Source organism: Theropithecus gelada, chromosome 12 (assembly GCF_003255815.1).
Source record: "Theropithecus gelada isolate Dixy chromosome 12, Tgel_1.0, whole genome shotgun sequence".
NCBI classification, from domain to species: Eukaryota; Metazoa; Chordata; class Mammalia; order Primates; family Cercopithecidae; genus Theropithecus; species Theropithecus gelada.
The window spans coordinates 96230374-96299180 of NC_037680.1; the positions used below are offsets into that span (position 1 = coordinate 96230374).

General features: G+C 51.8%; 2 protein-coding genes across 5 annotated transcripts; both read left to right on the forward strand.

Annotated features, from left to right (window-relative positions):
- The first annotated feature begins 17718 nt into the window (after positions 1–17718).
- On the forward strand, positions 17719–40271 carry STK11IP (serine/threonine kinase 11 interacting protein). 2 transcript variants are annotated; one of them, XM_025405431.1, is made up of 25 exons: positions 17719–17768; positions 17962–18048; positions 21100–21305; positions 21513–21587; positions 21861–21956; positions 22341–22448; positions 22563–22634; positions 28309–28435; positions 28656–28759; positions 28895–28990; positions 29181–29222; positions 29416–29562; positions 29757–29841; positions 30747–31133; positions 31284–31489; positions 31795–31911; positions 32061–32238; positions 34303–34533; positions 34654–34757; positions 35843–35940; positions 37004–37182; positions 37399–37480; positions 37714–37784; positions 38332–38579; positions 39864–40271. In XM_025405431.1, exons 2-25 carry the CDS (start codon positions 17988–17990, stop codon positions 40011–40013), a joined length of 3270 nt encoding a protein of 1089 aa, XP_025261216.1. In that variant the 5' UTR covers positions 17719–17768; positions 17962–17987; the 3' UTR covers positions 40014–40271. The 2 variants fall into 2 exon arrangements, with proteins under 2 accessions (XP_025261216.1, XP_025261215.1); XM_025405430.1 differs by having other exon boundaries at positions 17722–17794.
- An 11623-nt stretch (positions 40272–51894) lies between these two features.
- On the forward strand, positions 51895–66238 carry SLC4A3 (solute carrier family 4 member 3). Of its 3 annotated transcripts, none has more exons than XM_025405361.1 (23): positions 51895–52075; positions 52290–52373; positions 52743–52908; positions 53482–53759; positions 53906–54021; positions 54392–54672; positions 56296–56444; positions 56590–56770; positions 57201–57336; positions 57602–57785; positions 58208–58307; positions 58744–58928; positions 59597–59822; positions 60002–60220; positions 60632–60780; positions 60982–61176; positions 62100–62330; positions 62692–62781; positions 63240–63406; positions 64018–64271; positions 64713–64882; positions 65068–65241; positions 65918–66238. In XM_025405361.1, exons 2-23 carry the CDS (start codon positions 52323–52325, stop codon positions 65993–65995), a joined length of 3780 nt encoding a protein of 1259 aa, XP_025261146.1. In that variant the 5' UTR covers positions 51895–52075; positions 52290–52322; the 3' UTR covers positions 65996–66238. The 3 variants fall into 3 exon arrangements, with proteins under 3 accessions (XP_025261146.1, XP_025261145.1, XP_025261147.1); XM_025405360.1 differs by having other exon boundaries at positions 51902–52075; positions 52230–52373; XM_025405362.1 differs by having other exon boundaries at positions 51902–52075; positions 52230–52373; positions 54473–54672.
- Positions 66239–68807: the final 2569 nt, after the last annotated feature.

A 68807-nucleotide genomic window follows, 5' to 3' on the forward strand; every position in this document is an offset into this window, starting at 1 on the left:
CTACTAAAAATACAAAAATTAGCTGGGCATGGTGGCACGTGCCTGTAATCCCAGCTACTCAGGAGGCTGAGGCAGGAGAATCGCTTGAACCAGGGAATCAGAGGTTGCAGTGAGCCGAGAACACGCAATTGCACTCCAGCCTGGGCAACAGGGCGAGACTCCATCTCAAAACAAACAAACAAACAAAAAACAAACAAACAAAAACCCAAACCTATCCAGAGTCACATCCCTAGTAAGTGATGGAGCCAGGATTTGGACTCCAGAAGTCTGGTATAAGAATCCATGTATCCACCACTATAATCATATTACCTCTCCTCCACTCCTCAAGCATACTTCCTGAGGAGACAAAATTATTCCTGTTGGCCAGGTGCAGTGGCTCACACCTATAATCCCAGCATTTGGGGGAGGCTAAGGAGAGAGGTTTGCTTGAGCCCAGGAGCTCAAGACCAGTCTGGGCAACGTGGCAAGATCCTGTTTCTACAAAAAAAATTTAAAAAATTAGCCAGGCATGGTGGTGCATGCCTGTAGTCCCAGCTACTTGGGAGGCTGAGGTGGGATGATTGCTTAAGCCAAGGAGGTCAAGACTACAGTGAGCCTGATGGCACCACTGCACTCCGGCTTGATTACATTGTTGAGGTGGCAGCCATCCCCGTATCATGGGTTCTAGTCTGGTGGTTACTATTATTGCACCTTTCAAAACATAGAGGTGTGGCTGGGCGCAGTGGCTCACGCCTATAATCCCAACACTTTGGGAGGCCAAGGCAGATGGATCATGAGGTCGGGAGATCAAGACCATCCTGGCTAACACGGTGAAAGTGTTATTCTACTAAAAATACAAAAAATTAGCCAGGCATGGTGGCACGCACCTGTAGTCTCAGCTACTTGGGAGGCTGAGGCAGGAGAATGGCTTGGACCCAGGAGGTGGCGACTGCAGTGAGCTGAGATCGTGCCATTGCACTCCAGCCTGGCCGACAGAGTGAGACTCTGTCTCAAAAACAAACAAACAAACAAACAAAAAACACAGAGGCACTTTGCCCAATACCTGCACTTGAACAGCTGTCATTTAGCCAAGTTCATCATGTATAGCGTAACCTAAAGTTGGGATGGAGTTTAGCTGTTTCCTAATTAGGTTTAAAAGATGCCTTCTTGTCTCTCCACAGGAGGGGAATGCGCTATGGCCTGTGTAGCTATGATACATGGGAAAAGAGGGACTATGTTTATAATATTCAGTTTCTCAATCATAATAAAATCTCCATAAATTTTGGTTGGCCGGCTGAATATGCCAGGGCAATCTGGAAGCGGAGGGAAGTGGCAATTCTCCATGTACCCAACAGTTGGTCTGATTATGTAGAGGCTAAAGCCTGTGCCCACTCAATAAATAAGTTACTCTGCGTGATTCCAACTTGTACTCAAAAGCAGAATGCCAATCCATATCCTTACATTACCCAGCCCTTTCTTTTCTTCTGAATGGGAGCCAGAGGTCACTGGTTGGCTCACAGGAATAAGTGGGATCAGTCTCTTGTGTTCTGTCAGCCTGTGGGACTTTATAAGAGACAGGTTTAATTCGAGATAAATGGTCCCAGCTGTTTATTCCCAGAAATTTCACTGCAGTTGGGGTACTGAGGAGAACTTGATAGGTCCCTTCCATTTTGGGAAAAGTTGATCTGCTGGGGATCCTTCCTTCCAAGTGTTTGTAGAACCCAGTCTCCCTGCTGGGTTGTAACCAGATTCTCTTCCTTAGTGGGGGAAGGGAGTCTTTGATTTCCATATTCAAGGAGTGCGTTTTGCACTTGTCCTAAGTTGATTACATGATTTTGTAGCTTGAAAGTATCTATGTCTATTAGGAGGTCTCTAGTTAAGAAAGGCCTTCTATACATTATTTCAACATGGCTGAGCTGCACCTTTCCCTTGGGGGCCGCTGGAACCCGTAACAAAGCTACGGGCAATAAAGATAGCCAGGTTTATGATGTTTTTTGGCATAGTTTAGGCAGAGTCCTTTTTAGAGTTTGATTGGCTCTTTCTGCTTTCTCTGGAGATTGTGGCCTCCTTGCCAAGTGAAGGCAGTACTGAACTCCTAGGGCTGAAGATATGTTTTGGGTAATCGTTGCTGTGAAACACAGGTCATTATCCCTCTGCAAGCTCTTAGGCAGCCCAAATCTAGGAATTATTTCCTTTAATAGGAATTTAGAAACCTCAATTGCCTTTTCGGACCCCATAGGAAAAGCCTCGATCCAACCAGTAAAGGTGTCAATGAAAACTAATAAATATTTAAACCTTTTACATGGGGGCATCTGAGTATAATCTATTTGCCAGTCTTCACCAAGGTACATTCTCTTATGCCGAACAGGCCTTAGTGAAGAAGGAGGTAAAGATTGGTTATTTGGGTTATTCCAGGCACATAGTTCACAGGCCTGAGTTATCTGCTTTACTGTTTTAAGTAAGCCTTTTCCAGGGTTATGGGACACCAGGCCTAAGTTGGATGTAAACTGGGGGAACATTTAATGTTTTGCCTGGAATCTTAGTGTCTCATAGTATAGGATTTACTTGGGAGGTTACTTCAATAGGTAAAGTAGATAAGTCCCCTATTGCTTTTCCTCCTTTATCACAGGAAAGGAGAAAGAGCAATCCCTCGTCTGCCTGGTGGCTTCCAAAAGATACCACTGTGGCTGGGCATGGTGGCTCATGCCTGTAATCCCAGCACTTTGGGAAGCCGAGGCGGGTGGATCACCTGAGGTCAGGAGTTCAAGACCAGCTTGGCCAACGTGGTGAAACCCTGTCTCTACTAAAAGTATAAAAATTAGCCAGGCATGGTGGTGCGAGCAGCCTGTAGTCCCCGCTACTTGGGAGGCTGAGGCAGGAGAATAGCTTGAACTTGGGAGGTGGAGGTTGCAGTAAGCTGAGATCACACCACTGTACTCCAGCCTGGGCGACAGAGTGAGACTCTGTCTCAAACAAACAAACAAACCAACAAACAAAAACCAAAAGATACCACCGTTTGCAGCTGAGTCAACAAATCCCTTCCCAACAAGGGGGTAGGGCATGAAAAGAAAAGTATATGAGAAAACCAAAGTCCCTGAAGAGCAGCTTAAAGGATAGGTAAAATGGTGTCTATGAGCTTGTCCATCTATCCCCATGACCATACAGTTTTGGGGTGACAGAGGCCCATTATAACGGGTCAAAACAGAGTAAGCAGTCCCCATATCCAAAAGGAAGTTAATATTCTTACCTGCCACGTCAAGCGTTACCCAAGGCTCCTCTGGAGAGAGATGTAGTTGTCCGACAGGGGCTCTGGCAGAAAGTCTCCGGCCCCGTCACTCTTGAGCTGGTCTGGCTGTTTCAGCCATCATTGTTTCAGGTGCCGATGGCTCCCGTCGAAGCGCTGGGCAGTCCTTCCAATGGCCAGTTTTCTTACAGTGTGCACACTGATGTACACCCAAGGCATGGTGACTCGGACACCAGCTTTGGGATTCCCACCTTTTAGCTTCCCTTGTTCAGGCCAAGAGCCAGGAGGGCAACCCCATGTGGAAGGTGAGCTTAAGGCTACAGCCAAAAGCTGCACCTTGTGGGAGGTACTTCCTACTCTTTCTGCTTCCTCTGCTTTGTCCCTGTTATTAAAAACCAAAAAATGCCACATCCAAAAACTGTTCCATAGGAGTCTGGGGACCCATAGCTGCTTTTTGTAGTTTCCTACACATATCAGGGGCAGACTGGTTTATAAAATGTACTCCCAAAAGGGTTTATCCTTCCTTTGAGGCAGGATCGGTGTTAGTATATTTTCTAATTCTCTCAACTAAACACCCTTGAAACAAAGCTGGATTCTCATCTTTACCCTGAGAAGCTTCCTTAACCTTTTCTTATTTATTTTATTTTATTCATTATTTATTTATTTTTAATTTTACTTTCAGTTCTGGGATACATGTGCAGAATGTGCAGGTTTGTTACATATGTATACATGTGCCATGATGGTTTGCTGCACCCATCAACCCGTCATCCAGGTTTTAAGCCCCACATGCATTAGGTATTTGTCCTCTCCCTCCCCACACCACCCCCAACAGGCCCTGGTGTCCTTTTCATAGTTAACAAGCCTTTTTATACATTTCTTCATCCCTTCCAACAAACAAGTGACCATATGATCTCTCCTCCCTTGCTCCTTTGATAGTTCCATTCTGGATCTGGTTTTTTTTTTTTTTTTTTTTTTTTTTGAGACAGAATCTCACTGTCACCCAGGCTGGAGTGCAATGGCATGATCTCAGCCCACTGCAACCTCCACCTCCTGGGTTCAAGCAATTCTCCTGCCTCAGCCTCCTAAGTAGCTGGGATTACAGGTGCCCACCACCACACCTGGCTAATTTTTTTGTATTTTTAGTAGAGGCAGGGTTTTGCCATGTTGGCCATGCTGGTCTTGAACTCCTGACCTCAGGTGATCCGCCCGCCTCAGCCTCCCCAAGTGCTGGGATTACAGGCGTGAGCCACTGTGCCCAGCTCCATTCTGGATCTTGATCTGGAACTGTTACACTTCCTGCCTGATATACATTATGGTTCGGGTTTGGAGCCAATACTTCATCTGCATGGGTCCTGGCTGTCCTGCAAATAGATTCTCTTCCACTGTGCAACACAGAGACAATGAAACATGCAGCTCCTGCTACGTTAAACCATAGGTCAGACAGAGTTAGTTTCTCAAACTCATCTAGGAATTTTCCTGGATCTTCAGAGAAATGACCAAACTTCTCTTTACATACAGCCAACTCAGTCATAGAAAAGGAGACATGTCCTCTCACACAGTGCCTTCTTCCCCATTTGCCACCTCTCTAAGGGGACAAAGATTTCCCTTCAGAGGTTGATAAGAGGCTCCACTATGAGTAGTACTCGAGGGGCCAAATTCCTTAGGGAGTGGTGGGTATAGAGTGGGACTAGGCAGGTCAGGAGGAGGGGACCAAGGGTTCTCAACAGAACTTTCAGGTGGACTAGAGGGAGAAAGGACGGACAAAATCTGAACCTTCAAAGCTGATAGAAGGAGGTTCTGCTCCACCCAAAAATGCCTGCTGAACTGGGGGTGGAGCTTGTGTCACAGGATCATCTAAGATGTCTAGTTCTTTTTCTTCCTTTCCTCTCATCAAACACGCATGCACCTCCTGCACGGTTTCATCCGGACTGAGCAGCAAAAATGCTTGAACATATGGTATTTCATCTCATTTTCCCTCCTGCTTGTAAAACAAATCGAGTTGAAGTACAGTTTTAAAGGCCATAGTTCAGTAGGAGGCCATTTCTCTTGTTTTTCCAAATAATACCGAGGCCAAACAGTATTATATAGAAACAACAGTTTTCTCTTCTTAAGCCCATTTAGTTTAAACTGGTCCCAATGTTCAAGAATATATCCTAGTGGGGAGTCCTTTGGGATGGATGTCGTGGTTCCCATGAAAGAGGCAGGTGATGTTGAAAGAAAAGTTCCAAACCTGCAAGATTGTATTGCCACTGACTGAGTTCTACTGAAAAGGTTAAGAGAGGTTTTTAAGGCCAGCTGCATTAATGAGGGGATCCCTGCCAAAAATTGAATTCTCTTATTTACACCGTCTAAATAATATAAGTGAGCTGAGCCATGACTCTTAGATAAACCACAACGTGGACTCTGACAAAAGAAATGTTGAATAAGGCAAAGGAAAAAGAGAGGATTTCGATGGGAATAACCAGAGCCAGCAGGCTGTGGGCAATAGTGGCAGTGTGGATTGGCCAAGCAAAGCTGGTTTGGCCAAATCCAAGAAAGGAAGGAAGTGTTTGTTTAGTGTGCAAAATGAAACAAACAGCAAGGAGAAAAGTCCCCTGATTTCCATCCTAGTGCTTCTAGATCACACCTAGTAGGCATAGTGGCATTAAAACATAACCGTATCTAATCTTACTGCTCACAGCTGTTAAATACCCAATCTCAATCAGCAATTTTAGAGATGGGGCTTTCAATGCTTTCTTGTTCCCAATGTTTCACAATTAAACGAATGGATATTGGGAGGCACGGAGGGGAAGAGTATGTTAAAATCCCTAAGACCAGTTAAATAAAGTCTCCTGAAAATGACAGTGAAACAGAAACAGCACCAATAAATTGATTCATGCAGTGAAGAACACAAGGCAGATTAATACAAAGAGCATGGCAGTTAACACCCTGTGGTGCCAAACCCATTCTTCACCAAGAGGGACATTACTGAGAGGGACCTCTCACCCCTTACATTTTAGAAGGGACTTTAACCTTCCTAAGTTGGGCCTCTAACCCAAAGTTGGTCAAGTGTTCTTCCCTTTTATTAAGAGGGCCTTCTAACCCATTCTGTCTTAGGAAAGATTCTAAGTCCCCTAAGTTGGGCCTCTAACTCAATCCCATCCTTTACCCAGGTATATGAACTCCACTTACCTAAAGTCAGTCAATTGGTGTGCACAGATGATTTTCCTTTGGACCAGGTGTCTCTTCAGTATTGTCACTTCCATGGTTTGCCAGAAAGATGTTACAGGAAACGGGTCCTGATCCATACCTTTAAGAGAGCATTCTTGGATCTCATGCAAGAAAGAATTCAGGGTGAGTCCATAGTGCAAACCAAAACAAGTTTATTAAGAAAATAAAGTGGTGGCTGGGCACAGTGGCTCACGCCTGTAATCCTAACACTTTGGGATGTTGAAGGGGGTGGATCACTTGAGGCTGGGAGTTCGAGACCAGACTGGCCAACATGGTGAAACCCCATCTCTAATAAAAATACAAAAATTAGCTGGGTGTGTGCCTGCAATTTTAGCTACTTGGGAGGCTGAGGCAGGAGAATCACTTGAACCCAGGAGGTGGAGGTTGCAGTGAGTCGAGATAGTGCCACTGCACTCCAGCCTGGGCGACACTGTCTCAAAAAAAAGAGCAAGACAGTACAGATCCTCCATAGACAGAGTAGGGCATTCCCAAAAGTAAGAGAAGGAACGTGTCCACCCTAGGTACACCACTTGTTTATATACAGGATAAAAAAGATCATGGGGAGATGTGCTCTGCTACAAGGGTTTGTGATAAAGGATTAATTTTCTTAATATATTTTGCAAGAATCGATATTATTGTTTTTAAAGCAAAATTAGAAGTGCTTCTGTTCTCAAAACATCAGGATAAGGCCAGATGCAGTGGCTCACGCCTGTAATCCCAGCGCTTTGGGAGGCCAAGGCGGGCAGATCACGAGGTCAGGAGATCAGGACCATCCTGGTTAACGTGCTGAAACCCCGTCTCTACTAAAAATACAAAAATTAGCCGGGCGTGGTGGTAGGTGCCTGTAGTCCCAGCTACTTGGGAGGCTTAGACAGGAGAATGGCGTGAACCTGGGAGGCAGAGCTTGCAGTGAACCAAGATCGTGCCACTGCACTCCAGCCTGGGCGACAGAGCAAGACTCTGTCTCAAAAAAAAAAAAAAAAAAAAAAAAAAAAAAAAAAAATCAGGATATTGGGACACTCCCACACCTGGGTCTGTTTAGTAAAGATCTAGAGGCTAGGAGTACCTAACTTTCTGGGAATGCAGCCCAGCAAGTCCCAGCCTCATTTTCTTCGCCCTCACCAAAGATGGGAGTCCCTCAGGTTCGAACACCATGACAGTTTCAGTTACTCGTGGTCAACTGTGGTCTGAAAATAGGTGAGCATAGCACAATTAGATATTTTGAGAGAGAGACCACATCCATATAACTTTTATTACAGCATATGGTTATAATTGTTCTATTTTACTATTAGTTATTGTTGTTAATCTTTTACTGTGTCTATTTTTATTTATTTATTTATTTACTTTTGAGACAATGTCTCACTCTGTCACCAGGCTGGAGTGTAGTGGCACGATCTTGGCTCACTGCAACCTCTGCTGCCTGGGTTCAAGCGCTTCTCTTGCCTCAGCCTCCTGAGTAGCTGGGATTACCGGCACATGCCACCACAGCCGGCTAATTTTGTATTTTTAGTAGAGACAGTTTTCTCCACGTTGGTCAGGCTGGTCTTCAATTCCCGACCTCAGGTGATCCGCCCGCCTAGGACTCCCAAAGTGCTGGGATTACAGGTATGAGCCACTGCACCAGGCCTACTGTGCCTAGTTTATAAAGTAAACTTTATCATAGTCTCTATGTGTGGGGCAAGCTTGTCCAATCCACGGCCTGTGGGCCACACGTGGCCCAGGGTGACTTTGAATGCAACCTCACACAAATTCATAAGATTTCTTAATACATTAGGAGGGCCAGGCGTGGTGGCTCACACCTGTAATTCCAGCACTTTGGGAGGCTGAGGCAGGTGGATCATTTGAGGTCAGGAGTTCAAGACCAGCCTGGCTAACATGGTGAAACCCAGTCTCTACTGAAAATCCAAAATTAGTATGGTGGTGCACGCCTGTAATCCCAGCTACTCAGGAGGCTGAGGCAGGAGAATTGGTTGAATCCAGGAGGCGGAGGTTGCAGTGAGCAGTGATCATGCCTTTGCACTCCAGCCTGGGCAACAGAGCGAGACTCTGTCTCAAAAAAAAAAAAAAAAAAAAAAAGATTTTTTTTTTAAGTTCTTCAGTTATTGTTAGTGTTAGTGCATTTTAGGTGTGGCCCAAGACAATTTTTCTTCTTCCAATGTGGCCCAGGGAAGCCAAAAGATTGGACACCCTGGTGTAGGGAAAACATGGTATATAGAAAGTTTGGTATTCTATCTGGTATATAACGCAGTATACCATACGCAGTTTCAGGCACCAACTGGCGGTGGAAGGGGTCTTAGAAAGTAACCCCCTGAGGGTAAGGTGGGACTACTATTTCTAGGCATTTGGGATGGGAGGGAGAGGCTCTGACATGTATTCAGCTTGCAGTCTTGGACTGGAACCATCTCCTACAGTGCTATCACTACCATAACTTGCCCTATGTTTGTAATAGGCAGGAAAATGGCTCCCCTCCCGAAGATGCCTATATCTGAATCTCCAGAGCCTGTGAATATGTTATGTTATGTGGCAATGGAGAATTACAGATGGAATTAGGGCTGCTAATCAGCTGACCTTAAAATCATTTTCTTTTTTCTTTTTTTTTTCGGACAAGGTCTTACTCTGTCACCCAGGTTGGATGTAGTGGTGCAGTCATGGCCCAGTTTAGCCTTGACCTCCCAGGCTCAAGCGATCCTTCCACCTCAGCCTCCCAAGTAGCTAGGACTGTAGGTGCATACCACCATGCCTGGCTAATTTTTGTAGTTTTTGTAGAGATGGGGTTTCCCCATGTTGCCCAGGCTGGTCTCGAACTCCTGGGCTCAAGTGATCCACCTGCCTTGGCCTCCGAAAGCGCTGAGACTACAGGTCTGAGCCACTGCACCTGGCCTGACCATAAAGTAGGGACATTATCCTGGATTATACAGGTGGGCCCAGTGTAATCACAAGGGTCTTTAGGGCAAGAGAGTTAGTGTCAGAGTGATGTGATGTGAGAAAGAGTCAGGCAGCCATTGCTGGCTTTGAAGATGGAGGGGGGTCACAGGCAAGGGAAGATGGCAGCCTCTTGAAGCTGGAAAAGACAAGAATGCAGGTTATCTGGCCAGGCATGGTGGCTCACACCTCTAATCTCAGCACTTTGAAAGCCTGAGGCGGGAAGATCACTTGAGGCCAGGAGTTCAACACCAGCATAGGCAGCACAGCAAGAAGCTATCTCTACAAAAGATCAAAAGATAAAAAATTAGCTGAGTGTGGTGGTGCAAACCTGTAGTTCTAGCTACTTGGGAGCTTGTTTGGAAGTTCTAGCAGGGGAGCACAGTACTTGTATACCCTTGACCAAAGACCAGTCCTCCTCTATCGGGGATGGCCATCCTCTTCAACTGAGCACACAGCTTCAGAAGGGACGCACATGGAGAGGTGAGGGAGGAAGGAGACACCCGCCTAGCCAGCCAGATTAGCCCAATCAACCCTGGTAATCAATGGGGTGACAGAACTCACAGTCATATCACCCTTACATCCAGTCCTAGCTGCCTGGGAGGCTGAGGCAGGAAGATCTCTTGAGACTGGGAGATTGGGGCTGCAGTAGGCTGTGATCACACTACTGCACTCCAGCCTAGCCAACAAAGCGAGACCCTGTCTTTAAAAAAAAAATAAAAAATACAGGTTCTCCCCTGGTGAGAAAGGAACACAGCCCTGCTGACACCTTAATTTTAACCCAGTGTGACCCATTTTGGACTTTTGACCTTCAGAACTGTAAAGATAATAAATTTTGTTGTCACTCTTGTTACCCAGGCTGCAGTGTAATGGCGTGATCTCGGCTCACTGCAACTTCTACCTCCGGGGTTCAAGTGATTCATTCTCCTGCTCAGCCTCCTGAGTAGCTGGGATTATAGGCGTGCACTAGCATGCCCGGTTAATTTTGTATTTTTAGTAGAGACGGGCTTTCATCATGTTGGCCAAGCTGGTCTTGAACTCCTGACCTCAGGTGATCTGCCCTCCTCGGCCTCCCAAAGTGCTGGGATTATAGACATAAGCCACCACACCTGGCGTATTCACCCAGAATCTAACATAGGATCTGGCACACAGTCAGGGCTCAGTAAATATCTGTTGAATGAACAAAAGAACGAAAGACAGCTCCAGCTTTGTGGTTCTCCAGAGGTTTTAAGAGTAAAAAGCAGCCTCTATGCTCACCTCAGTCCTGGAGACCCTAAGCCATGTGATCTCAGTTTTCTTGTTTCCTTTTCCCCATCAGCCCATGCTTAACACTGCAAGGCTGACTGCTATTCTTTTGTTTGTTTGTTTATTGTTTGTTTGTTTTCAGATGGAGTCTCGCTCTGTCGCCAGGCTGGAGTGCACCATCTCAGCTCACTGCAACCTCTGCCTCCCAGGTTCAAGCGATTCTCCTGCCTCAGCCTTCCAAGTAGCTAGGACTACAGGGGTGCACCATATACTTTTAGTAGAGACAGGGTTTCACCATGTTGGCCAGGCTGGTCTCAATCTCTTGACCTCGTGATCCACCTGCCTCGGCCTCCCAAAGTGCTGGGATTACAGGTGTGAGCCACCGCGCCTGGCTGACTGCTATTCTATGTGCAGTTTCCTCCTTGCTGTGGATCATTTCCTTCCTCTCTCTGGTCATGTGTGTAGGGAGCACTAAGATGGAAGACACTTGTCACATACTATGTGATTTTACCAACCAGCCTTCTGTGGGTTATGCCTGAAACAGCAGGTTGCGTTTTCCTTCCTGTCTTGGATTCTGTCTGCTTTCCTCTCTTCTCCATAACCACCTCTATCCATATTTTGTATCAAGTTTCTGTCCTTTGAAGACCATTTTTTCTTTTTTTTACTTATTTACAATATTCTTGGGGTCTTCATCTCTCCTTTTCTTTTGTCCTGAATGAAGCACATAGTTCTGGTCTTTCTTATAGCCCTTCTTAACCCTCTTCTCAAATGGTTCCATGGCTTTCCAGGATAGACAGTGAAAAGAATCAAAGGTACTCTCAGATAAAACATCGGGTTTACTGCAGAGCTCCTCATGGAAGCCCTCAGTTTATTTTGTGCAGAATGGTCAAGTCCTCTCAGGAGGGGAGAGCAGAGCAGATGCTGGGTCACTGGAATATTGTTATTCTGTTGCTTTCTTTTCAGTCAGTCATTCTCAGGCCCCAGCTTCTCTGATTTCTCAGTGAGCTTAGTTTCTGCCTCTCAAGCTTTCCCTCTGTGTGCCTCAAATTAAATCTCTTCCAGAACCAGGCTCTGATGAGCTTGCCTGGTCACGGTCTAACTCAGAGTTCTCATGGTAGACCTCCTCCAGTGTGGCTGATGTGTCCTATATGTTTTTGACTTTGGTAACTGAGTTAATTCCTGGGCCAGTCTTTTGTGGCCAAGTCTAGTAGCAGAGCCAACGTTACTTATAGAAAGAACTACCTCCGGCCACTCAATCCTGGGGCTGTGGCTACTACGCATACGGATTCCTCTCTGGTACAAACTCTTTTTACCAAAACTATATTTGGAGGTAATATTCATACCTTTTCATTCTCTTCCATCCTTCCCCCTTTCCTACTCCACAAAGATAGCAAGTTTTTTCACCCTGTTGCCCAGGCTGGGGTGCAGTGGTGTGATCACAACTCACTGCAACCTTGAACTCCTGGGCTCAAGCAATCCTCTCACCTCAGCCTCCTGAGTAGCTGGGACTACAGACACATACCACCATGCCCAGCTAAAGATACCAAGATGATGAAACAAATGAAACAAATAGATCATTCAGTTTCACCCCCATTACCCCCAATCCAAGTGTAACATTTTCATTTTGGTGGAATCTGTAGGTCTCAGTTATCTGATCTGTTGGAGGTTGCAGCATCAGAGCGGGGAAGTCTAGACCCAGGAAAATGGCTCATATCCTAAAGGTGAACTATGACATCTGTTCCCCTGTAGGCAAGGCTCCTGGGTCTTGCACGGTTCAAGATATCAGAAATAAGCAGGATCTGAGATGTGTATTATGTGGTTGGCTGTCATTCTTCATTCTTGTATGAAGATACTCTCTTCTCCCTTCTTTTTTTTTCTTTTTCTTTTATTTTTCTGAGATGGAGTCTCACTCTGTCTCCCAGGCTGGAGTGCAATGGTGCAATCTCAGCTCACTACAACCTCTGCCTCCTGGGTTCAAGCAATTCTCCTGCCTCAGCCTCCCAAACAGCTGGGACTACAGGTGCACGCTACCACACCTGGCTAATTTTTGTGAGGCAGGGTTTTGCTATGTTGGCCAGGCTGGTCTTGAGCTCCTGACCTCAAGTGATCCACCCATCTTGGCCTCCCAAAGTGCTGGGACTAAAGTCATGATGAGAGATGAAGCCAGCTTCTGGGTCAGCTTGGGACTTGGAGAACTTTTCTGTCTAGCTAAAGGATTGTAAACACACCAATCAGCACTCTGTGTCTAGCTAAAGGTTTGTAAATGCACCAATTGGCACTCTGTAAAAACGGACCAATCAGCACTCTGTAAAATGGACCAATCAGCAGGACGTGGGCGGACCGAACAAGGGAATAAAAGCTGGCCACCCCAGTGGCAACCTGCTCATGTCCCCTTCCACTTTGTGGAAGTTTTGTTCTTTTTGCTCTTCACAATAAATATTGCTGCTGCTCACTCTTTGGGTCTGCACTACTTTTATGAGCTGTAACACTCACTGTGAAGGTCTGTGGCTTTACTCCTGAAGTCGGCGAGACCACGAACCCACTGCGAGGAACAAACAACTCCAGACGCAGAGCTGTAACACTCACTGCGAAGGTCTGTGGCTTTGCTTCTGAAGTCAGCAAGACCATGAACCCATCGGGAGGAACAAACAACTCTGGACGTGCCACCTTTAACACTATAACACTCACTGAGAAGGTCTGCGGCTTACACTCCTGAAGTCAGCAAGACCACGAACCCACCGGAAGGAAGAAACTCCGGACACATCTGAACATCTGAAGGAATAAACTCTGGACACACCATCTTTAAGAACTGTAACACCCACTGTGAGGGTCTGCAACTCCATGCTTGAAGTCAGCGAGACCAAGAACCCACCAGAAGGAACCAATTCCGGACACAAGGAGCCATCACACCCGGACTTCTACCTTCTTTTCATCCCTGAAACCTAAGCTAGTAACAAGCACACCTTTCCTTACCCTCTTTAATCGTCAGCACTTTGTAGAGCCTACTCCAGGAAACTCAGGGGTGGCAGGGAAGCTACCAGCAGCAGCTCTCTCTCCACAAAATAACATGGGGGTGGAGGCCCAGGCAGATAAGTAGTGCCTCTCTAGTACCAGAGTGCTAGGAGTTCTTCGTCATGTGCAGCTGGTGTTGGTGCTTGGAAGAACCAACTGGACGTTTCTGATTTTAGGTGGAGTACTAGTCCTGGGGACTAAAACTTAGAAGAGTGTTTGCAAGTTAACAGAGTGATATCATAGCATGCCTTTGAGAAACGCAAACTCATTGATGATAGTGTGAAATTATACAATAGCAGCCCATATATGTTATGCTACTTTCCAGCAACATGAATTTTTAAAATGGCATTGCATACCCTTTTTTTTTTTTTGAGATGGAGTCTTGCTTTGTCACCGAGGCTGGAGTGCGTGATGTGATCTCGACTCACTGCAAGCTCTGCCTCCTGGGATCACACCATTCTCCTGCCTCAGCGTCCCGAGTAGCTGGGACTACAGGCGCACGCCACCATGGCCGGCTAATTTTTTGTATTTTTAGTAGGGAGGGTGTTTCATTGTGTTAGCCAGGATGGTCTCGATCTCCTGACCTCGTGATCCACCCCCCTCAGCCTCCCAAAGTGCTGGGATTACAGGCGGGAGCCACCATGCTCGGCTGCATACCTTTTTAATAAAGATAATTTTTTTTTTTTTTGAGAAGGAGTTTTGCTTTTGTTGCCCAGGCTGGAGTGCAATGGCGCCATCTCAGCTCACTGCAACCTCTGCCTCCCGGGTTCAAGTGATTCTCCTGCTTCAGCCTCCAGAGTAGCTGGGATTACAGGAGCCTGCCACCATGCCCAGCTAATTTTTGTACTTTTAGTAGAGACAGGGTTTTACCATGTTGGCCAGGCTGATCTCCAACTCCTAACCTCAAGTCACTCACTTCCTTGTCCTCCCAAAGTGCTGGGATTTCGGGCGTGAGCCACTGTGCCTGGCTGGGTCATTTTTAATGTCCTAAAGTTCTCTTGTTCTCTTCACATAGATCTGGCTTATTTCTCAAAATATTATAAGCAGGTATGTGTATTTATATCTAGAATTTATTTTTTGACTGCTATGATGAATGGGAATTTTTTTCCCTTTTAGACTTTGTTTTGTAAACGTTTTGTCTTAGTTGAGGTTCTTATGGTAGCAATTTACAGAAATACATTCAGATTCTTAGGCCTAAAAAAAAAACAAAACAGAAAAAGCGGGGGAGAATTCTCTGGAAGGCAGCCAAGGCCTCCCCTACTGGCCAAGGGTAGAAAGGAGAGTGGGCCTCACAAGGGGGAGGGAAACAAGAACTATTAAGTCTCCTGTTGCTTTCCCTTAGCAGATCTATTTTTCTCTTCCTCTGTAGTTCAGCTTTCTCTGCTTCTGCCTTTGTCCCACTTCCACGTTTCTTTTTTTTTTTTTTTTTTTTTTTTTTTTGAGACGGAGTCTCGCTGTGCTCCCAGGCTGGAGTGCAGTGGCGTGATCTCGGCTCACTGCAAGCTCCGCCTCCCGGGTTCACGCCATTCTCCCACCTCAGCCTCCCAAGTAGCTGAGACTACAGGCGCCCGCCACCACGCCCGGCTAGTTTTTTGTATTTTTAGTAGAGACGGGGTTTCACCATGTTAGCCAGGATAGTCTCGATCTCCTGACCTCGTGATCCACTCGCCTCGGCCTCCCAAAGTGCTGGGATTACAGGCTTGAGCCACCGCGCCCGGCCACCACTTCCACGTTTCTGAGAAGCAAAGGGATACAGAGCAAATCTGGCTACAGGGGCTACCCATATAGGTGGAGCAATTCTCAGAAAATAACTATGGGTTGAAAAGGCACCGCTGAAACGGATTTCAAGACACTGCAATGTCAGGGACTTCAAAAGTATTTGTTTCTTGCCCAAGAGGGGCAGAGTTGGCAGTTACCGTTTGGGAGAATCTGCCCTTCTAAGTTCCAGATGATTAATAAACAGGGACTGACAATCGTCAGGTTATGGGATTAACACTTCAACAAAATATACTGAGCTCTTACTCTGACTTTGTATTTGCATACTAGTTAGCTGTTGCAGGGGCTGAAAAGGTGTGATACCTTTCTTCCTCACCATAAGGGTCAGAGCAGACACTCGTATAACAAAAGATAGGTTAAGAGAAAAACTTAAAATAAACTAAGAAGTTTATTTAATCAAAGTTTTACATGACATAGCCTTCAGAAATGGCTACCCAAACAGCCAGGGAAAACTGTTTCTAATGCTTAGATTCTATGAAGAATGGACAGTCTGGAGTAATGTGGTTGGGCAAAAAGTGTGCCACTTAATAGTAACAGACAGCAGGGGGAAACCCAACAAGGCCTTTCTGTGTAGTATTCCTTCCTCCCAGGTATAAGGCAGGATCTCTTCCAAAATGAGGGTCTTAGGGGCCTACTATCAGATAAGGTAGGCCAGATAAGTTCTTTATGGCCAGCTTTTTTTTTTTTTTTTTTTTTTTTAAATGGAGTTTCCCTCTTATTGTCCGGGCTGGAGTGCGATGGCGTGATCTTGGCTCACGGCAACCTCTGTCTGCTGGGTTCAAGTGATTCTCCTGCCTCAGACTCCTGAGTTGCTGGGATTACAGGCATGCACCACCACGCCAGGCTAATTTTGTACTTTTAGAAGAGACAGGGTTTTTCCCTGTTGGTCGGGCTGGTCTCCAACACCCGACCTCAGGTGATCCACCAGCCTCGGCCTCCCAAAGTGCTGGGACTACAGCCACCACGCCTGGCCACAGCCAGCTCTTACATAGAAAGGTGGGGGAAGTTTAGGTTTTATGGCTGGCTTTGCAGGACAGGGCTTCTAGTTTCTATGACTCATCTTGGGGAAGAGGAATTCTGGTTTCTATGGCTTGCCTTGGGGGAGAAAGAAGGCTGGGAGACAGGAGGGCAGGAGAAGGTCAGGGAGACTGTGTCTGAGGCTTCTAGTATCTTTTCATTCAAAATAGTTAGCATGCCAAAGCGCCATATTTTGGTGTATTGTTTTTCTGAGCTCCAACACTGCTTCGGATGTATCTCCACTTACTTTATTTAACCTAAAAGGCTTTCCGCTCAGAGCACAAGTAGTATGCCATGAATGCAATTATTTTATTTAACCTAAAAGGCTTTCAGCTCAGAGCACAAGTAGTATGCCATGAATGCAAAATTGTGTGGTTCAAATATTCAAAATATTTGCCATTTCAAGTATTTTGTCTTTAGAAAATAAAATCTTTCAAATCTGGCAACTTGGGATCAAGATGACTATGACCCTATTCCTCCTTTCAACTGGCTTATGATTCATTTTGATTTTCCTCTGTAGAAACGGGGCACTTCATGAAAGAAACTTTCCCTGAAAACCAGGAATTCTGTTAAAAGACCTTTTTGCTAATCTAGTTCAGTAGTTGACAACAGCATTTGACGGGGAGCCTAGTGAAAGCTACCATGAGAATTCGGAAGCAGGAAACTTTCGCAGTCCTGGCGCTACTGGTTACTAATTGAACGACCTTCGCAAGTAACCTAGCTTCTGTGAACCCGTTTTCTCATTTTCAAACGCGGTTGAATACTTTTCAACTAGGATGTTATGAAAGGTAATAGGGTAAAGACAAAGGACTAGGTTCGCGTGGAGCCCAGTACTGCTGAAGGAAAGATACACGAGTTTCGAGGGAGACTAAGGAAAAGAAGCAAAGGACCCCAGAGGTGATATCCTTGGTAGCCTCAGCTTTTACACGATCTAAGTCCATCCTACGGCGGACACGCTCTCCTTTCCCTGGAAAATGGCTGTTTGCTTCGAAATAATTTTTCTCTAACAGAAAGCTCCATTTCTCTAAACTTGGCTTCCCCGCGCAGTTTGCAAACGAGTCAGGGTTTCCTCACTGGCGCGGTAGGCTCGCCGAAATCCAAGCGAGAGTCCCACGCTGCGCAGGACGGGGAAATAATGGGGCCCAGATACAGAACAGGCAGTCCAGGACGCCTCCGCACCCACAACCACGGAGAGACCGCCCCTCCCGAGCCAGCCTCCGCACCGCCCCTTTTCGATTCGTTTGCATGACCTAGGGCGCGGTTTCCGGCGGCAGAGGCGTGTTTTCCGGTCGTCCCTTGGCTCGATTTTCTTCCGGGGAGGGACTTCCTTTCCATCATTGATAGGCGCCGCGCAGCTGAGCTGGTAGGAGGACCAAACGGGGAGGGTCGGTATGTCTGACCAGGGCTTATGTTCCTCCAAAGGGCGGCCAGGAAGATGCTCTTCCTCGCTCTTCTTTCTCGCCTTTTTCTCTGCACGACGCCTCGGTTTGCGTGGACGCCCTGGGCTTTTGGCACTACCGCCCACCTGAGGCTCTTCCGCTTCCTCTTTCCCCCAGGCTCCGCCCCCTAGCGTCCCGTGGCCATGACGACCGCTCAGCGGGACTCCCTGGTGTGGAAGCTCGCGGGGCTGCTGCGGGAGTCCGGTGAGTGGACTTCCGGTTGAGCTGGGCCTCGGACGAGGTGGGGGTGGTGCCTTCTGGAGACATGTCCTGAGAGTCACGGAGTTACGACTGGTAGGGTCACCAGGTGTCAGAGTTCAATTTCTTTACTATTCCCAGATTTGTTCGCCCTTACAGGGGGCCTTTGCCTGTGATAGCCCAAACCCTAGCCGTCCTTTGAGGCCAAACTCCGGTATCCCTCCCTCCGTGCCTTCTCTGACACTGTCAGAAGGAAGTGATCGTTACCTGACTAAAAGCCCCTCAGGACCAGGGACTGATCTCGATCATAATCATTGTCGTGTAGCAAGGTACTAAGTACAGTAGATGGAAGCACGAGATTTGGAGTCGGACCCACCTGGGTTGGAATATCAACCCTCTTTCAAACTTGCCAAACTGTTTCCTGAGGCTCAGTTGTCCTCACACATTGCCATAATGATTGTACTTAACAGTTGTGGGGATTCGTTGTAATTCATGTGTTTAGTACAATGCCTGCAAGTATAGTAACTGCTTACAGTTGGGAGCTATTGTTATTGTAATGACTTCCCTGGTGCTTGGCACTGTGCCTGGGCACAGTGGAGCCACAGTAGTTGTTGAGTACTTGGTTGGCATTAATTGTGGTAGAAAAAGCCTTAGCTTTGAGATCAAATAGGAGAAGTAACTTCCTGCCAATTATATGATCTCAATCAAGATTTTTCACTTTTTTGAACCTCAATTTTCATATCTGTAAGATGGGGTTAACAGTGCTCTTTGGGAGATTCTGAGAAAGTTTGAATGAGATATCAAAGTCATCTGGCACATACTACAGTTAATGTTAGCTGTCCTCCATCACTCCATGCTCCCATTGATGATATCTGTGGAAACTCTCTTTCTAGCAGTTTTCTTTTCTTTCTTTTCTTCTTTTCGAGACAGAGTCTTGCTGTGTCACCTAGGCTGGAGTGCAGTGGCGCAATCTCAGCTCACTGCAACCTCCACCTCCCGGGATCAAGTGATTCTCCTGCCTCAGCCGCCTGAGTAGCTGGGACTACAGGTGTGCACCACCATGACCGGCTAATTTTTGTATTTTTAGTAGAGATGGGGTTTCACCATGTTGGCCAGGTTGGTCTTGAACTCCTGACCTCAAGTGATTAACCTGCCTTGGCCTCCCAAAGTGCTAGGATTAAAGTCGTGAGGCACGGCACCTGGCCAGTAGCAGTTTTATTTCCTGGCTTGTATTGATAACTTTGCAAATGTCTTATATCCTTCTCTGGGAGGAGACAACTAGGAGGCCCTTTGAGCGTGGGAAGAGTCCTTGAACCATGTCTGTATCCATCCTCAGTGTCTAGTACATACAGAATCCTTCATGTCAGGTTGTAGGACTTGTTAATTTATTCAGCGATGAATGGTGGGTGTGTGAATGTGTGACTACAAGGAGGTAGCAGGAGAAGAGCTTTGTGGCAGCAGAATAGTTTCGTATCTTGATTGCGTGGCTGCAGGAATTTATATAAACAGCATATAGCTATATATACATATTGTACCAACATCAGTGTCCTGATTTTTTTTTTTTTCTTTTGAGACCAAGTCTCGCTCTGTCACCCAGGCTGGAGTGCAGTGGTGTGATCTTGGCTCACTGCAACCCCCGCCTCTCAGGTTCAAGTGATTCTTCTGCCTCAGCCTCACGAGTAGCTGGGACTACAGGCGTGTGCCACCATGCCCTGCTAATGTTTGTATTTTTAGGAGAAACAGGGTTTCAGCATATTGGCCAGGCTGGTCTTGAACTCCGGACCTCATGATCCACCTGCTTTGGCCTCCCAAAGTGCTGGGATTACAGGCGTGAGCCACTGTGCCTGCCCTTTTTTTTTTTTTTTTTTTTTTTTTTTTTTGAGATGGAGTTTAGCTCTGTCACCCAGGCTGGAGTGCAATGGCTCAATCTCGGCTCAGTGCAACCTCTGCCTCCTGGCTTCCAGCTGTTCTCCTGCCTCAGCCCCTCGAGTAGCTGGGATTACAGGTGCGTGTCACCATGCCCAGCTTAGAATATTTGTATTTTTAGTAGAGACGAGGTTAGAGTCCTAGAATAATTTTTTGTATTTTTAGTGGAGATGGGGTTTCACCATGTTGGCCAGGTTGGTCCTGAACTCCTGACCTCAAGTGATTAACCTGCCTTGGCCTCCCAAAGTCCTGGGATTATAGGCCTGGGCCACGGCGCCCAGCTCAGTGTCCTGACTGTGATATTGTACTATAGCTATATAAAATGTAACTGTTAGGGAAAACTGGGTAAAGGATATAGGGGACCTTTCTGTACTGTTTCTGCAACATCCTTTGACTCTATCTATACTTATTATATTTTTTAAGCCAAAAAATATTCCTTCATGCCTAGCTTGTAGCTGCACTTTTTTAGGTGCAGTGATGAATACCAGGGTGATCAAAAGATGCCCTCAAGGATGAAAGTCTCATTAGAGAGAGCATTTTTAACAGACAGCAGTAACAATGCCTTAGTGCTGTAATGAATAGTTATTCTTTCTATGGCATACTTTTTAGTATTGCTTGAAAGTTTCTACAGAAGTGCTTTGCAATCAGAAAATGAAATAAAGATAAGACATCCAATTAACTTTTATGTAATAATAAGTGACTGCAATGTGAAAATTCAGCAGTATTACTTCTTGAGGCGGCTTCCTGGAGGAGGCTGGTCTCAAGCTGGGTGGTGGAAGGGGGGTGTTTCAGAACATGAGAGAACTGTGAACCAAGTTGGCTGTATTTCCAGCACTGTCAGTAGATGAGGCTCTTTTGAGCAGAAGGTGAAAGAAAATTTGGAAGAGTTGGTTGGAGTTGTGTAGCCAAGCAGTCTCATTAGGCTGAATGAAATGGTAGGACTTTTTTTTTTTGAAGATGAGGGGAGCCACTGAATGCTTTTGAGCTGTGAAGGAGATAGAAAATTTGATCCTGCAATAGAACATCTACAATATGGATTGGAGTGGGTATATTTTGGCATAGCAGAGTCTTAGAATAAAGGGAAAAATCTTTTCACTGTGTCTTCCCTCCTGTCTGCCCCTCTTTCTGCAGGGGATGTGGTCCTGTCTGGCTGTAGCACCCTGAGCCTGCTCACTCCCACACTGCAACAGCTGAACCATGTATTTGAGCTGCACCTGGGGCCGTGGGGCCCTGGCCAGACAGGCTTTGTGGCTCTGCCCTCCCATCCTGCTGACTCTCCTGTCATCCTTCAGCTTCAGTTTCTCTTCGATGTGCTGCAGAAAACGCTTTCACTCAAGGTTCTGGGTGTGGGGAAGGGGCAGGATGTGCAAGGAGCCCAAGAGAATGATGGAAGTTGGGGGTAGGGTAGGGGTGCAGAAGTCTGCACTGCCAGGATCCAGAGGGTGTCAGAGGTACCAGTGGTTGTGCTAAGAAAGGAATGTTGAGGACAGGGAGATCTGCTGTGCCTCAGTAAATGGAGTTATTTATTTATTTTTTTTCTTCAGCTGGTCCATGTTCCTGGTCCTGGCCCCCCAGGGCCCATCAAGATTTTCCCCTTCAAATCCCTTCGGCACCTGGAGGTATGGGGACACGGGGGGATGTGGGTGCACAGCACCCAACTTGAGGCCGCCCCTGGGGATAGGAAAGAGAAGGGCCTCTTTGGTGAGGAGGCCAGGCCTGAGTATACCCATTGCTCTGCAGTAATGTGATATCCACTGTCTTTCCATTTACTGCTTCCCTAAACCATAGCTGGGCTTTGTCGTCTTCTCCCTCCTCCCAACTAGGAGATATGGGGATGAGGTCTTTGTCTTCTGTGGGGTTCTGCCTTCCTCCCTCCCCTTTCCTTGTCCCAGCTCCGAGGTGTTCCCGTTCACTGTCTGCATGGCCTCCGAGGCATCTACTCCCAGCTGGAGACCCTGATTTGCAGCAGGAGCCTCCAGACATTAGAGGTAAGGAGGGTGAGGGGTGAGCTCAGACGCCTCATCCTGAGAGACGTAGAGGACCGAGCTCTGATATTCTTCCCTCTCTGCAGCTCTCCCTGCCTCCTGCTTCCCGCTAGACAGTGTCCTCACTCCCTCTCTGTGTTCCCGCAGCACTCAGTACCTGCCTGTATATTTATAGTCGTACCTACCGTATTACATTACATATTCTAGTGTCTACCTTCCCACTATCCCCACAGTGAGTTCTTGGGTCAGGGACCTGGGCTTTAAGCCTGTATCTTCAGATGGAGTTCAGTGTATAAAAAATGAATGAGTGACTGGGTGGTAGAGCTTGGCCTTGGCATGGGGAGGAGGGGGAGAGTGGGGTAATGAAGCACCTATCCGCCCACTCAGGAGCTCCTCTCAGCCTGCGGCGGTGACTTCTGCTCTGCTCTCCCTTGGCTGGCTCTGCTTTCTGCCAACTTCAGCTACAATGCACTGACTGCCGTAGACAGCTCCCTGGTGAGTGCCTCGAGAGGGTTTCGAGGAAGGGCAAGGCCAGGCCTTTGGGGAGGAGGTTGACCAGATAGTATTGTAGTGAACATCAGTTCTCTGCCTCTTACCCATCTCTCTCAGCGCCTCTTGTCAGCTCTGCGTTTCTTGAACCTAAGCCACAATCAAGTCCAGGACTGCCAGGGATTCCTGATGGTGAGTATGGGCAGTCTGGCAGCTGGTACACCATGGGTCTTTGATTGCTCTGTTCTTACTCTCTCTCCTTGACCGGCTTTTACTCCCACCTTGCTCTTGCCATGAGGGTGGAGCTGCATTCTGGGAGATAGCACTGCTTAGGCGGCACTGGCATCAGAAAAACCAGAGTTCAAATCTCAACTTCTAATACCTGTACAACTTGGAGCAAGTTAGTTACCTCTTGGTTTCTTTACCTGTAAAATAGAAATCACAAGAGTACCTGCTTTTTTTTTTTTTTTTTTTGAGACGGAGTCTTGCTCTGTCACCCAGGTTGGAGTGCAATGGTGCAATCTCAGCTCACTGCAACCTCTGCCCCTGGGTTCAAGCAATTCTCCTGCCTCAGCCTCCCAAGTAGCTGGGACTACAGGCACGTGCTGCCACACCTGGCTAATTTTTATATTTTTAGTAGAGACAGGGTTTCATCATGTTGGTCAGGCTGGTCTTGAACTGCTGACCTCAAGTGATTCACCCACCTTGGCCTCCCAAAGTGCTGGGATTACAGGCGTGAGCCACCACGCCTGGCCAAATACCTGCTTGTATAGTATTAAAATGATTGTGAAGAAGTACCCGATGTTACTTAGTCTAGTGACTAGCTCAGAAACTGGCAGCTTTTGTGATCATGACGAAGAACCTTTCTTCTGGGTCCTCCCATCCACCTGTCAGAGATAAAGCCGAACTAGTTAAAGTGGTAAGGACAGATTTTTATCAGTGATAAACTATTGCAGCGGGGAGGAGGGTGCAATGTAAACTGAACGCCACTTTAATTTGTGCAGAGGTGACTGGGCATTTTAAAAGGAGAGCGAGGGAATAGGAAGGGGAACTGTGAGGGTTTGAGCAGAGTAAGGGAAGTGGAAATGTACAAAAAGCAGAAGTGGAGGTTGGACCACATGAAGCCCTTCCGGGTTCGCTAAAAGTTAGGCTTCTACCTTCCCACAAAGACTGGGAGACGGGAGCCCTGTCATCAGGTGTTGGCTGGAACAAATGGGAAATTCTTTTGGCAGCCTTGACTTTTCCCAGGCAGGAACTTAAGGGGGCTAGAGTCGCCATTCTAGGGATGCATCCTTATGCTAGAACTTCGCTGTTTTTGTTCAAGTTTTTTACTGTGGGGGTTGGAGAAGTCAACAAAAATCATTTGTGTTGAATTTTGTTGAACTTGTGCTAAACAAGTCTGCAGTTCTTAACAGGCCAAAGTTGAGGCCTAGTCAAAAAGAAGGCCCAGAGGAGCCCAAGTAGGGTTTGATCAAGGTGAGAATCTTTGTCAGTCCCTCCTCTAATTCGAGGAAAGAAGAGACACTCCTCTTTCCCCCGAACAATATAAATCCTTTTCTTCCTTGATCACTTCCTTTTGTTCACTAAAAACCAACTGAGCCATTCGTTGGTACTTGGTAGGGGATGAGTTTTGCTGGATGGTGCGAGTGACCGGGCATTTAATGATGGACATTTCTATGGAAACAAAAAAGGAAAACAAAGATGAATGTTTGAAACAGACTGTAAATCCATTTTCTGAGTCCAGAGGGCAGCCAGTTGAGATTTCTAGGTGTTGAGCTCTATGTTTCTTTAGATGGTGGAATGAGGATAGCGGTGGCAACCGATGGCTTTCTTGGTTTGTAGTTTGAATGTTTGTGGTGACGGCATAGACAGTGTTGCAGTCATGCTTATTTCCCTGAACAGAGTCTGGAAGATACAGGAGTGTCAGTGGACTTTCTTTTTTTCTTTTCTTTTTTTTTTTTATGAGATGGAGTTTTGCTCTTGTTGCCCAGGCTAGAGTGCAATGGCGTGATCTCGGTTCACCGTCACCTCCGCCTCCTGGGTTCAAGCAATTCTCCTGCCTTAGCCTCCCGAGTAGCGCCCACCACCACACCCAGCTAATTTTGTATTTTTACAAATAAAAGTGAAAGATGGGGTTACAAGTAAAGATGGGGTTTCTCCATGTTGGTCAGGCTGGTCTTGAATTCCTGACCTCAGGTAATCTGCCTGCCTCGGCCTTCCAAAGTGTTGGGATTACAGGCGTGAGCCACCGCACCCGACCTCAGTGGACTTTCTAAGGGGCTCATATCACAGTAGCTCCAGGCATGTAGGTTATCCACACGTGATCTGTAGATGATGTATCTTTTGAAGTTCATATCACCTAGTCCAACTTTAGCTCATAGGGCTTTTGTTAAGATCTGGGGGAGGCCTGGCGCAGTGGCTCATGCCTGTAATCCCAGCTCTTTGGGAGGCCAACGTGGGTGGATCGTCTGAGGTCGGGAGTTCGAGACCAGCCTGACGCCAACATGGAGAAACCCCATCTCTACAAAAATGCAAAATTGGCCGGGTATGATGGTGCATGCCTGTAATCCCAGCTACTCGGGAAGGCTGAGGCAGGAGAATTGCTTGAGCCCGGGGAGCAGAGGTTGCAGTGAGCAGAGGTCACGCCATTGCACTCCATCCTGGGCAACGGGAGTGAAACTACGTCTCAAGAAAAAAAAAAAAAAAAGATCCTTGGGGGAAAGGGCAGCTATAAGTCACCTAAAATTCCACTAAGGATCTGGGCACTCAGGTTTTAGTTCTCAGTGATGCCAAGTTGGGAGGAAGAAAATTGGAAATGTTAGTTTAGAAAATCGCAGCCAAATAATGAAGAAAACGAGAAGAATTGAGACTTTGGTAAGGGCTGATGTGTAGGATAGCAGGACCCATTCCAGTTTACAGGTAGATAATACAACTTCAAAGAAAATGAACAGGACTAGAATCTGGTAACCCATAAGAATGTGTTAATAGTTTTTTCATTAAAACAGATTTCTCTAAGGTCACTCCCCTTTTGATTAAAAACAGTAAAAGTAGGATTATTCTTTTTTACAGAATAAATCTGATCCTGTTAGATTTGGTCTGCTTATTTACATAAGTGTAGTAAGAATGGTAATTGACCACAGAGGCCCTTTTTAAGTTTGCTTTCCTGGAACTTTTTATAAGGACTCTCAGACTGGACTTTTAAACCCTCTCGAGGTTAGGAAGCCAAGAACGTGCCATCAGACTTCACGTAGAGTACCTATAGATTTGTGAATTCTTCTCTTCTTAACGTCTCCAAAATATCCTAAGATTCCTGGGCCTGCCAGGATCTAGCATTTGCCACTAATTTGTAAGTCTGGAAACCCTGTAAGCCAAGTGGCAGGCTGGTTTTTCCAAGAGGGCTTTGTAAGCGTTGGCTCTGTAGAGTCAGCTTTCGTTCCTTAAAACTGTCTGGCCATATCTGATTTTATGCATTATTTTAAAACATGACATTCCAGTTATATTTTAAAAGTCCAGTCAAAACCTCGTTATATAACCAATTTTCCCCATTATGTCCTGTTACAAGGAGGGCTGACCCTACTGAACCTGTGAAAATAACCATATTGCCACGTAAATAAGAATGTCCAATGGGACTTCCTGAATTCTGGAGGGATCAGGCATGGAGAAAAGATAAATGCTTCATATATATATTTTTTATAAAAGTATAATTTACTGAACTGTTTCATGTGATAGATCACATAAAAGAAAAGGGAAAGAGGTTCCTTATATCCGGAAAATAGGACATTCAAGAACCAACAGTATTTTAAACAAAGCCATTAAAACTATATTCATTCTTCACCAGTTCATTCAGTTTTATGTAGTCAGTTCTTATTGTGCTTGATCTTGGGTTAGCAGTGTTATGAATCCATCAGCTTTTTCATTAGAGTTTTGGAAATTCTGACTTGGTCCAGTGGTATGATATCAAAGTTGTTTAAGCAATACCACCAGAAGCCTTTGCCCTGGAGGACCTAGCATAGTCCTTTTCTATGGGTCTCTGCAGCAGTCTCTTTTTGTTGAAGGTGAGTACTCTGGGCTGTAGCCGATTGTAAGAACTTTTAGGAAGCAGGGTAACAGTAACTCTGTGGATGACAAGAGTTAAATGGTCTGTTTCCATGAGTTTTTTTTTTTTTTTTTTTAAACCCTCAGTTGGTTGCTTTTGAAGGTCTCTGAGTCCCTTGAGACCCCCAGTAGGGGCAGAGGACCTAAATTTTGAGTGACTGTAGGGAGTTGAGGGTCTGGAATATGAAGGGAAAGGTCTAGCAGGGTGAGTAGGGGTGAAGAAGGAGGGGACTTGAAGGGGAACCTGTCAGGGGTTCCTTCAGGAGCTGAAGGAAAGAGGAAAGGTGGGAGAAGGAGGAAAGGGGAGCAGAGGTGATGCAAATAGGGACTCTTAGAGGAGCCAGACTGGGGAGATCTTAAGTTTCCCAAATAAGCCGTTGAAGTTCCAGATTATCCTTAGTAGAGTGTTGCGAACAGGAAAGGAAATGGACAGAGTTAGTGCCGTAGTGGTGACATATACTGTGTAGTCAGCAGTGGTTTGAGAAGAGGGTTTCAGTTGACTGTGAAGTCCATGGGAGGAGCAGGATCAAGGAGGGAAAACAGAGAGGACTCAAAACACAGCCATGAAGTACTTTTAGCCCAGGAGTCAGGGAGTGAATTCTTGCTTGAAACAGAGTGAGGAAGAACTTCCAGCCTAGGAGGTGCCTTTCACACGAAGCTTGGGACTCTAACCAAGCTTCGTGAGTGTACTTGGAATCATGAGAGTCAAAAGCTTCCTCACTGTGCTTCAGTGGATGTTTGTCACAGGCACTGGGCTGGGAGTCAGACTCACTGATGAATCCCCATTGATCAGTCAGGAGCGAAGGCAAAGGCATCAGAAGTGTGCAGCTTGGGGTCCCAAGTGAGAGGGCTGAGGGTGTCTGACGATGAATCTGACCCAATTCAAGTCATGACACTAGGTGGCTGTCATGGATAATGCTGGACACTAGATTTTAATCAGTAATAAACAATTGCAGTAGTGAAGAGGGTCGAGTGTAGTCTATTTTTGTGCAGGGGTCACTGGGTATTTTATTTTATTTTATTTTATTTTATGTATTTTTTCGAGATGGAGTCTTGCTCTGTCACCCAGGCTGGAGTGCAGTGGTGCCTGCAGGTTCAAGTGATTCTCGTGCCTCAGCCTCCCAAGTAGCTGGGATTACAAGTGTGTGCCACCATGCCCAGCTAATTTTTGTATTTTTAGTAGAGATGGGGTTTCACCATGTTGGCCAGGCTAGTCTCGAACTTCTGGCCTCAAGTGATCCGCCCTCTTTGGCCTCCCAGAGTGCTGGGATTACCCGCGTGAGCCACTGCGCCTGGCCGATTGGGCATTTTAAAAGGTGGGGGAGTGGGCAGGGGAATGGTAGGGCCTTGAGCAGAGCTGGGAAAGTGGAAATCAGGTTGGTCCACGTGAAACCCATCTGGGTTTGCTAACTAACTGGTACTTATTAAAATAAGGCCCTTACCCTTTTACAGAGACTGGGAGATGGGGCCCTATCTTTAGGAGCTGGCTGAAACAAATGGGAAATTCTTTTGGCAGCTTTGACTTTTCCCAGGCAGGAACTTAAGGGGGTTGGAGTCACCATGCTCAAGATGTGACCTTGAACTGTTAGGAACAGTGCTGGTGTTGTTCAAGTCTTTTAACGTGGGAGTAGGGGTGGATGAAATAATTTGTGCCGAGCATGTGCAGTTTTATATAGGCCGAGGTTGAGGCCTAGTCTAGAAGAGATCTCAAAGGACCCTGACTACAGTTTGGTCAACGAGAGAATCTTTTTCACCCCTGTACCCCTGCCAGGATTTGTGTGAACTCTACCATCTGGACATCTCCTATAATCGCCTGCATTTGGTGCCAAGAATGGGACCCTCAGGAGCTTCTCTAGGGATCCTGATACTGCGAGGCAACGAGCTTCGGAGCCTGCATGGTGAGTAGGGGTGTGTGATGGGGCAAGCACGGAGGGGAAGAGGGAGAGTGAGGTTTGGGCTGGCCTGGGTACCACGTGCCTCTAGAGCTTTGAGAGGGCTTATGTGGAGTGCAGGGGTGCTCCGGCTGGTCTTTCTGTGCACCCTCCCCGAGTGCATGTACCACACTCACCTGCGTGTACTCATGCGCGTGCCCTTCTTTCCTTCTTGCCCCCATCCCAGGCCTGGAGCAGCTGAGGAATCTGCGGCACTTGGATTTGGCATACAACCTACTAGAAGGACATAGGGAGCTGTCGCCACTGTGGCTGCTGACTGAGCTCCGCAAGGTGAGATGGCAGTGCATCAGGGGCCTGAGAGCCACCCTTGCAGCCACCCCCCCATGCTGGTTTGGTCAGTGCCTTCTTCACACATGGAGGGCTAGGGCCCCAGGCCCTCCTCATTCTCCCCTTCCTGCCCCTCAGCTCTACCTGGAGGGGAACCCTCTTTGGTTCCACCCTGCGCACCGAGTGGCCACTGCCCAGTACTTGTCACCTCGGGCCAGGGAGGCTGCTACTGGCGTGAGTGATCGTCCTATGTCCACTCTGCTTCCTCTTTCCTGCCCAGTCCTCCCCTACCTTGCACCATCTTGCCATCCCTGGGTGAGGGGCCGAGGACCTGGACCCTGCTTACTGTGTTGTCAATACCTGGAACTCAGCAGGATGGACCCCACCACATACTCCCTTCCCCACCCTTTTTATCTTTGCTCAGTTCCTTCTCGATGGCAAGGTCTTGTCGCTGACAGATTCTCAGGTCGGTGTGGTCAGGGGGCGAGGACTGTTGGGGAAGACATGAAGGGAGGGCCCTGGGGAGAGAACACAGGGCTGGCTGGTGACAGGGTCTTCCTGGTCAGTGGAAAGTAGGGTCCTGCCTTTTGGCTGGCTTGGGCAAGGCAGAGGTGCTCCCAGTCTCCATCCTTTCTCTCCTTCCTGTTGTCAAATACCAGACTCACACATCCTTGGGGCCCAGCCCCACGGGCCCACCTTTGCCCTGGCCAGTGGGGAGTACTCCTGAAACCTCAGGTGGCCCTGACCTGAGTGACAGCCTCTCCTCGGGGGGTGTTTTGGCCCAGGCCCCACTTCATAAGGTTAAGGTAAGCAGCGTCCTCCGCTGCCTCATGCCTGGGGTGGGGTGTCTCTCTGGGGACTCTGGGCTGCAGTGGGCAGGGAATGGTAGGAACTGTGCTTGCACGTGGTCGGGGTTTATTTGATAGGTTGGATGGCCAGCCGTGGATGGCAGGGCTGGAGGCTTGGCTTTCACAGAACTTCTTCCCTCCACTAACCTCAGAGCCGAGTCCGTGTAAGGCGGGCAAGCATCTCTGAACCCAGTGATACGGACCCGGAGCCCCGAACTCTGAACCCCTCTCCAGCTGGTAAGTCAGCTTCACCCCACTAACTCTCTCGTCCACGTCCAGCTCACTCTGATTTTTAAGTTACGGTGAAGGTCTGCTGGAAGAAATGTTATTTTTTGTTGGTAGAGTATTATAGAAGGCTTCTTAGTCTTTCTTCTTTTCTTTTAGTTTAGAGAAAGGAGAAGACTGCTTCTGGGAGCATTTTGAAAACTTTTTGAGGAACATTAATTTTGTAGGGTGTCAAGAGATCATGTAGGCCAGGTGCAGTGGCTTACATCTGTAATCCCAGCACTTTGGGAGGCCGAGGTGGGAGGATTGCCTGAGCCCAGGAGTTTGAGACCAGCTTGGGCAACATAGAGAGATGCCCATGTCTCCAAAAAAATTTTTAAATTAGCCTGACATGGTGGTGTGCACCTGTAGTCCTATCTGCTTGGGAAGCTGAGGCAGGAGGATCGCTAGAGCCTGATAGTTCAAGGTTGCAGTGAGCTGTGATTGTGCCACTGCACTGAAACCTGGTGACCGAGTAAGACCCCATCTCTTAAAAAAACTAAAACCCAAAACCAAAAGAAAGTATATATGTGTATATATATATAAAATAATAGAATTGTGACCAGAGAAGTTTGGGAAATGTGAGGTTGAAAAGAAATAGATGTGTTCGCTGCAGGCCGTCTCAGGACCTTTAGGATGCTGTCATGCATGCTGAGTCTCCAGAAGCAGCATAGGATACGCAGCTTGGATTGCACTTGACCACAGTGTTCCATAGGACACACTTCAGTACATGCCGCGGAGGGGACACCTGTAGCCTCCCCTGCCCCTGTCCCCATACACAGTCCATTGCCCCCTCATCGCTGAGGAGCACCATTGAAGGATTTGGGGCCATCTGTGTGGGGTGGGCTTGCTCAGCTCTGGGTTCCCCTCCTGCCCAGGATGGTTCGTGCAGCAGCACCGGGAGCTGGAGCTCATGAGCAGCTTCCGGGAACGGTTTGGCCGCAACTGGCTGCAGTACAGGAGTCACCTGGAGGCCTCTGGAAACCCTCTGCCGGCCACCCCCACCTCTCCTGCCCCCAGCACACCTCCAGCCAGCTCCCAGGGCCCTGACACTACACCCAGACCTCCACCCCTGCAGGAGGAAGCCAGAGGCCCCCGGGAGTCACCACAAAAAATGTCAGAGGAGGTCAGGGTGGAGCCACAGGAGGAGGAGGAGGAGGAGAAGGAAAGGGAGGAGGAGGAGAAGGAGGGGGAGATGGTGGAACAGGGAGAAGAGGAGGCAGGAGAGGAGGAAGAAGAGGAGCAGGACCAGAAGGAAGTGGAAGGTGAGCCCTCTGTGGGCTGGGGCGAGCTGGGGCCAGCGGCCGTTGGGATGTTTGTGAGTGGTGGGGCCTGGTGGGTGGAGGGCCAGTGCGGGGGAGGGCGGCGTGTGGGTACTTTCCCTCCCTGCAGGGCTTCTCTCGGTCTCTCCACAGCGGAGCTCTGTCGCCCCATGTTGGTGTGTCCCCTGGAGGGGCCTGAGGGCGTGCGGGGCAGGGAATGCTTTCTCAGGGTCACTTCTGCCCACCTGTTTGAGGTGGAACTCCAAGCAGCTCGCACCCTGGAGCGACTGGAGCTCCAGAGTCTGGAGGCTGCTGAGATAGAGCCGGAGGCCCAGGCCCAGAGGTCACCTGGGCCCACGGTGAGTTGGGGGCGGCAGGGCATTGAAGGAGCCAGCTATGGGCACATGGCTGTTGTGTGCCCTGCACTGGGCTGGGCATTTCCCACAGTCTCTCCTTGGCACTAGGAGTCGAGGAGGGGAGCCTCAGAGGTTGCAAGTGCTCGGGAGGCTGGGCTGAGGAGCAGGGATTCCGTGCTCGAGCTTGGACGTCAGCACAGGCCTTTAACAGGCTCCAGAGCTCCTGCCGTCCTCCACGCTCTCAGCATCCCTCATCCCTCTGATCACCGCTCCTGCTGATTTTCACCTGGTCCCCCTCTTCTGCACAGGGCTCAGATCTGCTCCCTGGAGCCCCCGTCCTCAGTCTGCGCTTCTCCTACATCTGCCCTGACCGGCAGTTGCGTCGCTATTTGGTGCTGGAGCCTGATGCCCACGCAGCTGTCCAGGTGATGGGGCCTAGAGTAGGGGCCCAGGAGGCTGTGGGGATTAAGAGAGCCAGAGGGGAGCGGCAGCAGGCCTGAGGGCCAGGGGCCTGTGGGAGGTGTCCATCTGGGGTCCGCCTGCTCACAGCTGCCTCTGATCCACCCTCTGTCAGGAGCTGCTTGCCGTGTTGACCCCAGTCACCAATGTGGCTCGGGAACAGCTTGGGGAGGCCAGGGACCTCCTGCTGGGTAGATTCCAGTGTCTACGCTGTGGCCATGAGTTCAAGCCAGAGGAGCCCAGGCTGGGATTGGACACTGAGGAAGGCTGGAGGCCTCTGTTCCAAAAGACAGGTACAAGGCCTGCCCTTGACCTCTCTGCCCACACGCCTCCCCTGTTGCAGGGAAAGTGGCTGTGTGTAGGGGAGTGTGAAGGGGGAGCCCCAGGGAGAAGGGGCTAGAGTGGAGACCAGTTGTTCTGCCTGGAGGAAAAAGAAAACTGCCTGCCTGCTGCATTTACAAAAAGGAAAACAGAAAAAAAGAAGAAACTATATCCTGCTTTTTTTGGTTTGTTTTTTTTCTTTTAACTCTAAAAGTCAGGAAGTGCAATCTCTGTAACTGTGCTTGAACTCATTATTTTTTCATAACCTGAAACCTTGTTTGTGTTGGGTTTTTTTTGGCTGATATTTCAGACACTACATAAAACCTGACGAGCCCTCACGCAGTATTGGATGGTGGTGCTGCACCTGCCAGCAAGTGTAGCTGTTGAGTGACATGCTCGGGGAGTTGGCTTGGTTTGTCCTTCCCGGCTGACCTTGGAAGCTACATAATGTCCTGTGGCATTTCTTCATGCGCTAATCCTTAAAACAAGAATTGTTTCCATTGTAGACCAGTCAGAAAGTACTATCTTTGAAGAAGACATTGAAGAAGAAATATTCTTGATAACAGCTATGTGGAAATGCCAGAATTTTATTAGCCAGTTTTCTCTTCTTAGCGGCAGCTGGAGCAGGGGTTTACATTTTATTCAGAAAATGGAGCCCTGCTCTGTTCCCCACTGTGAACTAGCCTGGGCATGCAGCCTTAGCGACACAGTGCAAACAAAAACAGCCGCCAGCCCCTCCCGGACCCTGGCTCTACACCATGAGTCGCTGTGGACTCTGGAGCCTCTTCCATGATGGCGTCATTAATGAACGCTACTGTGGGCTCTGTTCTCCTTTCATTTTTTTTTTTTTTTTGAGATGGAGTCTCCCTCTGTCACCCAGGCTGGAGTGCAGTGGCGCGACTGCGGTTCACTGCAAGCTCTGCCTCCTGGGTTCACGCCTTTCTCCTGCCTCAGCCTCCCTAGTAGCTGGACTACAGGCGCCCGCCACCACGCCCAGCTAATTTTTTGCATTTTTAGTAGAGACGGAGTTTCACGGTGTTAGCCAGGATGGTCTCAATCTCCTGACCTCGTGATCCGCCCGCCTCCCAAAGTGCTGGGATTACAGGCATGTGCCACCGTGCCTGGCCAACCGTTCTTTCATTTGCACCTCAGTTACCTCCTCTGAACAAAGAAGGGAATGAACTCACCCCATGGTGCTGTTATGCTATTTAAATGTGACAGTAAGGCACCAAGCAGAGGGCCTGGCACAACACAAAGGTCCCCTGTAAATGGTAGCTGCTGCCGTTGCCCCAAGCTATATGGTCCTGGGCAGCGTGTGTAAAGGATTTAATCTTTTCTTTACTCTTTGCAAAATGGGATAAGGAGAGTTTCTCTGGTAATGAAATGTGATCATACTGGCATGGGAGCTAGCACACGCCCAGCACAGTGCAGCTGCTCAGAGTGCTGCGTCTCTCATTGCTGATCCATGTCCTGATTCCTTCCCGGCTTCCTGACACTAAGGATGAGTATAAGATAGACTCTATTGTCATCCCTAATTTATAGATGAGGAACCAGGTTCACAGAGCTTAGATGACTTGCCCATGATTACAGAGCCATTAATTGATGGAGCCTAGAATTGGACCCAAATATGGCAAGAGAGTTCTCTCTGTCTTTCGAGACCTGTTGATTTTGGTCTTTCAGACGTTGCTAGGAGAGCCCTGAAGTAACTTGATCAGCCCAAGTCTGTAGGAGGGCGTAAGAGCAGGGCCTGGTTGTGTTTGACCCAGTCAGAGAGGGCCTAGAGTTAGAAGGTAGAGTGCACTTTGAGGAGGTTGTGGGCCAGGGTTAGCTCATCCCTCCCTGGGTTGGGGAGTGATCAGTCGGCAGCTGTACTGGGAGAGAGGGAGCTGGTGGGCTGGGGCGCGGTGGTTGTGTATGAAGCTGGAGACTTGGGCTCAGGGAAGACCTGAGAGTGGGAAAGGAACATCAAGAGCATGGTGGGAGTTGTGGCACTTTGTTGGGGAGGCTCACGGGGACCGTGTCCATCTTCCCTCCAGAATCTCCTGCTGTGTGTCCTAATTGTGGTAGTGACCACGTGGTTCTCCTGCTTGTGTCCGGGGGAACCCCCAACAGGGAGCAGAAACAGGGAGAGCAGTCTCTGGCTCCCTCTCCGTCTGCCAGCCCTGTCTGCTACCCTCCTGGCCATGGTGACCACCATGACAGGGCCAAGAACAGCCCACCTCAGGCACTGAGCACCCGTGACCACAATAGTTGGAGCCTCAGTCCCTGTGAGTATAGGCAAAACAAGACATAGATGGGTTTGGGGAAGGGAAGGGACACTGATGGGGAGGTGGAGATGGAGCCCAGGGGCTGCCACGGGCAGGCTGATGTCCCCTCATTGCCCTCAGCCCCTGAGCGCTGTGGCCTCCGCTCTGTGGACCACCGACTCCGGCTCTTCCTGGATGTCGAGGTGTTCAGCGATGCCCAGGAGGAGTTCCAGTGCTGCCTCAAGGTCTGTGCTCCCTGACACTGCCCATGCCCCTAGCTGGCCAGGGTGCCCACTCGTTTCCATCATAGCCAACTGAGTCAGATCACTCTGGAGTCACCTGATGCTGGCTTCTGGTTTCAACCCCAGCAGCTGCTTGCTGTGTGGCCGTGGACCCATTCCTTGGCATTTGAGTCCCAGTTGTTGCCCATCTGCAATGGAGATAGCGATGCCTCCCTGACACACTGGAGTGCATCAGAGGTCGTGTTGAAGCTGCCCAGCCCCTGGCACTCATCAGTGGGGCCTTCTAGTAGTATTATAAACCCATGATGTTATTAGGCCTTTGTTGTGCACCTTTTGTGCTAGACACTGAGGATCTACAGATCCATCTTGCCCTTGATCTTACAGTCTGGTGTGAGAAGTTCACAATGATTGTGCAATATGCAAGTGCTGTAATCGGGCTAAGGCCCTAGAAGGGGTATCTAGTCCAGCTTGAGTGGGTCAAGGAGTCTTCCTGGGAGGTGATGTCTAAGCTAAGTCTTGAAGGATAAGTTAAGGAGTAGGGAGGAAAAGAATGTATTAGGTAAAGGAATGTATTAGGTAAAGCAAATGCATGGAGGCCCGAGACTGTCACTGGTAGGGGGAGCTGCCCAGGATGAAGGCATCTGGATGTGCAGGGTGAGGGGCAGGGGTCCCGAGAGGACTCTGGGGGGCTGGCAGGGGCCAGGTCAGGAGCCAGGTCAGGAGCTGCCTCCTGTGTCTGCCAAGGAGTTTGGACTTGGTCTTGAGGGCCACCGGGAGCCACTGAAGGATTTGAAATGGGGCAGTGATGGTCAGTTTTGTGCCTTAGAACAGTTAGTCTGGCAGAGCGTGGAGCGGGTGAGGTGACAGGCAGGGAAGCCAGCTGCCGACACTCTGAGCGAGCAGGGGCTGCAAGGCAGAGAGCGATGGTGGATGAAGAGGCTGTCGAGTGTCAGGGAAGCTCCATAGACTGCTGGGTGGGCAGTGGGAAGGTCAGGCCGAGGGTGCTGTCACCAGGAACTCGGCTTTCAGTCTGGCCCCACCTCCCCAGACCTCCCATCAGGTGTCTCACCAACTTCCTCTTCCCCCAGGTGCCAGTGGCATTGGCAGGCCACACCGGGGAGTTCATGTGCCTTGTGGTTGTGTCTGACCACAGGCTGTACCTGTTGAAGGTGACTGGGGAGATGCGGTGAGCGAGGGGGGAGATGCGGTGAGCGAGGGGGGAGATGGGGCAAGTGAAGGGGGAGATGGGGCGAGCGAGGGGGGGAGATGGGGCGAGTGAGGGGGGGAGATGGGGCGAGCGAGGCGGGGAGATGGGGTGAGCGAGGGGGTAGATGGGGCCAGCAAGGGGGAGATGGGGCGAGCGAGGGGGGGAGATGGGGTGAGGGGGAAGATGGGTTGAGTGGAGGGGGAGATGGGATGAGCGAGGTGGGCGATGGTATGAATGAGGGGGAGATGGGGTGTGCAAGGTGGGGAGATGGGGTGTGCAAAGCGGGGAGATGGGGTGATGAGCGAGGTGGGGAGATGGGGCGATGAGTGAGGGGGGAGATGGGGTGAGTTGGGGGAAGATGGGGTGATGAGCAAGGCGGGGAGATGGGGTGATGAGTGAGGGGGGAGATGGGGTGAGCAAGGCGGGGAGATGGGGTGATGAGCGAGGCGGGGAGATGGGGTGAGTGAGGGGGGAGATGGGGTGAGTGTAGGGGGAGATGGGGTGATGAGCAAGGCGGAGAGATGGGATGATGAGTGAGGGGGGAGATGGGGTGTGCAAGGCGGGGAGATGGGGTGATGAGCGAGGTGGGGAGATGGGGTGAGTGAGGGGGAGATAGGGTGAGTGTGGGGGGAGATGGGGTGCTGAGCGAGGCGGGGAGATGGGGTGAATGAGGGGGAGATGGGGTGAGTGGGGGGGAGATGGGGTGATGAGTGAGGGGGAGATGGGGTGAGTGAGGGGGGAGATGCGGTAAGTGCACAGGGGTGATGCAGTGAGTGAGGCGGGGAGATGGGGTGATGAGTGAGGGGGGAGATGGGGTGAGTGTGGGGGGAGATGGGGTGATGAGCGAGGTGGGGAGATGGGGTGAGTGGGGGGAGATGGGGTGATGAGTGAGGGGGAGATGGGGTGAATGAGCGGGGAGATGGAGATGCGGTAAGTGCACGGGGGTGATGCAGTGAGTGAGGCGGGTGCAGCCAGGGCAGGGCTTCCCTGGGACTCTCACTCCACCCTCACTCTTCTCCATCGCTCTGTCCCCTCTCCACAGTGAGCCTCCAGCTAGCTGGCTGCAGCTGACCCTGGCCGTTCCCCTGCAGGATCTGAGTGGCATAGAGCTGGGCCTGGCAGGCCAGAGCCTGCAGCTGGAGTGGGCAGCTGGGGCGGGTCGCTGTGTGCTGCTGCCCCGAGATGCCAGGCGTTGCCGGGCCTTCCTAGAGGAGCTCCTTGGTGAGGGGGGAAGGGAAGGCAGGAGGGTGGGCAGGGTCCTGGGGCCGAGCTCCCCACCTGGTGCCCAGTAGCGGAGACAGAGAGGTTACAGGACTTGTCCCTTGTAGAAGTTTCTCAAATCCAGAAATGTGGAGAACAGGAAGGGATTGAGAGGTGGTGAGTTTAGGCTGGAGGAGAGCAGAGCCTTCTAAAGTTCCCTGGCCTGGCTCTGTCTAGGTGTCTTGCAGTCTCTGCCCCCTGCCTGGAGGAACTGTGTCAGTGCCACAGAGGAAGAGGTCACCCCCCAGCACCGGCTCTGGTGAGTCGATAGGAGGCAGAGGCTGGGGTTGCTGCTCAATCCTCTTTTCACAGAGCACCAGACATGGCTCTGTGCTAAGTAGGTCCTGGGCAGCCACCTGTCCTCATGCCATGCCCCCCATGGGCCCCTAATGCCTCCTCCCAACGCCCTGCAAGACTTTCTTCCCACTTCCCTCCCTCCAAGTCCTTCCCACCCCCTAGCGGATCTTCCTGTGACTGCCATGTTCCCCCTAGGCCATTGCTGGAAAAAGACTCATCCTTGGAGGCTCCCCAGTTCTTCTACCTTCGGGCGTTCCTGGTTGAAGGTGAGGCCTCTGTGCTGCTGATGCTTCCCTGGTCTCTGTACCCCACCTTGTCACAGGCACTGGCCCACACGCAGCACCCGTACAGTGCCTTCGTAGCCACTGACAGTTCTTGGAACCTGGACTTCCTCTCACTTGAGAGCATAGCCAAGTAACAGCCTCAATGTGACCTGACTCTCTCTAGGCGGGGTCAGGAGGCCCCCAGGATCCTCAGTTACCCAGAGCCTTTGCTCTCAGGCCCAGGCTTTCTATGAAGTGGAGCAGCGTGGCTGAGTCGGTCCTGCCTCATCAGTCAGAGAGGGCGAGGGCGGAGCCTTGTTTCTGTGTAGGGTGGGTGTGGGACAGTGGAGGGTGGTAGGCCTCAGAGGTGTTCCAGACTAGAGATGCCTGGAGCTTGGGAAAGGGAGGGTCTTGGCCCCAGGGGCACAGGCTGCTCTGTGACCCACCTGAGTGTGGTTCACGCCTCTTCTCCCCAGCAGCACTGGGACGCTGGCCCCAGGAATCTGGGCCCCTCCATGACCTTCCACTCTGGGTGCCTCTTTCCCTACAGGGCCTTCCACCTGCCTTGTATCCCTGTTGCTGACTCCGTCCACCCTGTTCCTGTTAGAAGAGGATGCTGCAGGGCCCCTGGCAGAGCCCCCACCCCCAGCAGCATCTGGCGAAGCCTCTGAGAAGGTGCCTCCCTCCGGGCCGGGCCCTGTTGTGCGTGTCAGGGAGCAGCAGCCACTCAGCAGCCTGAGCTCCATTTTGCTCTACCGCTCAGCCCCTGAGGACTTGCGGCTGCTCTTCTACGATGAGGTGTGTGTGTGTGTATGTCCAGTGAGAGAGGGAGGGAGGGGAGATGGCGAGCACAGGTTGGGGCCATGAGGGCAGGGTGGGAAATGGGTCTCGGAACCCTGGGCATTGGCGGCAAGATGGCACTTACAGATGAGAGAACACCATCCTGGCTAACTTGGTGAAACCCCATCTCTACTAAAAATACAAAAAATTAGCCGGGCGTGGTGGTGGGTGCCTGTAGTCCCAGCTACTTGGAGGCTAAGGCAGGAGAATGGTGTGAACCCAGGAGGCGGAGCTTGCAGTGAGCCGAGATGGTGCCATTGCACTCCAGCCTGGGCGACAGAGCGAGACTCCGTCTCAAAAAAACCAAACCAAACCAAACCAAACCAAACCAAACCAAACCAAACAAAAAACAGATGAGAGAACTGGTGTTGGAGGAACTGGGGGACTCTGGGCTTGGATGAGCACCAAGTCAGAGAGGGAGGCAGCTGTAGGTGGGGGAGACACCTGGACTGGGAGCCCAGCCATTTATTAGCCGTGAGGCTTTCTTTTTTTTTTTTTTTTTGAGGCAGAGTCTCACTCTGTTGCCCAGGCTGGAGTGCAGTGGGGCGATCTCGGCTCACTGCAAGCTCCGCCTCCTGGGTTTATGCCATTCTCCTGCCTCAGCCTCCCGAGTAGCTGGGACTACAGGCGCCCGCCACCTCGCCCGGCTAATTTTTTTTGTATTTTTTAGTGGAGACGGGGTTTCACCATGTTAGCCAGGATGGTCTCGATCTCCTGACCTCGTGATCCGCCCGCCTCGGCCTCCCAAAGTGCTGGGATTACAGGCGTGAACCACCGTGCCCGGCCAGCTGTGAGGCTTTCAGTGAGGTTTCCGGCAGCTTTGAGTTGGCAGGATTGGGCTGGTTGTATGCCAGCCGTTTGGCCTTTGTGACCACCACCTGGGGAGATACTGTTACTGGTCCTATTTACAGATGAGAAAGCTGAGGCTTGGGGCTGTTAACCAGTTTGCCCAGGCCAAAGTGGTGGAGCCGGGAATTGAATCCACAGTTCCCTGAAATTGTGTCCGCATCTTCTGTACAACAGGGAAGATGAAAGAGACAGGTCCTCTTGGGGCTTTCAGTAAACATTGACTGGATTCTGTTTACAAAGCTCAGTCAGGATCTTTTATGCGGAGTGACACGGGCCTGGGGGAGGGGTGAGGCCCTGAGCCAACGTGGAGACAGGCCTTCCCGGAGACTTCCCCTGGGCCCACCCTGATGTGGTCCCCATGAGCCTCGCCTTGCTAACTGCTCGCTCTGCCAGGTGTCCCGGCTGGAGAGCTTTTGGGCACTCCGTGTAGTGTGTCAGGAGCAGCTGACAGCCCTGCTTGCCTGGATCCGGGAACCGTGGGAGGAGCTGTTTTCCATCGGACTCCGGACTGTGATCCAAGAGGCACTGGCCCTTGACCGATGAGGGTCGCACGCCGACCTTGGCCCTGACCTCAGGAGCCACACTGTAGACATTCCCTCTGCTGGTCTCTGGGTCTGGCTTCCAGGCTCTGGCTGTGGACTTGTTCAGCCTCTGGGTACTAGCCAGTGAGGCACCAAATGACCCAGGGCTTAAGGGAGAGGCGAGAGAATGATCTGGCCTCAGGGGACAGGCCACGTGGTCAGGAGGAATATTTTTCCTGCACTTTTTCTCAGGTATCAATAAAGTTGTTTCCAACTCATAGGTCATGTGTGGTACTTAGATGTCACTCATAAGGCCTGCCGTTCCCCTAACCTCTTCTGACAGAAGCTATCCCGCCCATCACCTTTCCTGAATGGGCAGCTCCAGTCAGCCTTGTTTGTACCATGAGACCCCATCTCCAGCCCAACTGTGGTCCCAGCGTGGGGGATCCAGTAGAACTCATGACCCACGGGCACACAGCCCCAAGCTGGCAGTGACCTGTCATGTGGCCTGGCATGGAATTGCTGCCGGGCCACACAGAGTCCCGCTCTCTTGAATTTTATGTGGGAAGTAGTGAGGACTTCAGGCCCTCGCAGAGAGTGTCTGGGGAGAGGGTGTGTGGAGTTGAGTGGTGACCTTTGCTTCCTGCCATTGCCTTCTCAGCACCGCCTCACTCAGCCCGGAGGCCTGGATGGTCAGCCCCACTCCCTCACCTCTTGTCTCCAAGTCTGGCCCCAGTGATTGGTTCAGATATCCTCATGTGACTTGGTTTGGCTTATGAAGGCCCAGCGCAGGCATTTGACTAGAGTAACCAAGAAAGAGGCAAGTTTCCTTTCAGGGTTGCTGAGAGGATAAGCCTGGAGTTGCTGGCTTTGGGGAGGCGCTTTCCTAAAGTGGAGCCATGAGAGAGAGAGGAAGACGACCCGGTGGAGAGATCAGGGCCAGATCCTGGGGATATCTTTGAAGCCCCTGGGTCTAGTTGTGTGCAAAGACAGAAACCCCTGTGATTTCAGGTAACATAAGCTAAAAAGGAAGCCCTCCCCTCCCCTTTTCTATGGCTTAAGATAATTTGAAGCAAGTATGAGCCACCAAGAGTTCCAACTAAACAAACCCTGATTCCAACTTGAGCTGGGCTGAGATCTGTTTCTTGTATCAAAGAATGAACACAATGGAAATCATTGCAGCCACACAGTTGTGCAGAGGCCGTGGTTCTTGGTTCCTGTTCTGAAGTGAGGCAGAATGATTAATCCAGCTCACTTTTTTGTGTCAGGCCTATGTCCTTGACCACTTTGTAACCCGACTGCTTGGTGGGACAGCAGGACTGGGGCTGTGTCACCGGGGACTTCCACCTGGAAAGGTTGTGGGAAGGGTTGCCTGGCCTAACCAGGCCACTACATCTCTAAATCCATGGGGTGAAGTATTTAAAAATGAAAAGGGGTCATTGAAAATCTTGTACTTTTACATTTATTTAAAATTATTTAAAATTTATTTGAAAGATAATGTATACAGGAAAAAAAAATGTACACTGCACTTAAGAATGTAGTGTGTTGCTCTCATATGCCTGACCCCCTAACTCTAGATTCAAGCATTCTTACCCATTTTTTGTGTATCTGCTCAGAAATCTCAGTGCATGTACACAATTTTCCCCAGAAAAGGGTAATTAAGCCACTCAATTCCATTTAAAAAAAAGATCGGCCTGGGCAAACATTGGCCCGGGCACGGTGGCTCACGCCTAATCCCAGCACTTTGGGAGGCTGAGGTGGGCGGATCATGAGGACAGGAGATTGAGACCATCCTGGCTAACACGGTGAAACCCCATCTCTACTAAAAATACAAAAAATTAGCGGTGGTGGTGGGCATCTGTAGTCCCAGCTACTCGGGAGGCTGAGGCAGGAGAATGGCGTGAACCCAGGAGGCATAGCTTGCAGTGAGCCGAGATTGCGCCACTGTACTCCAGCCTGGGTGACAGAGTGAGACTCCATCTCACACACACACAAAAGATTGATTTCTAAGATTAGTTTCTCCCTGGCAGGTCTGGCCTGCTTTGGTGGGAGAGTGGGGAGGAAACGGTAGGAGTTATGGAACCGGCTAGTTGGGAAATGCTGGCTGGGGTAGAGGCCCCTTGGAAATGCCTGCAGAGGCTGAGGGCCCAGAAAGATCTGTGCAGAGGCCCAGAAAATAAATTCACCTACTTCTGTTTTGCTTAGAACTGTCCTCAATTTTTAATTGAAGCAAATTAAAACTTCCCAAAAATATTAGTCCACTTTCTCGGCAACGTGCACACCCCGTTCTCAGTCAGTGAGTTGGACCATCTGCAAACAGGAGCTAGTGCTGGTCCTGAGGAAGGCCTTTCCCTGGTCAGAGCCTGCCCTTCACACCAGGCCTGTTTGTAGGCACTTCCCCAGAAGTCAGGTCAAATGAGGCCATGGTGCAGATGGGGCAGAATAATCTCCAGTCATTCAGGGTGACTGGTAGAGAAGTGTGAGGCAGGCAGTTGGAAGAGGAGTTCCTTCCATTTCTTTGTGCTTATCATCTCTGTGAACACCTTGTTTTCTAGAACAGTGCAGTGGGGTCTTCTACAGTCTTTATGCAAAAGTGCTCTTTCTTCAGTGATGCAGAAGACAGAGGTCAAGGGTGAGGTCATCACCACTCCTGGAGGTGTCTGTCCCTTTAGTTCTGCACCTAACTAGGAGCAGGTGCCCCAGGTGCACCTGCCCCTCTGACCCTTCCGCCCTCTGAGCAAAGGCAACTGATTTCCCACTGGCGCTCAGCACAGGTGTCAGTAGGAGGCCCTCGACCCTGGACAACTCCCAGAGATTGATTCCTCCATTCAGTCTGGCCTTTCCCCTCCAGCAAGTGCTTATTGATCCCCTGGCCTCTGTTTGGCCTTGGGGTTGCTGGCATGAAGGACGCAGACCTCTGGCTCCCGGAAAGCAGTGGAGAGAAGGGATCCTCTCACCTGAAACTAAATCCAAGGGAGAAGCAGGAAATTGGTGGTGGGGAATGAAGATGAGGATGAGGAGGAAGGGGCACAGAGGTGGTATTGAGGGTTTTTTTTTTTATACTTAGAAAAATTTAAAACTCTATTATAGATTCAAAAACTATATTTAAAAATTTATATAAGGCCCTATGGGGGTTAGTGACTTAACTAAGTGATAGAAAACTCCATTACTAAGACTTCAGAAGCAGGGAGAAGGCCAGCTCGACAGACCTGTCTCTTTTTCTCTGTAGGAGAGGGTCCGTCTTTGCCACATGGAGGACAGGGTGACATCCTCCACCCTTGTCAAGATGCTGTGGTAGCTTCTGAAGAGACCCTACCCAGATTGCTTGGCTGCGGTTGAAAATTCAGCCATGGTTCTGTGCGTTATGTTTTGCCCATCACTGAGTACATGCACTATTTCACATCTATCTATTCATCTACTCAAGGGGTGGTGTGGTGTGGTCGTGGTATAGGAAAAGACACGGTGGATTTAGCTCTAAAAGATCCAGGGTTATGCCTTAGTTTTGTGGCTCCATATTTAATCACAAAAGTGCTCACCCTTGTTCCCTCATCTACCGCATGGGGATGAGACTGATCAGTAACTTACCTAGTTCACAAAATTGTTGTGTGTTATCATGTATATGGAAGTACTATGTGGTCCATAAAACCTGAAATAAGTGCTGGTTAAAAACCTGCCTAGGCTGGGCACAGTGGCTCATGCCTGTAATCCCAGCACTTTGGGAGGCTGAGGCGGGTGGATCACCTGAGGTCAGGAGTTCAAGACCAGCCTGGCCAACAGGGTGAAACCCTGTCTCTACTAAAAATACAAAGAATTAGCTGGGCGTGGTGGTGGGTGCCTGTAATCCCAGCTACTTGGGAGGCTGAGGCAGGGAGAATTGCTTGAACCCGGGAGGCGGAGGTTGCAGTGAGCTGAGATCACACCATTGCACTCCAGCATGGACAACACAGTGAGACCCCTGTCTCAAAAACAAAAAACAAAACAAAAAAAACCCCTGTCTATTACTTATCACAAGCTGCTTTGTTGCCTGGAAATACTATTTGTAATCAAAAGAGGCCAGGCACGGTGGCTCACGCCTGTAATCCCAGTACTTTGGGAGGCTGAGGCAGGTGGATCACCTGAGGTCAGGAGTTTGAGACCAGCCTGACCAAGATGATGAAACCCCATCTCTAAAAATACAAAAATTAGCCAGGCATGGTGGTGGGCACCTGTAATCCCAGCTACTCAGGAGGCTGAGGCAGGAGTGGAACCCGGGAAGTGGGTTGCAGTGAGCTGAGGTAGTGCCATTGCACTCCAGCCTGGGTGACAGGGCAAGACTCCATCTCAAAAAAAAAGGCCTGCATTTTAATGTGTTTCTAAGTGGATATGTCCTCAGACGCTTCTGGGGACAGGAGTGAACCATAGCATAGGTGTTGTTCTTTTGACCCATCTTTGTCATTTGATTGTTTTGGACTCAGTGACTTCTCCATTCTCCACAAAAACATTCTTCAGTTTACCAGTTACTATAATTACTTGTGCACTTGCTTTCAATTCCACAGACGTTTACTGAGCTCTTAGAATGTGCCAGGCTGTATGTGAGAAGATGGGGGCAGGGATCCAAGGATGAGTCAGACGCGCTCCTGCCTTCAAGGAGCTTCTGGTCCAGGGAGGGAATGGGGAAAGGTGCCCTGGAGGTGGTTGCGAAGGCTGGGTAAGGTTACAGTAGGAGAATATTGCTATAGTGACTGTTTCTGAGCACCTGCTCTAATAATTTCGTTCACATTATTTCACTCAGTGTGACCACCCTGAATGAAAAGTGTGATCTCCATTTCACAGGTGAGGAAGCTGAGGCTCAGGTTCAATACAGGGAATCTCACCAAGGGGATACTAGATGTCAAACTTGGGCCATCTGCCTGGAATCTGTGCCCTGTCCTCTCAACTGGGTTGCCTCTCAGGCCTTCCAGAGTGCCCACCCTGCTTCACCCTTCAGTCTCTTTCCTTTTTTTTTTTTTTTTGGCTGGAGTCTCATTCTGTCGCCCAGGCTGGAGTGCAATGGCACAGCCTTAGCTCGCTGCAAGCTCTGCCTCCCGGGTTCAAGCGATTCTCCTGCCTCAGCCTCCCGAGTAGCTGGGATTACAGGCGTGTGCCACCAGGCCCAGTTAAATTTTTATATTTTTAGCAGAGATGGGTTTTCACCATGTTGGTCAGGCTGGTCTTGAACTCCTGACCTCAGGTGATCCACCTACCTTGGCCTCCCAAAGTGGTGGGATTATAAGCGTGAGCCACTGTTCCTGACCTTCAGTCCTTTTCTATTCATCTCCTTGTGGCACCAACTTCCAGGGAAACCACATTCTTCCGGAAAAACACAAACCAGATCACCTAAATATCCAGGCAGACTATTCTTTCCTGCCATAGGGCCTTTCTGGGCTCTTCCTTTTGCCTAGAATGTTCTCTTCTCCCCACTTCTCCAACTCACCCTTCATGGCATGGCCAGTTCTTTCGTTCCCTTCAGGTTTTTCCTCTTTGTCACCTCCTCACCAAGATGTCCCTAATTCTGCTTCCTGAATGTTCACTGTAGCAGGCCTTTCCCTTCATGGCTTTTGCCATGTTTCTTAATTATAAATTGTGTTTGCTTGTTTGTTGTCTTCAAGACAGGGTCCGGGACTTTTTCACCAATATATACGCAACCTGGCATGGAGTTCTGAGTGAGTGTGTGAGCTTCAGTTTACACCCTGGGTGCGTGAAGTGTTACTTTACAACATTCGCAAAACAGCCTCATTTTATTTCAAGCCCCCATCCCACAGGGTTAGCAGGACTCACCGACTTCACTTTCTCCCCTCTCTGCATCTTGGAGACCCTCCTGCTTTGCTGATTGGGGAGGTCAAAGGGTCTGCTCCTCCACTCCTTCCCCATCTTCCAGCCAACACACTGTCTCTCTTGCTAACCCTCTTCCTCTTTCTTCCTTCACAAACCTCCTTTGGTTCCCTAAAGCGTTGGCTCTGGAAGAACAAAAGGCAGAAGGGCTCGTAGGCGATTTCTGCTTTCTGTCCTACCCATTCGCCCCAAATAACAAAACTCAAAGCAGGCTACCTGCTTGGGTAGGGCCAGAAGAGGAGCATGCAAGGACATAGATCCATATCTCAAAATTCTCTGTTAGCCAAATAAATCAAATACATCAGTAAAGACAGGAGCTGGAAGGTGGAGTCTGCAGGGGTGGGAGAAACTTCAGGGACATTGGTGCTGTCCTGAGATTGGATCTATTTAAAAGCTGAGTCCAAATTTACCAAGCAACCCATAAATTATAACGGGATAAACCACCGCAGAGTAACAACAATAGTAAATAATAAGAATGTCATTTATTGAGCACCTATTTTGTGCCAAGCATTGAACTGGCATTTTATATATAGCATCTCTAACTCCAGAGTCTGGGCTCTTTCTCAATGCCATGTTATCTCTCGTGTAAAAATAATGTCTTACTCACCACCAGGCCAGTCAGCAGCAAATGGCACTGGGTGCTCTGCTCTGGGGAGCGGGGAGATCCTTTTCACAAGAGTCTAAGTGAAACTGGGGCTAGCTCAACCCATACCCTGCTCTATTCCAGAAACTCTCTAGCCTGCCAAGTTAGGGTTACCAAGGCAAAGATTGGTCCATGACCAAAGAGTGTCACAATCTACCCTGGTGGGGTAAAAGTCATTCTGGACCTCCCCGCCTTCTTAGAGTTTGCGATTGTCGTCTTCAGTATGGCTCTTAGAATTATTGCTTTGGTAAGGGCAAGCTTTTGCTTATTTTATGTGTGTACATTTCACATTTTTCACACTGCAAGTTATTTGAGCACTTTTTGGTACTTTCGTCTCTTAGATTTGTAGTAGTATTGAAACTAGCTAACAGTGTTGAGCACTTACTATAGGCCAGTCTTTTATACAAAGGAACTCATTTCATCCTCTCAACAACCCTGATATTATTGCGATTTTACAGATAGGCAATCTGAGTCCCAGAGAGGGCAAATAACTTATCAAAGTCACGTAATTGTCAAGTGGCAGAACTGTGCTATGAACTCAGGCTGCTTGGCTCTAGCGGTCTCACGTTTAACTACTCCCCCGTACAGACGCTAGTCGCAAAGATGCAGTCTCCTTGAAAAGTCGATCTGGGAAGTTAGTGGTCTATTTCAGTTTGTGCCCATGGCATGGAAAGTCTAACAGTTGTGTGAGGCATCAAGACATGGTGGGGGAGGCTGGGTGTGGTGGCTCACGCCTGTAATGGCACTCTGGGAGGTTGAGATAAGTGGATCACTTGAGGTCAGGAACTTGAGACCAGCCTGGCCAACATGGCGAAACCCCATCTCTACTAAAATTGCAAAAATGAGCCAGGTGTGATGCCTGTCTGTAGTCCCAGATACTCGGGAGGCTGAGGCAGGAGAATCACTTGAGCCCGGGAGGCAGAGGTTGCAGTGAGCTGAGATCGCGCCATTGCACTCCAGCCTGGGTGACAGAGCGAGACTCTGTCTCAAAAAAAAAAAAAAAAAAAAAGACATGGTGCGGGGAGGTACTGTGGTATATGGGGATAAACATTAGATGTACAGGTTGAAGCCCGTGCATCTGCTTCTTGGCCATGTTGCCTATGAGCCTTAGACCTTGGGCAAGCCAATTAAACTTCCCAAGCCTCATTTTTCTCACTTGTCAAATGGGATTAAGATGCTCTACCACAGAGGGTTGTTGTGAGGAACCAATGAAAATATGAATATTAAAGTGGCTTGTGAGCCGGGAAGCACTACCTGCATTTAAAATAATGAGGTTATCGTTGTTATCCTTAAGAGTACAGGATGGAGACGATAGGGAATGACACAGTAATCATAAGAGAGGCAGGGGCTACCCACGCCTGTTAACAGGAGGGCCATTCCCTCACATCCTCTCTGCCAGCTCCTTGATGTTGGCAGCACTAATGTCTGGTGCCTGCTCATCCCATGACCCGGACTTAGAGCCCATTCCCCTGATTCTAGGAGTCAGGATGCCTCGTTGCAAACAATAGCCACTTTAAGCTGGAAAGGAATTTATTAAAAAATAATGAGGATTAGGTAGTATTCTGGGGAGGAATAGAGAGCAACGACTAATGACCAGCCACAGCATGAGAACTTCTCCGCCTTCCATGCCTGCAGAAGTCTGAGTCTCCTGTGCACGTTGCTCACTTCTAAATTCAGGTCTTGCACAGGTGAGTCTGACTGGTGGAACCGAGGTCAGTATCTGTGCCCTGGCTGCAAGGGTTTTCTGGCTTCGACCTTGGCAAGAGAGGACTTAGGAGAAATGATCAAAATGTAAAAGTGGGTTTTCAAAGATTTGGGTGGCCACAGATGACAAATTATCTGCCATACTGGTCTAGTTCCCAGCATGCTGGCCCCTCAGAGTGATTTCAGGTAACAGCATGAGAGGAATCCACCCGAGTGCTTCTGGCCCATTCATGGGGAGCCCAGAGAACGATGTGCTTTGCCTCTACATCTGGGTGGTGTGGCAGGATGGCTCCTGCTCCCTCAGACCTAAGGGACAGGCTGTAGTGCTGCTGCATGTGCAGACAAGTGTACTGGGGTGCCAGCATGCAGGGTGGGGACGTTCCTGTGAGACTGGACCGTGGGGAAGGGTGTGACAGTTGGCTACTGCTCAGAGCTGGCCTGTTGCTGGCTTCAGCCTTTGCTGTCACCTTTCCTGTCACCATTTCAGTGTCTACAGGCTCTAAGCTAGAAACTGACACATACCCAGAATGGCCATCCTTTGTGCAAGAAAGGAGTGCTCTTTTGTCACAGAAATGAAGACCCCATCGGGAACACACCATAGGGGACTGACGATTACAGATGCGCTGCAGGCAGGATGTCAGAGAGGAGAGTGGGCCTAACAAAAGCATGCGTTTATGTCTAATAGGATGAGCTGGTATGAAACAACTGGTGGGTGCGAGCATCATCTTACTGCCCCCAGCCTGGAAAGAAAGAGATAAACATGGGTTTCTAAAGGCTCTTCAAGGGAAGATTTTGCTCCATCATCTCAGAGGGGTGGAGGAGAGAGGAAGGTCTGTAAGGGTAGAGAATGAAGCTGCAGACTCTGGGTGGGGTGCGGGAGTCTCCAACTGAAAGGATGGGGGTCTGGGGCTCCCAAAAGATAAGGACCCGTGCTCAGCATACTCCCTGGGGTGGGTGGAGCCTCAGAGGGATGAGTCCTGTGATACCCTTATGGTATCTTGGCGTGCAGGATGTACATGGATGTACACCAGGGCTCCCAGTGGCAAGACCCTTCTCAGGCTGTCTCAGTATTAAAGTAACTGCTGTCTGACTTTACAGGCTAGAGGAGCAGGATTGGGAACACAATGTCGAGGTGGATTGAAGACCAGAGCCCTAGGAAAGATTCCAAGGCTCTGGAGTATCTCTAAGGATGTGAAGGCCCTACCAAAACAAAATTCAAGGTAGGGTCTTGGAACCACGTTGCCTGGCTCAGAGGAATAAAGAATTGGGATAGCTCCAGTTTGCTAGGCCTACTGTAACACAGAATCATAAACCAAGTGGCTTAAACAATGGAAATCTACTGTCTCACGGATCTGGAGGCTAGAAGCCAGACACAGAGGTGTCTGCAGGTCTAGGCTCCCTCTGAAGGCAGTAGGGAAGGATCTGTTCCAGGTCTCTCTCCCAGCTTTGGTAGTTCCTTGGCTTGTGGCAGCATAACTCCAGTCTTCACAAGGCGTTCTCCCTGAATGCACACCTCTGTGTCCAAATTTCCCCTTTTTACTTATATATATACACATATGTGTGTGTGTATCTTCCCTTGAAGAGCCTTTAGAAACCCATATATTATATATGTAATTTATATATATGAATATATATATTACATATATAAATATATATATTATATATTACATATATAAATATATATATTATATATTACATATATAAATATATATATAAATGTATATATGTAATACATATAATACATAATAATATAATAAATGTATATATGAATGTATATTATATATGTAATATATAATATATATATTTATATATTACTCATCCCTCTGAGGCTCCACCCACCCCAGGGAGTATGCTGAGCACAAGTCCTCATCTTTTGGGAGCCCCAGACCCCCATCCTTTCAGTTGGAGACTCCCGCACCCCACCCAGAGTCTGCAGCTTCATTCTCTACCCTTACAGACCTTCCTCTCTCCTCCACCCCTCTGAGATGATGGAGCAAAATCTTCCCTTGAAGAGCCTTTAGAAACCCATATTATATATGTAATATATAATATATGTAATATATGACATATTATATGTAATATATGACATATATAATATAGATATATTTTTTAGATGTAATCTTGCTCTGACACCCAGGCTGGAGTGCACTGGCACGATCCCTGCTCACTGCAACCTCCGCTTCCTGGGTTCAAGCAATTCTCCTGCCTCAGCCTCCCGAGTAGCTGGGATTACAGGCGTGCACCACCACACCAGCTAATTTTTAGTAGAGATGGGGTTTCACCATGTTGGCCAGGCTGGTCTCGAACTCCTGACCTCAGGTGATCCACCTGCCTCGGTCTCCCAAAGTACTGGGATTACAGGTGTGAGCCACTGCCCCTGGCCAATTTCCCCTTTTCATAGGAACACCAGTCATAATGGATGAGGAGTTCACCCTTATCTTAACATCTGCAAGAATGTTATTGCCAAATAAGGGCACACTCTCATGTACCAGGGGTTAGCACTTCAACGTATAAATTTTGGGGGATACAATTCAACCCCCAACAGCTGGGCCTCCCATTCTGGGTTTTGGGGCACACTTCACATGCTCTGCCTAGGCACAGCTGATTCCCACCCTAGGAATTCCCACCTTGGGACTCACCCTGTGAGACCTAGGAGGACAGCACATCTCTTTCAGTTAAAACTTTTGTTTGTGGTTTGGAGAGTCACCTTCAATACATGGATAATGATGCCCAAACCGGTCGGCAGCCTGCTTTCCAGCTGTGATTATGGCAGGTAAGGAGCCTCCCTGAGTCTCCACTGTCCTCTGCCGACCAAATGAGAATCATAACAGCTCCTCTTATTATTATGCCTGAGACAAGGCAGTCAGTCTGAAGAGGGCCTACCTAGCTAGCACAGGGCTGTGAGCACACACAAGACAATGTGGGCGTCCAACAGATCCTAGCTCCCTTCCCCTTGGAAGGCTATGCACACAGAAAATCTTTCCTTGGGTTGAGCTGAGGTCTAGATGAGGCCAGGGGTCAGACAGGGTAAAGTACCAAGGTCACAGGGCTGTATGGGCATGGTACTGTGTAGAAGTCCAGTTTCATTGATCTCAGGATAGGGGCCGATTGGGGTCCAGAAGCTCCTTCGAAAGACCTTTTGCCCTTGGAAAATGAGATGTGACCTCAGGGATGGGGGGAGAAGGGAGAGGAAATGTGGAAACGAAGCCATAAAATCTTAGAGGTGGAGAGAACTTTGGAACACCCCTGTTGCAGGCCCTTCTTGCTACAGTTGGGGAAGCTGAGGCTGGAGGAGGGGGAGGTACTGTGTCAAGGTCAAACGTTGGGTGGTGCCGGGCGACAGAAGCCAGGACTTTGAGGGGCAAGGCTGTAGTGGAACTGAAAGGGGAGGTGGTGGGTGCTTCCAGAGGTCTGTGAGCTCCTTTCCCAAGACTGGAGGGGCCTGTGTCTGCGGAGGGGGGTGGCTTCCTGGGCTCTGGAGGGGAGGGGAGGTTAAAAGCAGGGTGGGGGAGCGAATCTGGGGGATTGTGGGAATTTCGGGCCGCGCCCCCGCCCCCAGCCATGCGTGGGGCGCCTGGAGAAGGGGCGCGCGGGCAGGTGGGGTGCTGCGGGGCCCGCGCGTGGGGGCCGCGCCGGCCGGGGCGGGGTGAGTCACGGCCCGCCCGCTCCCATTGTGCGGCCCAGCGGCGGCGGCGGCGGTGGAGGTGCGGAGTGGAGCGCGAGGAGGTGGAGCCGCGGGCTGCGGGCTCCGGCGCCTGCGTCCGCCCGGCCAGCCCGGCTCTGCGTTGCGAGGGGCCGGACGCGAGTCGCGGCTGCGCTCCAGAGCGAGCGCGGGGGACATGGGGCGCGGCGGCCCGCCTGGGCCTCGCAGGCTCCGGAGCCCCGAGGTACCGCGGGGCGGAGCGCGCCGGGCAGGGCGGGGGACCCGGGCTGTCCCGGGCGTGGCTGGGCCTCGGAGGGGCGCTTGGGCCGGGAGCGTGGATCCGGCTCCCGGGTGGGGGGCGCCAACGCAAGGAACCTGACCCCGCCCTCCTCCCCCAGGGCTCCCCGCTAGGCCCCCTCAGTGGCCCCTCCTTCTCACCCGGGGCTCGGGTCCCTTAGTGAGTGAGAGCATCCCCAGCCGCCTACCCGGCCATGGCCAACGGAGTGATCCCGCCGCCCGGGGGCGCCTCCCCCCTACCCCAGGTGACCGGCGTGCGCGGGGGCGGGGGAGAGATGGGGGAGGAGAGGGGAGGGGCCTTAGGGTGGGCTGAGGCGTCTTCTGGCAGACCCAGGGACCCACCCCACCCCCAGATCCAGGGATGAGCTGGGCTGGGGGTTATGAAGAAAGAGGGGGGCTTTTGGTATTTTCCGGATCGGTAGCCCTCTCTCTTTACAAGCTCTGGGAGCCCAGAGAGGGTGGTTTCTGGGATGCTGACACAGGTCTGGGAGCAAGGGGAGGGGGCCCGATGGTGCGAGAGCCTGCTGAGGTCCCCCAACTAGGGCTTGGAGTTGGGGTGGGTGTGGGGCCTTCATGGGTCAGGGGTCCTTAGCAGAGGCTGTCTGGGCCTGCAGGTTCGGGTGCCCTTGGAGGAGCCCCCTCTAAGTCCAGACGTGGAGGAGGAGGACGATGACTTGGGGAAGACCTTGGCTGTGAGCAGGTTTGGGGACCTCATCAGCAAGCCCCCGGCCTGGGACCCTGAGAAGCCCAGCCGCAGCTACAGCGAGCGGGACTTTGAGTGTGGGTAGCCTGGGGACCCCTAGTGCGGCCGCCCTCGCCACCATCACCTTCATCGCCACCATCACCGCGCTCACCTCCGGCTTGGTCACCCAGTGCCATCCTGTGCCGGACACTGTGCTGGACTCTGTGCTGGGCCACATGCCGTGTTCAGTCATCCTGCCTCCCCCACCCATCGCCTATCCGCCTGCCAGGGGAGGTGGGCCCCAGACCAGGGGAGATCTAGGGAGTCGGGCCTGGGCCCTTCCACGGTGACCTTCCTCTTCCCCTTCAGCCCCACTCACTCTCTCCTCGTCCCACCTCGACTCCTCCAACTCCGCCTTTCCCCTCCTTGCTGTATCACGTCTCCCCTCCCAGCCCCCTTCATGACCTTCCCTGTCGATCAGCCCTCTCCTCCCACTCCACCAGACCTCATCAATGACAGGCACGTGGACACAGGTGTTGGGGGGTCATGGCCCTGGAGGAAGGACTAGGGTTCCCCTGTTTGCGGCCTTGAGCTGGAAGGTGTGTGCCCTCGGGTGGGGAGGGCCCCCGTTTCTGCTCTGGGGGCCTCAACTGGATCTCCTGCACCCCCAGTTCACCGGCACACATCCCACCACACCCACCACCCGCTCTCAGCGCGCCTGCCTCCACCCCACAAGCTGCGGCGGCTGCCCCCCACCTCTGCCCGGCACACCAGGAGAAAGAGGAAGAAGGAGAAAACCTCTGCTCCCCCCTCCGAGGGGACCCCTCCCATCCAGGAGGAGGGGGGAGCTGGAGTGGATGAGGAAGAGGAGGAAGAGGAGGAAGAGGAAGGAGAATCTGAGGCAGAACCTGTGGAGCCCCCACCCTCAGGGACCCCACAGAAGGCAAAGGTAGGGGCTTCCCTTTGGAGGGGTGGCAGGTCAGGGGTGCAGAGAGGAGGGGAGGAGCCCATGTTGGGGCTTGTGTGAGGCTGGGTAGGGTTGGGGGCTGCATGGTGGGTTGGGGCAGGGCCCCAGGGCACATTCTGTGTCTGCAGTTCTCCATTGGAAGTGACGAGGATGACAGTCCAGGCCTCCCTGGGAGGGCTGCTGTCACCAAGCCCCTGCCCTCGGTGGTCCCACGCACTGACAAGAGCCCCCAGCACTCCAGCAGGTACTGGCTGCAGCCTCTACTCAGCAGGGCCCAGCCCAGAGCCGCAGGGTCCCGAGCTCCTGGCAGTCACCTCCTTCCTGACCCTGGGGAGTGTCCCCAGCTCTGACCCTGAGAGAAGAGAAGCAGGGTATGGGAGGGGGTTGGGGATCCTTCTCTGTCCTCGTGATTTACAAGGATGAGAGAACAAGGGGAGAGAAAAAAAGAAGAGCAGAGTGAAGAGGTTAGGAGTTCCCCGGGAGAGAGTGACAGAGTAGAGAGGATGAGGAGAAAGGTGGAGGAAAGGGGGAGCCATGGGATGGGAAGGGGGGCCCGGGTTAGCATCCTTTCTGCCCAGGAGGGGCCTGGGTCTCATGCTCAGGGTCTACTCCAGGCCCTGCTCTGAGCTGAGGGACGGTGACGGAACCACCGACCTGGCCCTGTCAAGTCCAAGGCTGCTGTGTTGCCTCCCCAGCTCCCCCAGCCCCCGGGCCCGGGCCTCCCGAATCGCTGGGGAGAAAAGCCGGCCCTGGAGCCCATCGGCCAGTTATGACCTGCGGGAGCGACTGTGCCCAGGCAGTGCCCTGGGCAACCCGGGTGGTCCAGAGCAGCAGGTGCCCACAGATGAGGCGGAGGCCCAGATGCTGGGTTCTGCAGACCTGGACGACATGAAGAGTGAGTGAGACCTTGTGGCAGCCCCCATGGTCCACTGCGACGGACTCCCGGCCTCCGAGTGACCTTGGAGAGGCTCTGAGCTGTCCTCCACTCAGGGCTGAGTCCTCTCTGAATCCTTGTCTGCTGGGATGTGGCCAGTGATGGGGAGCTCACTACCTCACCCAGCCACCCTCTCTGATGGCCAGAGCTGAGATTTCCTTTCCTGACACTTCACACCTCAGTCCTGATTCTGTCCTCTGAGTCACCCCTAGAAAAAGGCAGCTCTCTTTTTCACATCATTGTATCCCTCCCCAAGGCCCCTCTTCTCAGGGTGAACTCTTTGTCTCCTAGCTCTTTGATCCCCTCCAAACCCAGGCCCTGAGTCTGAGCCATTGCTGTGGACCCCTGCCTCTCCCTGTGGCAGGACCCCTCACTCCCATCCCACTACCCTTGGCTGGGCCTGGCTGTGATCTCGGCACATTCCTTCCATCTTATCAGTGCCCTGGTTTCTGTGCCACCTGTCATCACCCATGGGGCTCTGTGCCCAGGCCAGGGGCATCACTGATCCCTCCTCCTCCTCGGAGCCACAGTGTGTGGGCGGGGTGGGGGGAAGGGTAGGGCTTTAAGCTCAATACGTCATGGAAAGTTGCCAGGGCCTGAGGACAGGGACGGGAACAATCCGATGGCAGCAGTAGCAGCGGGATGGGGCGGGGGAAGGGCGTGTTTACAGACCCAGGGTGGGGGCTGGATGCCGCCAGGAGTAGGCTTGTGGACGTGGGGAGTTGGGGTCGGGAGGCTGTGCCACCTTCAGCTCTGGTTGGACAGAAGCCACGCCGTCCAGGCTGCCACCTTGTAGGAGAGCCAAGGGGTCTGGCAGGGAGCGGGGGCCGAGGTTTTGGCCACCAGGAGAATGACAAGCCCACTGGAGGAGGACCCTGAGCCCAATGGGGCACTGAGCCCTGGGTCTGGGTACTCCAATAGCCAGGGCTTTGGGAGGGATCCAGGCCCCAGTCCTCGAGACTCACTGGCCTCAGAAGACTTAGAGATGTTTGTGCTGGACTTTGAGGATGGTGGCCTGTGGGAGTCCGTCAGGGGCCAGCTGGGTCCCATGGCACGGCCACCAACTTGTGAGTAACGGGGCTGCTGGCCTTTCCCTGACTGCTGCTGGCCTGGGTAGGGCAGGCAGGAGGAAGGGAGCGAAGCCGTGCCTGAGTCTGCTGGGCTGTGTACCTTCGGGGAGGGGACATGGGTGTTGAGAGAGAGAGAGGGTGCATGGGAAGTGTTGGGGGCTCAGTGCCCCGGGACTCTGACTCAGTGCCAGTCATGGGACCCAGACAGAGAGGGAGGGGCAGTGGCCATGGCAGGGGCTGGAGGGTCTGGCTGGGGCTGTGGACTGAGCTGGGTCTACCTTTGGATTGCACCTTGGCCGGTGGTCCCAGGTGACCATGGGAAGGTCTTCCCTCTTTCTGAGCTTCAGTCTTCTTATCAATGAAATGGCCACATGGGATTATCTGGTTCCCTTCGGCATGGCCTGTAGGTGACTATAGAGCTCACTAAGTAGATGGATTGGGCAGAAGGAGCTGGGCCGTGACCCCGAGGCCCCCAGCTGGACCTGTGGGACCCCTAAGCCCATCTTCTCTGCAGGTCACCGACTGGAGGACAACCCTGGTGTGCGGCGACACTTAGTGAAAAAGCCATCCCGGACACAGGGCGGGAGGGGCAGTCCCAGTGGCCTGGCCCCCATCCTTCGCAGGAAGAAGAAGAAGAAAAAGCTGGACCGGAGGCCTCATGAGGTCAGAATGCTGAGTGGGTGGGCCTGTGGCTTCCTCATGTCCCTCGGCCCTGGAGCCCTCCTCTCCTTGCCCCCCTGCCTTGCCCCGTTGCCGTGTTCCCCGCACCTATTGGTCCCCAGGCCCTCACCTGTGGCGCGTCCCCCAGGTGTTCGTGGAGCTGAACGAGCTGATGCTGGACCGCAGCCAGGAGCCCCACTGGCGGGAGACGGCCCGCTGGATCAAGTTTGAGGAGGATGTGGAGGAGGAGACAGAGCGCTGGGGGAAGCCCCACGTTGCCTCGCTCTCCTTCCGTAGCCTTCTGGAGCTCAGGAGGACCATCGCCCATGGTAGGGACTCCCAGGCCTGACCTGAGGCTGCATGCCCTCTTCAGTCTGTGCCAGGCTGCTCAGCTCCCAGGGACACTCCCTGGAGTCCTGGGCACAGGCAAGATCCCGCCGCCACCTGGGACTATGGGGTCCATTTGCTTGGGCAGCCCGTGAGCCCCGAGGGGCAGGGCTGTATCTGGTGCAAGTAGTCAGTCAACAAATGGTTTCCCCTTCCTTGTGGGGAGGGGCCGTGCCCTCGTTCCCATGCTCCATTTTCACAGCCCCTCTGTGGCTGGCCTGTGGCAATATGGAGCTGTGTATCCGCCTGGTACATTGGGCGCTTTGCCCTTCCAGCACATTCCCATGCTTTTGGGGGGCGAGGCAGAGTGGGAGGAGATTTCTCCTGTCTGATGGGACTGTGTGCCCTCTCTGTGCCTGACTGTCCCCCTAGGAGCTGCCCTCCTGGACTTGGAGCAAACCACCCTGCCAGGCATTGCACACCTCGTGGTGGAGACCATGATTGTGTCTGACCAGATCCGGCCGGAGGACAGGGCCAGTGTCCTACGTACCCTGCTACTGAAACACAGGTGCCGGGGTTGGGTGCCTGGGAGGGGCCTGTCCAGCTCAGCTGCCGTTCCAGGAGCACAGCCTCTTCTGAGTGGCTTCCAGCCTCTGCTTGAATACCACAAGTGACAGAGAGCTCATTTCTATCTTTTGACACTTTCAATCATTAGAAAGTTTCTTCTTACACTGAGGCAGAGGGATGGAGGCCCTGACCCTCCACTACTCACCTCATGACCTCAGTCTACCATGAGCCTCTCCTCCTCACCTGCCTCACCCTGCCCCTTCCAGCCATCCCAACGATGACAAGGACAGTGGCTTCTTTCCCCGAAACCCATCGAGCTCCAGCATGAACTCGGTTCTGGGGAATCATCACCCAACCCCCAGCCATGGTCCTGATGGGGCGGTGCCTACCATGGCTGATGACCTGGGGGAGCCAGCCCCACTCTGGCCACATGACCCTGACGCCAAGGAGGTCAGTGCCCTTGCTCTAGCTTGGGCCAGGGGACTGAGAGGGTGTCCAGTTTCAGTTGAGGTCATCAATGACTTCACTGAGCGGGTTGGGAAGGTTGGGTTACTGGCATCAGGCTGGGCATTGGGGGACCTAGTGGAGACCCGTATGAGGGGTCCCTGCCCTGAGACGCAGGAGCTTTGAGTGTGATGATGTGGCAGACCCACAGGAGCTGTTTAAACAAGATAAGGCTGAGGTGGTAGTAGGGGGCGTCGAGGTAGGGTTCACATCCCAGCTGGTGGCTCCCAGTGTGGGGCCACAGTGCAGTACCTGCCCATTCTGGGAGAGAGAAGCAGGTCTCAGAGCCAGGGCTGGAGCCAGGGCTGGGAGGGCCTGCCACGGCCTCCGGTCTGGGTCCCAGCCCTATTCCAGTTCTGCGTCCTCAGAAGCCCCTCCACATGCCTGGGGGAGACGGTCACCGGGGGAAAAGCCTGAAGCTGCTGGAGAAGATCCCTGAAGATGCTGAGGCCACCGTTGTGCTTGTGGGTGAGGAGGGCCGGGTGCTGCGGGCAGGGTCTGCAGCGTGTGTGTGCCTCTCCTGGGGGCCTGCTTGTCTGAGCTCTGGCCTGGAGGCCGCCTCTTCCATCTCCCTCCAGGCTCCCACCTGGCCCCTGCTCTTCCTCACAACCTGTCTTAGCCCAGCCCTTTCATAGTCCCCTGCCTGCTTCCTGTCCAGTTTTCTGCTATCTTGGACTTGGAATTAGAAAAAAAAGCAACCCTTCTTTAATACCCTGAGTTTCCATCTGTTGGTGAATTGTAATCAATGTATAGACACACAAGTGAATAGTGCCCCTTTAGACTGGGGTTTCTTTGTGCAGTTTACAACCTGCTCAACTGTCCATGATAGCCCTAGATAGCTGCCCCAGGGCCTGCCTTGACTGCTCCCCTTTGCCCAGTGCCCTGTGCTTTCCTCTTCCCCTAGGTTGTGTGCCTTTCTTGGAGCAGCCTGCAGCAGCCTTTGTGCGGCTGAATGAGGCTGTACTCCTGGAGTCTGTGCTTGAGGTCCCTGTCCCAGTCCGCTTCCTCTTCGTGATGCTGGGGCCCAGCCACACCAGCACTGACTATCACGAGCTTGGGCGCTCCATTGCCACCCTTATGTCTGACAAGGTTGGGTGCATGCTGGCTCTCAAGGCCCCTTCTCCTAGGCCCTGCTTACCCCTGTCCCTCTCATTGTCTACAGTGGTGTCCATAGAGGCAAGGGTGCTAGAGGCCCCTGGGTGGAGGCCATGCCCTGGAGAGTGGTGGGGGGAGCTGTTGGCCCAGGGGAGAAGAGAGAGCCCTGAGCTGTGGCTGTGTAAGGGGCTGGTGACATACGGGGAAAAGCCCAGACCCCAGAGCTTTGGATGTGACGTGAGACTTGATCAGGAGGGCTGGATGTGCTGGTCTTTGCTGTGGCTTCTCCTGGGATTAGATAGGAGGGTCCTTTAGCCAGGGGCAATGTTCACAATATTTATCGGCCTGTAAGGTGTGGCTGATCCAGTTGGAATGGCTCTGGAAGCCTCTCCTCTGCCAGGCATTGTCCCTTTAGGTGCTGCATGTGGAAGTCTGGCATCTCCTGGGGGAATGGAGGGCACCTGGGGCTTTGGGGCAGTGGCTTGCTGGCCTGCTGGGATGGGTGTCAGTGTTCCAACAGCCAACACTGTTGGACTGGCCCAGTATCTATGGCGGAATGTCCACCGTGCCTGTAGCTCAGTGACCCAACACCTGCCTCAAGTCTCCCTCCTGGAGGCTCCCTTGGCCGTCCCTGAGGGTCCTGGCCTTCTCATTGCCCCCAGCTGTTTCATGAGGCTGCCTACCAGGCAGACGACCGGCAAGACCTCCTGAGCGCCATCAGCGAGTTCTTGGATGGCAGCATTGTGATCCCCCCGTCCGAGGTGGAGGGCCGCGACCTGCTACGCTCCGTGGCTGCCTTCCAGCGAGAGCTGCTTAGGAAGCGGCGGGAGCGTGAACAGACCAAAGTTGAGATGACCACACGGGGTGGCTACACGGCCCCTGGGAAAGGTCAGACCCTTGAGGGGGGCTGAGTGCCCCCAATACACACTCCCCCATCCCAGGGCCCTAAGGCTGTGACCCCAGCCCCGTCCTGACTCCTGGAGTCCTTTGCATCCCTGATCCCGACAGCCTGGGGCCTCCAAGCCAGAGGGAGTGGTCTGTGCCCCAGCAGCCCCTTGTCCCCCCAGAACTGTCTCTGGAGTTGGGGGGCTCCGAGGCGACCCCTGAAGATGACCCCTTGCTGCGGACGGGCTCGGTATTTGGGGGGCTTGTGCGGGATGTGAGGCGCCGGTACCCGCACTACCCCAGTGACCTGCGAGATGCGCTGCACTCCCAGTGTGTGGCCGCTGTGCTCTTCATCTACTTCGCAGCCCTCAGCCCTGCTATCACCTTCGGGGGGCTGCTGGGTAAGGGACTGGGGCTTGGGGAATTGAGGGGCTCCTCTAGTCACTATTGGTCCTAGTCTCACTTGCAGGATTCTGGGTCTGGGTGTGATTGCATTAGGGGCCAATGGTTAGATGTGCTAGCAAAGGTGTGAGCACCTTATAGAGATACTGGGTCAGGGAATCCCAGAGATCACCTTTGGGGGGCTATAAAGTGAGAGGGTGTGGGAGAGGTGTAAGGGATGGGGGATCCAGTGATCACCACTGGGGGCTAGTGGGGAGGGTCTGGGAGCAATGGGGTATGGAATGGACCCTGCCTGTCGTTCTAAGGGGCTGCTCTGCTTTTGTTGGGGGCCCCAGTTTAGGACAAGTTAGATGAGGAAGGGGGCAGATAGACAGAGCCAGGCTAGGGCCATCCTGCCCGTGCTGCCGCAGGAGAGAAGACCGAGGGGCTGATGGGCGTGTCTGAGCTGATCGTGTCCACCGCTGTGCTCGGCGTCCTCTTCTCTCTGCTGGGGGCTCAGCCCCTGCTCGTGGTTGGCTTCTCTGGGCCGCTGCTTGTGTTTGAGGAAGCCTTCTTCAAGGTGAGGTGGAGCCTTGTCCTGCTCCATCCATCCTGCCCCACACTCTTCCTTACCTACATCCTGCCCCACACTCTTCCTTACCTAGGGGATGGGTCCCTGCATTCTCCCTCTTCCTCGGAGTTCATCCACTGCCTATTCCAGGGGGCACTGACACCCAGGGCAGGCCACCTGTGGGTAATGACCGCTTCCACCCCCACCTAGTTCTGCCGAGCCCAGGACCTGGAGTACCTCACTGGCCGGGTGTGGGTTGGCCTCTGGCTGGTGGTCTTCGTCCTTGCCCTAGTGGCCGCCGAAGGCAGCTTCCTGGTCCGCTACATCTCGCCTTTCACCCAGGAGATCTTTGCCTTCCTCATCTCACTCATTTTCATCTACGAGACCTTCTACAAGCTCTACAAGGTGGAGGTCCAGAGAGGTCTTAGGGGTGGCAGAGATGGGGGTGGACGTTGCCCTGGGGAGGACAGCATGGGAGGGGGAGGTACAGAAAACTGAGGGACAAGGAGAGGGACTGTGTTGGAAGTGAGGGGTTGTAGGGACATCCTAGGCTAGGTCTGAACTGAAGGGGAGGGAGTCAGACCCAGAGGGTGGGTGCCAGGTCACGACTCCAGGCACCTGGTTGGAGGCTTAGTAAGTAAGTAATAAGGACTCATCTGTACAGGTGTGTGATGGGGAGGGAGCTGTCAGTGCTAAGGGGCTGGTTGTCCTTAGGTCTTTTGTAGAGGAGTGTGTGTGTGTGTGTGTGTGTGTGTGTGTGTGTGTGTGGTGTGAGTATGGTGTGTTGTGTGTTGTGTTTGTGTGGTATGTGGTATGTGTGTGTGTTGTGTGTGTTGTGTGTGGTGTGTGTGTGCATGTGTGTGTGTTTGTGTGTGTGTAGTGTGTGTGGTGTGGATGTGGTATGTTGTGTTTTTTGTGTGTGTTATGTGTGTGTTGTGTTATGTGTCATGTGTATTGTATGTGTGTTATGTGTGTTTGTGTGTGTGTGTGTGTGTGTGTGTGGTATGAGTATGGTGTGTTTTGTGTGTGTTGTGTTTGTGTGGTGTGTGGTATGTTGTGTGTGTGGTGTGTGTGTGCATGTGTGTGTGCCTGTGTGTGCATGTTGTGTGTGTGTTTGTGTGTGTATATTGTGTGTGTGGTGTGGATGTGGTATGTTGTGTTTTTTGTGTGTGTTATGTGTGTGTGTGTGGTGCAGCTGGATGTCCGTGTATTACTGTTGTCTGACCAGCTATTGAGGGGACACCCTCTCTCTCACAGGTATGCTGATGACGATGAAATCAGGTCACCTGCCAGGTGAGTGACAAGGTGTCCTTGTTATCCACACACAGGTGTTCACAGAGCACCCACTGCTGCCATTCTACCCCCCTGAGGGGGCCCTGGAGGGGTCCCTGGATGCTGGTCTGGAGCCAAATGGCAGTGCCCTGCCCCCCACCGAGGGCCCACCCAGCCCGAGGAACCAGCCCAATACAGCACTGCTGTCACTCATCCTCATGCTCGGGACCTTCTTCATCGCCTTCTTCCTGCGCAAGTTCAGGAACAGCCGCTTCCTGGGGGGCAAGGTGCATGGCTGCTGGGTGTGGAGTCCCCAAGAGTCCCACAATTCCTGCTTTTACTGCTAGGCTCAGCTCCCCAGAGAGGCTGCACCCCTTCCCCGATCAGCCTGTGGACCAAAACCCAGCCCAGGCAGCCCCTACCCCTTCGGAAGCCTCTTCCCTGGGTGTCATCTTGCCCTTTGCTCAGAGAAGTCTAATCAAGACAATAGCCTCCCAGGCTGCGCTGGCACCTATGGGGTTGAGAGGCAGGTGGGAGGTCTTCTGGCTCCAGCGTGGACCCAGGCAGGGCCAGAGATGGCAAGCCCCGTGTTAGTCTGCTGACCTTGCCTCCACCTTTTGCTCCCTTCCCCGACCGGCCCCTCTCAAGGCTCGCCGCATCATCGGGGACTTTGGCATCCCTATCTCCATCCTGGTGATGGTCCTGGTGGATTACTCCATCACAGACACCTACACGCAGGTGAGGGAGCCCCAGCCTGTGGCAGCTGCTCTCACCCCAAGGCCAGGAAAGGGAGCCAACGACACACCTCCATGGGCCCTGGGGTTGGGATCAGGCCTGAACTCAGCTTTCCCAGTGGAGTGGCCGCCCTGTGGGATGGGGCTGGGGCTTCTGGCTGAGGGCCTTCCCCAGGGAGCCTGAGTGAAGAATCCAGGAGAAGCAGGTGTCGGGCTGGGAGCAGAGTGACAGGTATCCCACACAGGTCCCCTGAAGCTCTGGGGCGTAGGGAGGAGGCGCTTCACTTGCCTGCCCTCTATTGGATCCTTGGAAGGACAGTGAGTTTTGGAGGATGCAAAACTAATTTCCCCCTAACCTGTTCACACCCCAACTCCCTGAAGTCCTGGTATTGGGGACGCAGCCTGGTGGGCTTCCCAGCATGGGGAGGCTGTGGCCCTGAACCCTGTTTTCCTGCCATGTAGAAGCTGACTGTGCCCACAGGGCTCTCAGTGACCTCTCCTGATAAGCGCTCATGGTTCATCCCACCCCTGGGCAGTGCCCGTCCTTTCCCGCCCTGGATGATGGTGGCAGCCGCTGTCCCCGCCCTCCTCGTCCTCATCCTGATCTTCATGGAGACACAGATCACGGCGTGAGAGAGATGGGAGGAGGAGGTGGGAGGGACGAGGCCAGGCTCCTTGGCTCCTTGGCTTGGTTTCAGGGTTATGGCGGGGACATCATTATCAGTATCAGGGTGCCGGGAGGGTGGGAGCTGGTGGCAAGCCTTGAGGAAGAGAGTGTATGTGGAGAAGCTGGCAGGGGTGAGGAGGAGGTGGGGGAGGAGCAGAGAGCAGTGGCATCCGGGGCAGGGGCATGGTTTCCCCGTGATGATTTGATGTGACATCTATCTGTTGCCACCACTCTTTGCAGGGTGGCACTTGACAGTGCTCAGAACACTCTAGCAGTCTAAGCTTGCACCCAGGGATGCTCACATGTATCTAATTTTGGTTAAACCACAATAACGTGGTAAGATCTGGCATCTGGCTTTTGTGGTGTTTTAAATATTCACAGTGTGAGAATTTGGCTCACATTTGCTTCAATGTGAGAACTTCAATTTGGGAACTTGAAAGAAGCAGCTGGCAGTCCTGGGGAGAACTGTAGTCTGCACGTCCTCCCCCTACCATCTCGTCTCTGTGTATGCCTGTCTCTGTCCCCTGCCCCTGCCAGGCCAGCCACACCCCCCTTCCCACCTTCTCCCTGCAGGCTTATTGTCAGCCAGAAGGCGCGGAGGCTGCTCAAGGGCTCTGGTTTCCACCTGGACCTGCTCCTCATTGGCTCCCTTGGGGGGCTTTGTGGGCTGTTTGGGTTGCCCTGGCTCACAGCTGCCACGGTCCGCTCTGTCACCCATGTCAATGCGTTGACAGTGATGCGTACTGCCATCGCGCCTGGTGACAAGCCCCAGATCCAGGAGGTGCGGGAGCAGCGGGTCACTGGTGTGCTCATCGCCAGCCTCGTGGGTGAGAGCCTGCCTCCACCCTGCACACCCCCTTCCTTGGGCCCCATGGCCTTACATCCTGTCTATCCCAGGCTTGACTCTGAATCGCCCAGTGTGCTGTGTGTTGCCCTTGATCTGACTCCCAAACCTGCTTCCCAATACTCCCCTAGCCGCTTCCTCCCGGAGTCCTTTCCTGGCTCTCTGTCCTGCCCCCTCTTCTCTTGTTCATGGTGATAAAGCCAAGCTGATTGGTCCAGTGGGTCCATGTTGCCTCCCCACCAGGCCTGTCCTTCTTTCTGGGGGCTGTCTGAGGGGTCAGGCGGGTCTGTGTCACCTCCTTCAGGCCTGTCCATCCTCCCGGGGGCTGTCTGAGGGGTCAGGCAGATCCGTGTCACCTCTTCCAGGCCTGTCCATCCTCCCGGGGCTGTCTGAGAGTCAGGCGGGTCTGTGTCACCTCCTCCAGGCTTGTCCATCGTCATGGGGGCTGTGCTGCGTCGGATCCCATTGGCTGTGCTCTTTGGGATCTTCCTGTACATGGGGGTCACGTCCCTGTCTGGTATCCAGCTGTCCCAGCGTCTGTTGCTCATCCTCATGCCAGCAAAGCACCATCCTGAGCAGCCCTATGTGACCAAGGTAGGGCCAGGAAGCATGAGGGTGGGGCAGTGGGGTGATAGGAAGGGGATCCAGAGGGATCTGGGAGCATCGATGGACGGGATGAATATGAAGGAGAAAGTGGGACCTGGGAGCCAAATTCCCCATGATATGGGTGGGAGCAGGCCGGGATGCTGTGCACTGAGGCCCACCGGCTGCTCCCTCAGGTGAAGACGTGGCGGATGCACCTGTTCACCTGCATCCAGCTGGGCTGCATCGCACTGCTCTGGGTGGTCAAGTCCACGGCGGCCTCACTCGCCTTTCCCTTCCTGCTGCTGCTCACGGTGCCTCTGAGGCATTGCCTTCTGCCCCGGCTCTTCCAGGACAGGGAGCTGCAGGCGGTAAGGGGGTGGTGGTTTGGGGAAACAGTATGAGGGCAAATGGGCACTGGGTTCCAATCTCTGTTTGGCCACCCACTAGTTGTGTTAGTTGTGAAACTTGTGTTGCAAGTTATCTCACCTTCCGAAATCTTATTTTCACCTGTATTATAGGGGTAATCATAGATCCTACCTTATAGGACTGTTGGGAGGGTCAAGTGCTAGTCCAGGTAAAGGCCTCCGGATGGTGGTTTTGTACGGGAGTAGGCACGGGGCTGCTGCACACAGCTGTGCAGGTGGTGCCTGACCAGAAACACCCAGCTGAGAGGCTACAGGGTTGATGTGGCACTGGCGTTCACCCTGAGCCCTGTTTTTGTCAACTAGAGGAAAAGACATCTTTTTGCAATTCATCCATACTCAAACATGGTGTACAAAGGTACCACAGCAACTAGAAGTGGCCTCAGGAAAGAGCTTCATAATAATAATCATTATTATTATCACCAGGAGGGGCCTGGTATCTGATCTGGGAGGTGACCTGAAGGCTTTGGCCAAGGGCAATGCTGCCATCCAGGGTCATGGTACTTGCAGAGAGGCTCAGGAAAGGTCAGGGAGCAGGGAGGACTGCAGGTTGGAGGAGCTGAAAAATGGGAGGGGATGAGCATGCTTCCCTGCCTTCCCCAACCTTCTGTTCCCTCTGCAGCTGGACTCGGAAGATGCTGAACCAAACTTCGATGAGGATGGCCAGGATGAGTACAATGAGCTGCACATGCCAGTGTGACCCTTGAAGACAGTGTCCCTCAGAGACCCCAAGACCTTAGGGATTGACATCTGGGCCTCAGGTAGAGCCCAGCCCTGGGCCGGGGGGCTCCTCAGGACCCAGAGATGTGCCTGGAACCACTCCTGATGCCATGGCTAGAGTGGCCCCCATGACTTCTGCCCGGGGCGTTGACCTCGCCTCACCTTTCACAGACCAGACCGGCACAGGCTTTGAGCTCATTATAACCACACTCCTTGTCTCGTGTCTGCCTCACTTTCTTGGTTCCATCTTTGGTTTCTCAGGTCATACTTATCCATTTGGAATTGGAAGAATTCTATTTTCAGGGTCATCAAAACCAGGGAGAGGTTTGAGTCAAGGACAGAGTCCTTGGGAGAAAAAGAGAGAATCAAGACTGCAGAAGGCCAGAGCTGGGCCTTATCATCACCCCCCAGGCCCCCTCAAGTGCGACCGAGGAGCGGGCAGTGGGGGTGGGGGCACTCAAGGTCTGCTCAAGGTCACATGCCCATGAATCCAGCTCGTGCTTAGCAAGAGGGAGAACCGGGGAGGGGAGAGGGAGAAAGTTGCTCCAGTGTAGCCACTGGGGAAATCAGAGGCTGCGGGGCCACAGAAGGAATGGAAAATGTCTCTCTTCTTTTCTTGATCTCTGGCCTTCGGAGGAACAGAGATAGCAGCCCAATCCCCTAGACGCCAGGGTGGTGCCGGATTTGGGGACCCTGGACCATTTTAGATTCTACTGTTTTAGAGAGGCAGTTCTGGGATTCCTGAGGCTACTCCTTGTGCAACAGTCTCAGTTTTGCCAGAAATAACCTGGGAGACTTGAGGGGAGCAGGAGCCCATTGCGTCATAGTTGCTAGGCAACCCCCAGCCTGAAGGAGCGCATCGTCCCCCGTTGCCCTCTGGTGGCTACTCTCGCGTGCTGCAGGCTCTGTCCCGGCTGAGGAATAGCAGCACTGCCACCTGGTGGATCCGCGGAGCTCAGAGAGCCCATTCAAGCGCATCTAGTTCCTCCCGAGGAGACCAGCCCGGACAGGCACGTTCCGTGGTCTGCAGCTCTGGGCAGCTCAGAGCTTCTGAGGCCGGGGATCCCTCAGCCCCTAGCAATTTCCTCCGGAGCTGGTGCTGCTGCTTTCTTCTCTTTTTCCAATTTTGCTTCCCGATGTGCTGAACTCCTATCAACTCCAGTGGCGAAGGCACCAGGCTCAAGAGGTGGGAAAAGAGACCCAGACTAGCAAACGAGACATGGGGTTTTACTGGGTCTTACATACAGGGGAGAGAGTCCAGCGGTGGTGAGCGGGGGCAGGAGGAACCACAACCGCTTGCAAAAAGCAGTTTCTGTAGCATTTCCACTTAGCACCTTCCCCCTAACAACCTCCACCTGGGGATCTTCATTCAACCCAGACTTGGGCCTGGACCTTTACCTTTATGGCTGTGTTCCACAGCCCGGGGGCTCAGATGTTTCTTGTAGACAAGGAAGGACTCTCCAGGTTGGCGACTCCTGGATTCCCAAGCTTGGAACATACATTCAGGTGCGCCTGCCACACAGGGCCATTCTCAGGCTGTGCTTAAGTTCCTGCCGTCAGGTGCGGTTATCATACACTCCCAGGTTCAGGCCAACAGCTGGTGCCCCGAAACTGGTCAGGAGAGAAGGGACAGGCCACCGTGAGGCTGTTTGTTGTGTTCCTAAGGAAAAGAAGAGCCCTCCAGATGCCCTGGATTATTGTCCGGGTGTAAGCATTTTATTCCTGTCCACCTAGGCTCCCTGGGTCTCTGGTGCCATGTGGCCTCTAACTACATTTAGCCTCTCCCCTGGTGTATATGAGGACAAGATTCCTTTTCCTTTAGATTGGCCAAGGCTGGGTGGAATTTCAAAAGAACTTTGCCAAGGAACGAAGTCAAGGTCAAACGCAAAACCTAGAAGGGACCAGTGCAGAGAAGATTCTAAACACAGATGGCAGGGGCCACTCAGACAAGTTTGGTGGAGAGGCTTTGCACGTGAGGACCCTGGTGCCTTCCCAGAGTCCTGCTTCTCCTTGCCAGCCTGGATGCGGTCAGGTTCCCCTGTTTGGTCTCGGGGATTCCTAGACCCCACAGGAAGGAACTGCACTTTTTCCAGCCCCTGCAAGGAAATGTCAGTGTGGGTCTAGAAAGCTGGATTCCTCACTGGACACAGATGGTGTCAGTCATCTCTGCTTGGCAAATAGCTGCAAACTGTGGGTGTTCCTCCACTGCGAAATGAAGAGGGGCGGGGCCTTCTGACACGGGGAATGAGTCCTGGTCTCGGCTGGTGGGTCAGGGTGGACTCCAGCAAAGCTGGGGCTTGAGGCCTCGGAGCAATAGGCGAAAAAGCTTCAATGACAGCCAGTGATAACCGCTTGTCACCCTGGCAGCGTTACTCATTTAAAGACGACCACATCCATACCAAGGGAGGGCAGCCGTCGTTTAGGAAGGGCAGGAGGCCAGGGTTAGCTAACATTCTGAGCTCACCCAACACACTCAGGGTGACCATGGAGGATTGAGAAGACCCAGGACGCTGCGGCAACCAAAATGGCTGCCAGGGATGCAGACCCAGGGGGATAGGAGAGGAAAGAGAGACCCAGCTTGGGTGTGTGACACAGGGGACACCAGACACACGGCAAACCCATAGAAAGGCAATGGGCCTGGCCTGGGGCTTGGCTGGTCAGAGAGCATGTCATTTGGGGACATTCAGAGTTTGTCCTGAAGCCCTTTGTAGCCCTGGTGTTTCCTCCTCTGACTTTCTCTTCACCAGGCCTCTGACCTTCCCTTCTTGGAGTGCTGGGGCCCTCAATTCCGG

What these genes read in the sequence shown, in the direction of transcription:
- STK11IP (XM_025405431.1), top strand. Translation starts at nt 17,988, where the DNA reads ATGACGACCGCTCAGCGGGACTCCCTGGTGTGGAAGCTCGCGGGGCTG. An exon ending in AGAAAACGCTTTCACTCAAG is followed by an intron (nt 21,306 to 21,512) that starts GTTCTGGGTGTG and finishes TTTTTTCTTCAG; the next exon opens with CTGGTCCATGTTCCTGGTCC. An exon ending in CGAGCTTCGGAGCCTGCATG is followed by an intron (nt 28,436 to 28,655) that starts GTGAGTAGGGGT and finishes CCCCCATCCCAG; the next exon opens with GCCTGGAGCAGCTGAGGAAT.
- SLC4A3 (XM_025405361.1), top strand. Translation starts at nt 52,323, where the DNA reads ATGGCCAACGGAGTGATCCCGCCGCCCGGGGGCGCCTCCCCCCTACCC. An exon ending in GGCCACCGTTGTGCTTGTGG is followed by an intron (nt 58,308 to 58,743) that starts GTGAGGAGGGCC and finishes CTCTTCCCCTAG; the next exon opens with GTTGTGTGCCTTTCTTGGAG. An exon ending in ATGGAGACACAGATCACGGC is followed by an intron (nt 63,407 to 64,017) that starts GTGAGAGAGATG and finishes TTCTCCCTGCAG; the next exon opens with GCTTATTGTCAGCCAGAAGG.